A 52060-nucleotide genomic window follows, 5' to 3' on the forward strand; every position below is an offset into this window, starting at 1 on the left:
CTGTCCCCTAACTCCACAAGCTCTGACCTTAGCCATGAGTCTACAATGCGATACCTCATCGAAGGCCTTCAGGAAATCCAAATATATGACATCTAATCCAAATATACTACATCTAATCCATATAAATTACATCCAAGATGTGTAAAAAGAGTTAAGATAAAGATCAGCCATGATCTAAATGAATGGCAGAACAGAATTGAGGGCAGGAATGGTCTATTCCTGAGGGTGTGAGAGTGCAGTGGGATATGAGGGTGAGAGTGAGTTCAATGGGCTCTTACTCTCACTTGATACAGTTCTATGGGCGCCTACACTCACTGGGGTACAGTTCGATGGACCCTGACAGTCACTGGGGGACAGTTCCATGGACCCTGACAGTCACTGGGGGACAGTTCCATGGACCCTGACAGTCACTGGGGTACAGTTCCATGGACCCTGACAGTCACTGGGGTACAGTTCCATGGACCCTGACAGTCACTGGGGTACAGTTCCATGGACCCTGACAGTCACTGGGGTACAGTTCCATGGACCCTGACAGTCACTGGTGAACAGTTCTATGCACCCTGACTCTCACTGGGGAACAGTTCTATGCACCCTGACTCTCACAGTTCCATGGACATTGTCTGTCACTCGAATACTATTCCGTGGATCCTGACACTCGCTGGTATACAGTCCCGTGAACACTGACACTCACTGTGGTACGGTCCCGTGAACACTGACACTCACTGGGATACAGTTCCATGGACACTGACACTAATAATGAAATACCATGGATGAATAAAGAGATAAGGTCAGAATTGAAACTAAAGAAAAACGCATACACTCAGCACCTGGACAATAAAGAAGAGGATGACAAAAGGGAATACGAAGAGGTTGGGAAATAAGTAAAAAAAACAATTCAGAAGTCAAAGAGGAACTACAAAATTAAATTATTAAAAAATATTTTTTAAAAAGTAAAGTATTCTACAGACACATAAATAACAAAAGGAAAATCATGATAGGGGTAGGGACACTAAGGGATGCACACGGTAAACTAACAAGTAATGGCAGAAATGTTGAATCATTACTTTGCCTCAATATTTACCAGGGACACTAACAAGATGGATAAGACATTAGAAGCAGAAATCAAAAAAAAAATCAAGACATTTATGATAGAAAAGGGGAGATAATTGATAAATGAGTCAAAAGTAGAAAAGATAAAACCCCTGGTCCAGGTATATTGCGTCCACACATATTAAAATAAGTTATGGAAGAAATAACAGAGGCACTATTACATATATATATATATATAATCAATTCATTGGAGAAGGGAATGCTGCCAGAGGCCTGGCGGACAGCTGATGTTATTCCTATGTTTAAAATGGACGATACAACGACTATAAAGAACTATACCCCAGTTCGCTTAAATTCGGTGGTAGGAAAGATAATGGAATCTTTCCTCACAGATGTAATAGAAATACATCTCGCAACTGAAAATATAATAAAGAATAGTCAGCACAGATTTCAAAAGGGAAGGTCATGCTTGACAAGCCTTATTGAATTCTTTGAAGAAGTAACAGAAAGAGGAGATAAGGGATTTTCAAAAGGCCTTTGATAAGGTACTACATAGTAGACTCATGACTATGGTCAGAGCAGGTGGAGTCAGGGAACAAGTAGCAGAATGGATAGCAAACTGGCTACAAAACAGAAAACAGAGAGTAGTGGTTAAATGTGTTTACTCAGACTGACAGAAGGTGCGAAACGGTGTTCCACAGGGATCGATGCTGGGACCACTGTTGTTTACCTTTTACATAAATGATTTGGACTCTGGAATCCAAAGTACAATTTCAAAATTTGTGGATGACACTAAATTTGGGGGCATCGTTAATACTGAAGAAAACTGTGATAAAATTCAAGAAGACTTTAATAAACTTGCAGAATGGGTGTGTAAATGGTTAGTGAATTTCAATGTAGATAAGTGTGAGGTGGTGCATTTTGGTAGGAGGAATAAGGAGGCCACATAATCCTTGGGAAATAAGAGTCGAAATGGGTAGAGGAGCAAAGGGATCTTGGCATACAGATTCACAAATCATTCAAACTAATAACGCAGGTTAACAAGATCGTACAAATGTAAACAAAGCTGTGGGGTTCATTTCTTGAGGAATAGAATTGAAAAGCCGAGCAGTTATATTAAACTTGTACAGAACCTTGTATAGAGCACACTTAGAGTACCGTGCACAGTTCTGGTCTACATATTACCAGAAGGATATAGAGGCACTAGGGAAGGTGCAAAAAAGGTTTCCAAGAATAATGTGAGAACTAAGAAATTTTAACTATTGGGAAAGACTGAACAGGATAGTTGTATTTTGTCGAGAAAAGAGAAGGCAGAGGGGTGATCCAAGAGAGATCTTTAAAAGTATGAAGGGTTTTGATAGAGTAGAGTTTGAGAAGGTGTTACTACTTTTGAAGAGTCCAAAACTAGGCGACATAAATATAAGTAAGTCACTAAAAATCAATAAAGAATTCAGGAGAAACTTCTTTACCCGGACACGGGTTAGAATGTAGAACTTGCTATTATATGCAGTAGTTGAGGCGAGTAGCATAGATGCAATTAAGGGGAAGCTAGATAAATACATAAGGAAGAAAGGAGGAAAAGGATATGCTGATAGGGTTAGATGAAGTACCTGAACTATCTCCTCCTTGAAGGCCTCCCTTTGCTCTTTAACTGTTTTACCTGATAATCTTTGTTTCCATTCCACAAGGGCCAGATCCCTTTTCAACTCACTGAAATTAACCCTCTTCCAGTTAAGTATCTTCAACTTTCATTGCCCTTGTACTTTTCCATAATTACTCTAAACCTAATCATATTGTGATCACTGTTTCCAAAACACTCTCCCATTGAAACTTGCCCCACTTCATTCCCCAGAACGAGATCCAGCACTGCTTCCTTCCTCGTTGGGCTGGAAACATCCTGATCAAGAACCTCAGACATTTACAAAAGCTGAAACTATCCCAGCAGCTCAATCCAATACAGTACCTCCAACTAACCCATTAACTTAAGCTGAAACTGCACTTGCAGTAAATAGATTACCTCAAACTAAAGCTGCCGCCCTAAAGCACCTCAACATAATCTAATACCTCAAGCAAAAACAGCACCTCAAAAAGGCAGTACCTCAGACCAGCCCAGAACCTCAAAATAACCTAATACTTCAAAATAATACAGCCTCCAAACTAATCCAACACCTCAAGCTAACCTAGCACCTCAAGTTAGTCCAGCACCTTAACCTAACCAAGCTCTTCAAGTAGTACAGTACCTCTAACTGGCCCAGCACCTCAAGCTAATACAGCACCTCAAGCTAATACCATGTATCTCTGAAACTGACCACAGCACCCTGAAACTGACTCTGGTACTGCAAACTGGGTCCAGGGACCATAACTGAGACAGTGTTCAATGACTGACTATCCCATCTCCCCAAATGAGTCAGCATCCTAAAGCTGTCCACAATACGCCCCAAACCGATCACATCATCTGCAAAAAAAACACAATACCCAGAAACTGACCCAGCCCCCACACACTTACCTCACCATCCACACATTGATCAAACACCCAAAGCTAACGATGGCACCACACATTGGGCTTCTGCATCCTGTAAAATGATAACTGCACTGTCACAGCAAACCACAGCATCTGTAAATGGACCTTAAACAGTGCACATTACCCCAATACTGAGCAGAGAAACCCCAAACCACAACACCCACAAACTGACACAGAACAACAAACATAGACAACGATCTCTGATGACTCAACACGCCCAGACTGATGCCAACACTGAGGGATTGTAGAAACCCCTGACGCTCAGCCTTCGGTCTCAGCCTCGTCATGTGGGTTCATTCTGGGTTCGAGATATGTTTCGTGCATTGAATATTTTTAGGCTGATGAATCAGTGTAAGACTTTGGTCCAATCTTGGATTCTGGGCTTGTTTTGAGTTTCAACACAAATTTGGGTTCTTGGCTTTTTTTTATGTTTATAATTCATTTTACATGAGTTGGTCACTTTAGAATTGGGATTGGTTCAGGGTCCCAGTTCAGTTTTATATTCTGGGTCAGTTTGGTCAATTTGAGATTCTGTGTTGTTTTGAGTTTCTGGTTCAGTATCTGGTTGTAACATACTCCACACAAACTGACCACAAGAGCTCCAATTAACTCAGGACCCTCAAGACTAACATTCTCCACGCATCCAAAAACACCCAGCACTGCAAAATATTCCACAGGACCCCGGCAAAGACTGATATTCACAGACTGATCTCAATTATCCCTAACATTACATCATATCTTAAAAACAGCAGAACTACAGAACTAACAAGTGAACCAGTGGAGTCAGCTAGGGTTCTGGGCCAGGTCGGGTTTCCAGGTCTGCTTGGTGTTTCGGGTCTGTTTAGGATTTGCCGTATTTTAATATTCTGAGTCCGTTTAGGATAATGGATCAGTTTAGGGTTCAGATCAGCCTGTGATTCTGAGTTGGTTGCAGTTTTGCTTTGGTTCCGGGTTCCAGGTCGGTTGAGGATTCTGGAACAGTTTAACGTTCTTCCACTCTGAGAGGGGAAACCAGAGGGCCGGAGCTCTTGGATTGACTCTGGTACCTTTGGAGCTTTAACAATTTAGGCCACGGAAAGTGTCAGTATGAGGGTCTGGGTCAGTTTATGTTTCTGTACAGGTTTAGGGTTTTATGTTGATTTAGGGCTCTGGGTCACTGTGTTTTGGGATGTTTAGGGTATCCAGTCATTTCAATTTACATTTTCATTTGGGACTTAATGTGAGTTTGGAATTGTGGGTTACTTTGTAGTTATGTTGAGTGTAAGATTCTGGATCATTTTCAGGTTCTGACTCAGTATTCCGTTGATGGTCAGTTTAGGGTACCTGTCACTTTTGGGATTCTGGATCAGTTTAGGGTTCCAGGTCAGTTTAAGTTTCTGGGTCACGAGGGATTTGTGAGTTGATTTAGGGTTTTGTGCAGCTTAGTGTTTTTGGTCTCTAAAGTACTTTGGATCAGAGGGTCTCAAGAAGGGCAAAGGGCTCTTGTTCATAGAGAGTTCTGTGTATGTTCAGGATTCCAGGGCACTTTTAAGTTCCAGATCAAGTTGAGGTTGTTCAGAAGTTTGGGCGTTCATGTTCAGTTCGGTTTAGTTTGGGTTCAGGTAGGGTTGTGTCTCTAGGTCATTTTACAGTTCCTGGTTTATTTGAGGTTTGTATGTGAGTTTAGGGTCTTCCAGTGTTGGGCACCGTGTTGTTTAGGTTTGAGGGTCAGATTGAGAGTTGTTGCTTGTTTTGTTCAGAGTCATTGTTGGGTTCTGGTTAAGTTTAGGTTTGTGACTTGCTCTGGTTCTGCTTCAGTTTGGGGAAATGGTTCAGTGTCTGATTAAGGGTTAGTTTGGGGATTTAGGTCAAGTTATGTTTCAGTGTCAGTTTTGGATTGTAACATTGTGTGTTTGCCTTGTCGTGCAAGTGTATACAGGAGATTGGGGTTCTGGGTCACTTTGTAATTCTGGTCAGTTGAGGTTTCAGGTCCAGTTTGGAAATCTTCAATATCATTTCCACCTCAATATTTATCTAGTTAATCTTCACAGCTTTAATTGAGGATTTATTCCACATTTTTTAAGTGCAAAATATCAACTTTATTCTCAATAATAATACATACAGAGACACTGGAAAAACCTGTTTTTCATTTTGAATATCTCCCCACAGGGAGGTGCACCGTTCCCAGAGACACTGCAATACTGGGTCGGTGCGTGGAGTGGACGGAGCAAGCCCCTATTCCATCTCCCTGTTCCAAAAATCAAATTAATATACGGTCCCCAGATAAGGGACGTATCAGATATTAAACTGATAAGAACAGATTTTTTTTTCAAAAAATATACTTTATTCATAAAATTTGTAACACTACTTGCAATACAGTTGTCATCACATTTCAAACATACACAATACAGATTATACAATTTGCAAGATACATAAAGTACAGTTCAATTATGATTCCAACAATACAGTTACACATTGTTCATAATTACAGTTCATGACACTCTCGGGTGCCTTATTGCATTACAATCAATAAGCTTATTGATTACAGATTCATTGCAGTACATTACGATTCATTACATAAATTTGTATTTTACATTCTGCCCGAGGTGGGTTTTCCCTGATTGCAGCCCCTCGGTTTCCAATTGCGGGAGAGCTCGAAACAATAGCCTTTCCCCACAGAGCCTTTGCGGCGGCCGCACCCAGCTTCAGTGCATCCCTGAGCACGTAGTCCTGGACCTTGGAATGTGGCAGTTGAAAAACACTTGGTCGAGGACAGCTCCTTGCACTGGAAGACCAGCAAGTTTTGGGCAGACCAAAGGGCATCTTTCACCGAGTTGATGGTCTTCCGGCAGCAGTTGATATCTGTCTCGGAATGCTTCCCTGGGAATAGCCCATAAAGCACAGAATCATGTGTTACAGAACTGCTCCCTTGAGGGAGAAACTAGAACCAGGGGCCACAGTTTAAAAGTAAGGGGTCTCCCATTTAACATGGAGATGAGGAGAATTTTTTCTCTGAGGGTCGTGAGTCTGTGGAACTCCCTTCCCCGGAGAGCAGTGGAGGCAGGGTCATTGAATATTTTTAAGGCTAAGTTAGATAGATTCCTGATTAACAAGGGAGTCAAAGGTTATCATAGGTAAATGGGAAACTACGGTTGAGATCACAATCAGATCAACCATGACCTTATCAAATGGCAGAGCAGGGCTCGAGGGGCCGAATGGCCTACTCCTGCTCTTAATTTGTCTGTATGAACCTGGACAGATACCACTGCATCTCTCTCCAGATCGTCTTTGCAAAGGGACATTCCAGGAGGAGATGGGTGACGGTCTTGTCTCCACCGCAGCTTCCTTGGGGACAGCGCACGTTGGCACTGAGAGGTCGGGAGTGCATGAAGGATCTGATGGGAAGGGCCCTTTTCACCACCAGCCAAACTACGTCTTGGTGCTTGTTTGAAAGCTCTGGCGATGAGGTATTCTGCCAAATGACTTTGGCAGAACACCTCATCGCTGCACAATGGGGAAATCCTTCCAATCGAACACTAAGGATTGTTAATGTTGTATCCACATCACGTACTTCTGTGCCCCAATAGTTTGTTGTGACACACAATCCATTTCTCTTGTTGTATTTTATACTATTACTGTGCGAGTTTCTGTTCTTATGGAGGTGTCTGTGGGTTCCCGTGGGCTGGATGTTGGTCATTTCAGCCTCTAATGCCTGTGTTTGGACACAGCCCACACTGACAGGAGGCAAATCTGTTCTCCCTGCTACTTGTAAGGATCCCACATTAAACAGTCTGGGCAGCATCAATCCATTATTTACTGGGAATGGGCCCACTGCAAATATTGTGTTTAATTAATGATCTCACTCAGATAAGATCAGAGCAGGTGGAGTCAGGGGACAAAGAGCAGAATTAATAGCAAGCTGGGTACAAAACAGAAAACAGAGAGTAAGTGTTAAAGGTAGTTACTCAGACTGGCAAAAGGTCTGAGTGGTGAATCACAGGGATTGGTGCTGGGACCACTGTTCTTCACCATTTATATAAACGATTTGGACTTGGGAATTGGAAGTATAATTTCAAAATTTGCGGACAACTCCAAACTGGGGGGTATAGTTAATACTGAGGAGGAGTGCGACACAATACAGGAAGATATAAATAAATTTGCACAATGGGTGTGTAACTGGCAAATGAATCTCAATATAGATAAGTGTGAGGTTTTAAATTATGATGGGAAGAATAAGTGGGCCACTGCTTCAATAATGGGGTAAAGGAGCAGAGGCGTCTCGGGGTACAGATACACAAATCACTAAAAGTAACGACACAGGTTAATAAGGCCATTAAAAAAGCAAACCAACACTGGGGTTCATTTCCAGAGGGATAGAATTGAAAAGCAGAGAAGTTATGTTAAACTTGTATGGAACCTTGGTTGGACCACACTTGGAGTACTGTGAACAGTTCTGGTCTCCATATTATAAAAAGAATATAGAGGCACTCTATAGAGTAGGTGAAAAAAAGATTTACGAGGATGATACCAAAACCGAGAGATTATGCTTAACAGGAAAGATTGAACAGGCTGGGGCTCTTTTCTCCAGAAAAGAGAAGACTGAGAGGTGACCTGATGGAGATCTTTAAGGTTATGAGAGGGTTTGATAGAATTAATAATAATAGTAACAAAACTTCACTAATTTAATCTTCTAATATGCAGAGCATATCTTTGCTTAGTTCATGAATAATGAACCGAGGCCCTGCGAGTACAATTGCAACTGACTGTCCACAAAGTTTAATGGAAACTGAGCAACTTGTGTTGATGTATCACCAGCCTGAAAATATAGGGCTCGATTTTAAAAGTAAAGAACGGGTGGGTTGGGGGCGGGGGTGCATTGAAAATTGCCACCATTTCAGACCTGCCTCCAACCCGCCCATTTCCCGTTTTCACAGGGGCGGGCGACCAACCCGCTCCCAGGGGGCGGGGCGGGCCTCATAACCTTTCAAGGAGGCTTCAGGCATCCATTTTTTACTAATTCCCGATTTCCACCCTGGGTGGCCAGGATTCCTGGGCCTTCTGTTTTACTCCTCGTGAAAGGAGGTGAGAAGGCCTGAGAGTAACAGGCAGGTGCCTAGAAAGGCACAGCTTGTGGGCCCTGAGGAGCAGGAGTGCTTCCCCCAGGCCCAACAAGCCTACCTGCACCGACACCCCTCCCCCGATCCCGGACCCCCGACCCCGATCCTCCCCCTCCGACCCCCGACATTCCCCTCAATGATTGCTGACCCCTGCAATGACCCCCGATCCCATCCCACATGACTAGCGACCCCCGTGCCCACCTATGCCCATCTATGCCCCGTGCTCACCCGTGCCCCCCATCCATGCAAACAAAGACTTACCTGAAGACGTCCTCTCCCTGGCTGGTTTCCCGTCCCACTGAGACCAGCCTGTCAATCAACCGGTCAGTCAGACGGGAAACAAAAAAAATAAAAGATGTCCTTCCGTCAAAATCTTAAGGATGTCACGGAAACCCGTACTAATGGGTTTCCTGACCTCAAATTGACCCCCGCCCCTTTCCCGGCTCCGTTTTAAAATCACCCTCATAATCTCTGAACATCAACCATGGAGTGGAGTGAACAAATAGGTGGCAGCTGCAGTTGAAGGCAGAGAAATGGAATATATAGAGAGAGATGGGTAGTGAGAGGGAGGGATGTGGAGAGACAGAGAAATGGAATATACAGAGAGAGGGAGGGTGGATAAAGAAAGGGAGCAACTTAAACAGAGAGGGGTGGACGGCAGACAGAGAGATCCAGGAACGGGGCAAAATGAGGGGATTGTGTAGAAAACGGTTCTGCAAAATTGCAGAGAACAGAGCCAGGCACAGAGAGAAAGTGGATAGGGACAGAGTGGGAGGGAAGAGAGAGGGTAAAGAGCGATTGATGGGGATGATAGAGAGGGATGAAAAGGAAGTGAGAGAGTGAGGGGTAGGGAAACAGTGAGGTGGACTCAGAGGTGAGAACTCGGTTGGGAGAGAATGGGAGATGGGGAGCAAGGTAGGGAGGGGTGCGGATCGAGTGAAAGGGACAGGGAGGAAGAGAGATACACTAGTGTGCAAGGAGTTGGAGGCAAATAAGCAGGGCAGCAGGAATAGTGAGATAGGCAATGGGAGATAGAGAGGGATGAAGACAGATACAGACCGTGTCAGAGAGAGAGATAGAGACTCGAACGGGAAGGTGGGAGACAGAGAGACAGGCCCACGGACAGCTGTGTTCATGCTGCAGGTCAGCCATTCTTTAAGATGATCTCAGCTATTTAGATTCACAGATTATTCATTTAATGGAGATTTCTTACAGTAAAGAGAGAGCAGATCCCCAGTGACACCAGGACCAGAGTTTTATTAACACAGCACATGGAGATTTCTTACACAGTCCAACCCCTTACTGGCAAAGTCACACATTGTACAAAAGGGATCCAACAAACTCCTGAAATTTGTCACTTAGTTACAAAGAGGGTTATTCATATATCAGTGATAACGCCCTTTGTACAACTTGCTGTCTACAGGAACTGAGCTAACTTGAGCCATGTTTATTTTTAAAAAAAATCTATGTCCCTGACCCCGTCTCCCCGTGCGTCCCTGACCCCGTCTCCCCGTGTGCGTCCCTGACCCCGTCTCCCCGTGCGTCCCTGACCCTGTCTCCCCGTGCGTCCCTGACCCCGTCTCCCCGTGCGTCCCTGACCCCGTATTTGGCGTTTTCCCCTTTCACTGTCTCTTTCTCTTTCTGACTGAAACTTGTCTGATGAGTGGTAACACTGTCATACAAGGTACTTTCTGAATCCTCACTGCCTGTCTGTACAATTCACCTTCTCCCCCTAACCTCTGTGGTGTTGCCGTGGATTTCTTCCAAACACACATTGGCCTCACCCCTTCCTGCTTTGTCAACATCTCTTCCTTTGAGCATTATCTCTGGACTCCTCCTCTTCGATCACCTCCCTGCCGATCCCCATACCCCGCCCTCCCATTGCTCCACGTGTCAGATCTCATTGACTTCCATTGGTTTCCTGACCCTCAACACATTCCCTATAAGTCCCTCCAAGGTTTGCCTGTCCTACCTCTGCAAACGCCTCCATCTCCATGTCCCACACTCTTTGATCCTCCAACACTGGCCTTCTGTGCATTCACTCATTCCTCGGTTCCCCTTCTGCGGCAGTGCCTCCAGCTAACCCGGCTTTACTCTCTGTTAATCCCTTCTGAGTGACGGAAACTTCATCTACTCCTGTGAAATTCCTCCATCGACTATTCTAACTGAGTCATTGGCCTGATTTTTAAAAAAAAGACTTAACGTCTGTTTTGAAACATCAACAGACCTTCTGCGCCTGGATGCTTCCGTGTTTCATGTCTGCAAGGAGTGTGAGAGGTTGCAGCCCCTGTTCCACTATTTAAAGGGGCTGCTCCACAACTTCTGGCTGCGCTTCAGTCCCACGCTCCTCATCTTTGGCCACCGGGTGAGGAGGAGGGCGGGTCAGTCGGAGGATCTCCTCGTGGGCCTGTCCAAGGTGGCCATCCACAGGTCCAGGTTAGACGGGGCCCGTGGGGGCGGTCGCTCCAACTGTCGGCCTCTCTTCCCCGGATTTCTCCGCGCCTGGGTGGCCCTGGAGATGGAGCACGCGGTGTCTGCCGGTTCGCTTGGGGCTTTCCGCGACCGGGGGGCACCGCAGGGGCTGGAGTGCATCCTGGACCGATATAATAAAATTTAAATTTGACACTTATTTTGGGTTGTTTGGTTTTTCTGCACAGGAACACACCCTAAACCCCGCTTCTTGTGAAAGGGGGGCCTAAAAACACAAAAAAAATCAAGCGTCATTCTGACTGCACTTCCAGTAAACACTTCAGAACCGAGCTGAGTGGAGGTCTGAGCGAAGCAAAACGACAGCCCTTGCCTGCCTCCTGAATCCGGGAGAAGGCAGAAAAAAAAACCATCAGTGATTCCCAGACTATTGAGGACCAACGGCTGTTAAAATATCACAGACAGAGTTACAGGAATGTTTTAAGGGGGCCCAGAAATAGTTAAAAAAGAGAGAATTAACCCCACAGATGCTGTAGGCGGGGCTCGATTATTAGTCCGGTCCGGTGGAAACTAATATCCAGTCGCTAATTCACAGCCCTTCCTCCGGACAATTACATTTCGGGTCAGACTCCCTGAGGACGTTTTTAAAAAATGATCTGAATACAGGAACATGTTTTGATAATGTTACTGTCTGTTGCTTTTGCTCATTTTTTGTCGGCTGCTGTAAAATTAAATTTTGATCTAACTTTTGAGAAGAAATGTGTTTGAAGGAGATATCGATGGCCCTGATGCTGAGTCCCTTTGGTAAATTGAGGTGATAATTGTGATCTGGAATTGAGTTGTGATGTTGGGAAGTCAGTTCCAGCTTCACTTCAGCCGTTTTCCTCATTTGACCAATTTACCAATTAGAGTAAACGGATATTTAATCACATTGAGCAGCTCCTCTCTGAACTTACTCTGGGTCACTGTGTAAATGGCCGTGTTCGTGCAGGAACTCAGAAGCTGAAGCAGAATTCCCGCTTGTTCGAAGGTTGCAAAAGGGTTAAACAAAGATCGGTGGTTAAAGACACCTGAAATTCGATAATATAAAAAATATATGACCGTTGTCATCCAGAGCAGGATAAAACTGGCGGATATGGCAAAAAGTAAAACGATGGACCTTCTGCGGTTCTTCATCTCAGGGTCCTTGTCATTCTCACCATTGCTGAGGTCCCGGAGGCTCCTTCGGGCCCGACTGGCCACTGAAATGCGTCTGACGGTGAGAGCATTAAACAATAAAATCAAACAGAATGGAAGCAACGGGGTTAACAGCTGTTCAATCCAAGAAAATGCGATCCATGCGGGTCGAATATAAAACTGTGATGATACACGACAACCCCGTGGTATATTGTTAACAGTACGGTAATGATCATACACGAAGGGCCGGGGAATGTTCTTTAAACCGAACAGCGCGCTCAAAGTCACGATAATCACAAGTGAAGTTTTCTCGGTGCAATATTTTGTTTTCAGCTTCTGACAACTAATGGCTACAAAACGATCAAAGGTAAAAGCGACCGTTAACCAAACAGAACTGTCTGTGGCAGTCGGAGCCAGGAAGAGAATGAATCTGCAAACAGGAGTGTGGAGCAGGAAAGTGTCCCGCCAAAAAAGATGAGCAATCCGATATAAGATCACATTACAGACAATCACCAGGAGATCCGCCGTCGCCATGGCCACCAGGTAGCGAGTGATACATTTGGAGAGACCGCACTTTCCACGGGACAGGATCACAATCGCCAGCAAGTTCACTGAGAGAAAGAGAGAGACAGAAACAGTGAAATCACTAACCGGGCTGATCAATGAGCTCTCAGTTTAACCGATGTACATGGGCTGTGATTGTGTTTATTTATTGGTTTTTCCCCTTGGCTTCTGCCTCCTGTTCCGAAGGAGCAGCTCATTCTGGGAGGTTCCTTTCGGGTGACGGTGGCCCCGGGATCCCTCACCCGACAGCTGAGTCCTCACTTGTGATCCTTGAGATTAAGTTTATTTTGTCGATTCCGACACTGGGAGGTCCGCGGGGCAGGACGTCACCAACTATGAAAGTGAAAGGCGACAAGACGAGTTAAATCAGGAAATACAGACAAGGTGACTCTAGATTTGGTTTAAATCGTAATGCGGGGGAGAAACCTAATGATTTGACCCACACAATACCAGAGACTTTGATTTTAGAAAATACATTGAAAACACGAGCCTGGTATTGAGTTGCTGCCCGTCATCTTTCAGTAATTAATTAGATGAGGTTTCCAGTGCAGTATTGTGAATGGATCATGACACAATATGTCAAGGAATTTAATTCTGTAACGTGCTCCAGTTATAACCAGGTCCAGTCTTTATATCTCAGCACAAGGCGTGAGAAAAACAAAGGACAGTCGGATCCTCGGAATAAGAGATCGATCCCAGGAGCCGCGCGGAATAAGAACAAATCACCGCCAACTCTCACTCATGGTCTCCAGCTCATCCCCCTCCCGAACCAGTGTCAAGACTGGTTTCCCCACTCTCCACAATAACACACATGGACTGAAGTATACAGTCATCGTCATTCAACTAGTCCAAACAATACTTTAAACATCAAATACATCAAAAGTCCTGTGAAGCCATTTTGCTGAAATATAATTATGATCTGAGAGGAACATTTGACGGGAACACAAGATTGTACCTTCGAGTGAGGAGGACGGTTTCTGTCACATGTTTTATTTATCTGATGCGTATTCCGTTTGTTCCCTGTCCTTCTATCCTGAAGACACTGACTCATGCCGGGATACACAGCCGCAATCTGCTCTCCGGAACCCCAGGCGATCGTTCCTCGGGAAACACGACAATCTCACCCGGTCCTTCCTCACCCGATCTCCACAACAGGCGCACTTTCCACCAGGAGGCAGTGGATTACACTCAGGACTGTGCGCCCTGCCTGTTTGACCCCTGCCTGGCCGGGGAGCACCAAGGACACATTTAGACCCCAGACTCGACAGTTCAGCACAGAGCGAGGGTGAGTTACTCGGTGCATTGACCAATGGGACAAGGATGGAAGTTTTAACTGTATCACAAAACGGTGAAGAATAACATTCCACATTTACCAGGCTCAGAGCACAAACAGCAACATAGTTAAACATTCTGTTATTTACACCGTACGTGCTGATAATGACTTACCAGGTACTCCAATTGCTGCCAGAACAGGATAATAAATGAATTCTATCTCCGTAAATCGCGACAAACGCATTTCTCTGTGGAGACAATGTCTTTCGGTGCTATAAAGAGGTATGTGAACTGCGATAGTCAGGTAACGAAGTTAAAACAGCGAGATACTTATAATGTAAATAAACCCCGAATGGGACAATTAGATCGCATCCCGACTGACATCACATATTATTTACAGACTCCTGAACAAACAAGTTTTGGTCCCACCTGACCTTTGACTATCACAATCATTAAGGTGACAGCTGAGTAACCTTTTGGAACAATGAATTCAACAATGACAGAGTCACAATTTCTACATTTAATAAATTACATGAAGATTGAAACCAACAGCACACAGTGTAAGAAAAATCGAAACCCAGTTCACCAATGTGACATTTTTACTTGAATCTTCTGTACTCCCATTCCCAGGCCGGTCCTGCTATTCCCTGTCACCCTACTATGTAATTTAGCACAGTCCTTGTCACCTTGTTTCACTCATTCCCCCTCTTTCTGTCTCTCTCAATGTCCAGGCCTCTCTCCCTCACACACACTCCTTTTACTTGACTCCCAAATTTCTCTCTCTGTTAATCTACCTCTTTTATTCCCTCTTTCTCTGGAACTCCATTTTCTTCCTGATTTCCTCTCTTTCTGGCTAACGTTAGTACACTCAAAATAATTTTTGAGACTGAGATTGATAGATTTTTGTTTAATGAAGATATCAAGGGATATGGATCAAAGGCGGGTAATTGGAGTTGAGGTACAGATCAGCCATGATCTGACTGAATGGCGGCACAGGATTGAGGGACTGAATGACCCACTTCTGTTCTTATAAGATAATTTTTCACATCTTTATTATTGGCCACAGCTCACACTCTGGGTTCAAATGAGTTGTTACTCTTTTCTGCCAGCTGGTGGAATTTACGTTAAAGTCTGGCTGATCTCTGCACCTCAGTGAAAGACAGAGCCAAGCATAGTTCTGGGAGCCTTTGCTACTTGTCTGACCGCTGCAGGCAGACCACAGCTCTTAAAGGGACAGTGCACCAAAAATCCAGAACCACAAGCTGAAGGGAAGCAAGCAACAATGTCCCGACAGGTCACTCAGCAGCTGGGCAGCAGCTCATGGCGTTGTGTTTGACGACAGTCCTTTTATCATTTACTCTAAAACCCGAGTCACTCACAACATTCTAGAAACACTCAGCGAGTCGGGCCCCATCTGTGGAGAGAACAGACCAATTAACTGAGATCTCAATGAGATGAGGAACAAGACACGCCCCCCTGTGAGAAACAAAGAACTTGCATTCATATAGCACCTTTCACATCCTCCTTCAAACCTGCCTGTTTGACCAAGCTTTTGGTCACGTGTCCTGATATCTCCTTACATGGCTCGGTGTCAAATTTTGTTTGAAAATCGCTCCTTTGAAGCGCCTTGGGACGTTTCACGACCTTAAAGGCTCGATATAAATGCAAGTTGTTGTTGATGTTATTCACAGTGAGATTGTGCGTTTCATTTCTTCCTCATTATTGTGGTTCTGACATCGAGGTGAAGAGTGACAGAGAGCAGATTTTAAAACCGTTGGAATATCAGTGAAATTAAATTGTGGCAAGTGAGAAACTCCAAGTCAGTTTTGCTCTGTATTTCCTGCATCCAATATTGCAGATAAATGAAAGTGAAGCTTTTGAAGGCAGAGAGTTTAATCGCCCCGTCAGATAATTGAACCCCTGTCTTTCCACGTGACAGGCGAAGATACTCATCACTATACTCATGGAAAAGGCCATCCCTGATCACTTCCTTGTATCCCTCTGTACCCACATCCCCCTTCCCCCTCCAAAACCCACTTCCTTCTGTGTTCGCCCATCAAAAAAACCCTCCCCCCAAGTCACTTACAATCACAATTTCAAAGTCCCAACTGTCCAGCCTTTGGCCCTCCATTCACCACGACATTTCTGCAGCGACCGATCTGCTCAATCACACTCTCACCTCCACTTTTGATGCAGTTGTCCTCATTAAAACCATTACTCTCTCTCACACTGTTCGGCCACCCTGGTACAGCTCTCGTCTCCTCTCCCTGAAGTCCAAGGGACAGGGTACGGTCGCATAGTGATGATGTTACTGGACGAGTAATCCAGTAGGCCCGGACTAATAATCGGGAGTCATGAGTTCAAATCTCCACCACAGGAGCTGGGGAATTTAAAATCAGTTCATTAAATAAAATCGGGACTGAAAAGCTACTATCAGAAATGGTAACTGTGAATGTACTGGATTGTCATAAAAATCCCTCTGGTTCACTGATGCCCACCTGAGGGAAGGAAACATGCCGTTCTCAGACCAATTAACTGAGAGTCTCAATGAGACAAGGAACGAGACACGGGCTCTTCACAAATTGTCACGGGACCTTTTACACTTCGGAGCAGAAAGAAGGGACCGCCATTAAACACCTCATTCAAAGGACAGCACCTCTCACGATGCAGCTCCGTCTCAGCACGACACAGTCAGTCTGGATCATGTGTCCCAGTCCTGGAACGGGAGCTGGAACCCACACCCTTCGAAACACCTGCCTGACTCCCTGGAGTTACTCTCACCCCCGGCGAGTCATGAACCAGATTGTGCCACTCCCAGAGTAACTGATGACCACAGCCTCAGCCCTGGGTCCCGGTCTGCACCATAACCGCAGCCTGTTACCGCTCATAGAAAGTGGCGTGGGATTCCTGAGTTCATTCTGTGATGTGCATTGGGGGAGTGGGACAACATGGATTGATCTTGCATAGAGCTGGCATGGACTCGATGGGCCGAATGGCCTCCTTCCGTGCTGTAACCTTTCTATGATTCTATGATTCCATGTGGGTGGAGAGGGATACAAGGAAGTGATCAGAGATGGCCTTATCCATGATTGACACGATCGGGAGTAGAGAGGCCACGTGAGATGGCAAGGTCGAGGGGGTGGCCATGAATATGGGTCGGGGAGTTTCTATGCAGGGAGAGATTAAGGGAGGATAAAGTATCACATAATAGACTTGTTTTAAAAATTGAAGCCCATGGGATTAAACGGACAATGGCAGCGTGGATATAAAATTGGCTCAGGAGCAGAAAACAGAGAGTAGAGGTGAACGGTTGTTTTTCAGACTGGAGGCAAGTACACAGTGGTGTCCCCCAGGGCTCGGTATTGGGACCACTGCTCTTTTTGATATATATTAATGACCGGGACTTGGGAGTACAGGGTATAATTTCAAAGTTTTCAGATGACACGAAACTCAGAAATGTAATAAACAATGTGGAGGACAGTAACAGACTTCAGGAGGACAGAGACAGACTGGTGAAATGGGCAGAAACATGGCAGATGAAATTTACTGCAGAGAATTGTGAAGTGATACATTTTGGTAGGAAGATTGAGGAGAGACAATATAAACTAAATGGAACAATTTTAAATGGAGTGGATGAATAGAGAGACCTGGGGGTGTCGTTACACAAATCTTTGAAGGTGGCAGGACAAGTTGAGAAGGCTGTTAAGTAAGCAAATGGGGCCCTGAAAGACATCCAATCGTTTCAAAACAGCGACTTTTTTTTCTTTTTCTTTTTTTCTTCTTTTTTGTGTGTTTTTAGGCTCCCCTTTTATAAGAAGGGGGGTTTAGGGTTTGTTTATGTGCAAAAACACCCAAAGAAAACCAAAAACCAGTGTCAAATTAAGATTTTATTATTTTTGTCCAGAATGCACTCCAGCCCCTGCAGTGCCCACCGGTCGGGGAAACCGGGGAGTAAGTGAACTCCAGCTCCCCAACTCACCCGGCACCGTGCCCAGAGACCGGGAGAAGGGGCTCCCTCCACCCACACCGCCACCAACCGACCTGGCAGGTGAGACGTTTTTATTAAAACCGTCCACTAGGTCGAGCAGGTCCTGGGAGATGTCGAGCCGCGAGCGGGCGAATTCAGCCTCATCGGCCTCGCCCACCCCGGCAACCAGGACGCCCGACCCGGTGAACTGTATACTCTCCTCCGTGCCCGGATCCGCGACCCCCCTCATAGGCAGGGTCTCCCCATCCCCCCCCGGGAGGCACGGACTCGGTCTCCTCCCCCCGAGTGGTGGACGACTCCCGCCGATGGTGTGAAATGGAGGGTGGGGCCCCAGGATCCGCGTCAGGCGCCAACTCCCCTTCCACGGGGGGCCGTCCCTTTGCAGGGTTCCAGTCCGCTTCCAGGGAGTGGCGCCTTTTTTTCTTTCCGGAGGCTCGCGGAGGGAGGGTCTGCTGGGGCCCCCTCCTCCGCTCCCTCCTGACCAACGATCTGCCCGGCCTCCGTCGCGACCACGAGATGTAGATCGGCCGCGGTCACGATCGCAGCCTCGGGCTCACTCGATTGTTCAGCATCCCGGGGACCAGCCTCCAGATGTTTGATTTTCCTCCCTGCCTTTTTTCCGCGAGAGTGCCCTCCTTCCCCCCCGGCGGAGGCCTTGTGTTGTTTTTTTTATTCTTCGAGTGTGTTCATGTGCAGTAAACAATAAACCCAGAATATGTGTCATAATAATTTTTTTCCCTTGTGTTTTCGGCCCTCTTTCATAAGAAGGGGGGGTTTGGGTGGTTTTTTTTGTCGACTGGAAGTTCAGTCAGAATTAGGCTTTTTTTCCCCCTTTTTCCTTGTGTGTTTTTAGGCCCCCCTTTTATAAGTAGTGGGGGGGGGGTTCAGGGTGTGTTCATGTGCAGTAAACCAAAAAACCCAAAATAAGTGTCAAATAATAATTTTTTTATTTCGGTCCAGGATGCACTCCAGTTTCGTCTAGTTTTCTCGTTTAGCCTCATCTGGGACAATTGGAGTCAGTTGACTGCAGGTTGTGTATAAAAGGTGCTGGTTGGTGGGTAAAGTGATAGTTGAGTTGTTTGGTATCATGGGGGATTTTGTGGTGAGAGGTTTGTTCCCGGTGCTGGTGTTAGTTGGAGTGGTTTGTTACTCTGACATTTGGCAACAGTTTAGAGGGCAGAGATTTCCATGGAGAAGAGTAAAACCCACCCCTGTGCCCCAGAGAGTCCCTTCCCCTGTGCCTCCCTTTGGTTCCCATTTCAGTGTGTCTGAGGGGAGAAGTCTGTCCCCACTGCAGACTGTGATGGTGCAGTGTGGAGAGCAGAACCTGCTGGTGAGGGTAGACATGGATTTATTTAGAACCAGGCACCTGATTAAAGCTGCTGACCTGACCTTGGGGACAGCAGGTTGTCGGCCAACTGGGATCCACTCTCAGAACCACACTGTCCTCTTTGACTATGGGCTCCATGAATGTGGCAGCAGATTGCAGGTAATGTGATTCCTCAACTCTTGCTCCAATTTCACTGTGTAGATTACTGCCCACTCAGAACTCATTAACATCGGGTGAAACTCCAGCCACTGAGGAGATCCCTGAATGAAATCTGTGTATAAATTCTTGCCCACTGTTAAATATCACCCTGTGTGAAACTACTTCTTTATGTTGACATGTCAATCTTAGCTTTATATTTAAAAAGAACTTCAAATTGTCACTGAGGGACTGCATCTTTCTTAAATGGGTCATTACTACTCTAACTCTGAGATTCAACTCTATTGGCCTTGAACCTTCACCTACATTTCTCCAAACCACTCTGTTCTTTTGTGCCTCAATTGATTTATCTTTTCTGTGCCTTCCTGTGGATATTCAGGCCTGTTGCCTCAACTTGTGGTCAATGAATGTTCAGTGTGGAAGTTCCTGTTGAGACTTCTCTTGAAAGATGAAACAAGTGGAATAATAATTGGGATACAATGTATTAAAGGGGAACTCCACTTTTGGTTATTACACCTGCCAATCCCCTTGATTCCATGGATACAGGTGAGGTTTTAAAGTGATGTTGTGTTTTGTGCTCCATATCAGGGGTAACTTGAAGCCCCTTAAGGTGAAAGCTCTATTCTATATGGGAAAGAATGCTCATCAAATCTGGCAGTGCCAATCATTTCAGGGTTTCTGACTGCAGGCCTGAAGTCCCCTGTAATACAAGGTGGACTGAGCAGAGTAACAGAGGCTGCTCCAGGCAACTTCAACCAATGGTGGAGCTGCTTCAATCATGTGTGATTGAGGAGCAGCTAAAACCCCTCAAACTGCTGTTTAACAGGGCAGGAAAATGACCAGAAATAGCTCTTGTCCAATAAGACCAGCTCTTCATTCCTTAAGCTGATGTCTTTCAGATGGCTGGAGATTTCCTGGTCTATACCACCCACCTGAACCATACCCCAAATGCTCGTGGATCTGTCATTGTGAGAACTAATGGAGTAGTCATTCCCATTGAGTGCCACTATTTTAGGTAAGAATCTTTACTCTATTGCAAATGAGGTCTACAGGAGGTGCAGTTCTCTGAAGTTGTCCTGAAATTACACGCCTGTCCTTCCAGGAAGGGCAATGTGAGCAGTGACCCTATCAAGCCCACCTGGATCCCATTCAGCTCGACCAAGTCTGGAGAAGGGCTTCTGTCATTCTCACTGTGTCTTATGAATGGTATGTGATGTGTGGATGGGGAGTGCTTTTCTGTCGTCTCCCACTGGGAGTTACACCCACTGTCTCCAACCCTTGTCCTCTTGTACTTCAGATGACTGGCTTACAGAGCGCACCTCGACTGTCTACTACCTGGGTGACCTCATTCACATTGAGGCCTCTGTTTCGATGACCAACCACATGCCCTTGAAACTCTACATTGACAGCTGTGCAGCTACATTGAGCCCAGGCAAGGATTCCACCCCAAGATACAACATCATTGACTACCATGGGTAAGGAGCTCTCTGCCTATTCCAGCTGGTTATGTCCCAAAGGTTCACTTAATTCACTTTGTCTGTTTTTTTAATCTTTCTTCAGTTGCCTCCTGGACAGCAAAGCTGAGGACTCCTTTTCAACCTTTGTGTTGCCAAGAGGTGAACGTGAGCTGGACAAACTCCAGTTTGATCTGGATGCATTCCGCTTCTTTGGAGATGACCGTTCCCTGGTAAGAGGAAGCCAAACATTGGGTTCCCCATGTTGGGAGGAGGTCACGAAATAACAACTTGTATTGAATGTGTTCCTCAGATTTTCATCACCTGTCACCTGAAAGTTGCTGCAGTGGATCGGAGAGATTCCATGAACAAAGCTTGTCCTTTCCAGAATATGTAAGTTCCCTCTCTCACTCAGGGATGTGTTGTATTAAAGGGTGATGGACAACCTGGTTGATAAACTGATTCTCTGGTTTAGCTCGACCCCATTGGAAGAATTGACCAATGACGTGTGCGCCTGTTGTCATCTGGGCAACTGCAGTGCGAGGAGGGAATTCTGACTTGATTCCAGAGGAAGGAGGGATCTTGTGTATCTGGACCTGGTAGGACATTGATCCTCTCTGTGTTGGTGGTCACCCTTTACCCTCTCTAACTGGAATGTTTGATATTGCAGGGAGTGATGCTGAATTGAAGTGGGAGGGTGAAGCCTCACTTGGACCCCTGGTCATTCTGGATCCTGAAGTGTTAGAGCTGGCAACTGAGCCCCTTAATGATGTTGAGCAAAGGATGCAGGAGAGGTCTCCAGGTGGTGAGTTGGCGGACTGCTGGTTTCCATTTTCCCCTCAATATTTCCTTCACTCACTGACCATTGGTTTCTTCTTCCGTTTTAGGTGTGGAGTCTGAGGTGGTCCTGATCCTGATCCTGGCCCTGACTGTGACCGCTGTCTCTGATCTCTGCTTTTTTTTCTTAGGCCCCCCTTTTATAATTAGTGGGGGTTCAGGGTGTGTTTGTGCAGAAAACCGAAAACCAAAAACCAGTGTCAAATTAAGATTTTATTATTTTTGTCCAGGATGCTCTCCAGCCCCTGCAGTGCCCATCGGCGGAGATGGTGTCGCCATATTCCATCGAGCTACACCCACCCCAAGTCTCAGGCCGACTAATAACAAAGGCCTTGCAAAAGAAAACCTCCTCTCCCCAATTCCCACTGTGTTTGGAGAGGGGCTCCTTTGCAGGATTTTGTAAAAAAGAATATCCGTGATAGTGGGAGGGATGGTCGAATGGGAAGGAGGGAGTCTGCAGGGGTGGGCTGCTGCAGAAGTGGGTGGAAGAGGGGCGGGGTTGCACCTTAACAGGTGGATCTTCTGGTGGGCAGGGGGAGGAGATGTCTTCCCCTAGACAGCTGGAGCTGCCCAGTCCTCCACAGATTGAAAAGTAACTTCACCCAGGCAGCTCCAGCTGTCCTGGGCCAGACACTGGGGGGGAAACCCCCTGTTCTGTATGATCTTTCCTCCCCCTACCTTCAGTTGGTCACACTGCACCGCACCGACCTCCTCTTCCTCCCTCTGTTGGATGGTATCGGTCAGCAGCAGTACACCCCTCACAGTGAATGGTGGTCTTCTTCTTCCTCCTTCCTCCCTGTTGGTTGTTTGTTCCTCTCCTTCTCCTTCTCCTTCTCCTGGATTCAGAGGTATACAAGCGAGGGCTGGTACTTTTCACCCTGCTCTCCACCCAGAGCTTTAACTCTGACCTCTGCTCTACTCAGCAGTATTAACTGGCAAGTTCAGTCAGGCTGATTCCTGGATGGATTGATGGTCTGTCTGAAAGACATCCAATCGTATCCCAACAGTGACTCCTTATTTTTTCTTTTAGAAATTTATGAAATAGGACAATGGAAGTGATTGAACGAAAGGAGCATCCTAAAGACATTGAGTTGGATCAAAAACAGTTTTTTACTATTTTCACCACTCCGCTCAGCTCAGGAGTGTGGGATGGAAGAGCAGCCGGGGGTTTTATCAGCTACTCTTTTTCTGATGAGTCTGAAAGACATCCAATCGCATCAAAGCAGTGACCTTTTTGCTGTTTTTAGCAGCCAGGATTTTTTCGCGACTTTTTTCCATTCCCAACAGCGACATTTTTTAGGCCCCCCTTTTAAAAGGAGGGGGATTTCGGGTGTCTTTTATGTGCAAAAATCCCAAAGAAAAACCAAAACCAGTTTCAAATTATAATTTTATTTTCCTTGTCCAGGATACACTCCAGTCCCTGCGGTGCCCACCGGTCGCGGAAAGCCTCAAGCGTACCGGCAGACACCGCGTGCTCCATCTCCAGGGCCACCCGGGCGCGAAGCATTCCGTGGAAGAGAGGCAGACAGTCCGAGCGACCGCCCCCACGGGCCGCAAGCAACCTGGACCTGTGGATGGCCACCTTGGACAGGCCCACGAGGACGTCCGCCGGCCTGCCCGCCCCCCTCCTCACCAGGCGGCCAAAGATCAGGAGCGTGGGACTGAATTGCAGCCAGAACCTGAGGAGCAGCCCCTCCAAATAATCACAGGGGCTGCAGTCTCCCACACCCCGTGAACAAATGAAACACGGACTCCTCCAGGCCGCAGAAATTGCAGGCGGCCTGGGAGTCCGTAAAATGGCGTAACCGCCGGTTGCACGCGACTGCTCCGTGCAACACTCTCCACCCCAGATGCCCGATGTAACACGGGAGGATCCCCAAGTAGAGAGCCCCCCCACTGGGGACCCCCGCCTCTGCCGGATGGCAGGCCAGGGCGTGTCCGGGCGAGAGACGAGGGCGAGGAAGTGGAGTGTGTGCAGGAGCAGCCCGTACAGGAAATCCCTCCGTGCGGAGTGAAAAGGCACGGAGGGAATTTCCCAGACAGCTCAAGTTGTGAGGCGCAGCCTCCCGAGCCAGATTCAGCGGAGCGTCCAGCCGGTCGGCGTCCTCCGGGCTGACCTTTGGCAGGTCCTCCCACAAAACTCTGCGCGCTTCCTCACTGGACGGATCAGGAGAGAACAGAGCCTCGTAGTAGGATCGAGCCCGGGCCCTGACTCCCTCCGGGTCCGAGACGAGGGACCCGTCGTCGGCCAGCAGCGTAAGGAGATGCTTTTCCAGCGAAGTCCAGTTGCAGGTCCCTCAGAGCGTCCTTCTTCTCTTCGTACACCTGCCGCAGGACCGGAGCGGTCCCTCGCCTCGAGGGTACGGTTAAAATCCCCCCCGAGGATAATGCACTCGCCGGCGTCGACGGAGTTCAGGTAAGTGGACACTTCTTCAAAGAAGCTCACTTGCTCGGCTCCGGACCAGGGGGCGTACACGTTCACCAGGTGAAGCGGCACGTCCCCGTGGCGAAGGGCTACGTGGAGCAAGCGGCCCGGCACCGGCTCCTTGACCCCCAAGATCTCCGGCTGAAAAGTCGGGGCCAACAAGATGGCCGCCCCGCTCGAAACGCTGGCGAGGTGACTCAAGGAGACCCCCCCTCCCCATTCCAGGATCCACGTGGCCTCGTCTCCCGGAACGGTGTGGGTTTCCTGCAGAAAGCACACCGCATACTTCCCGTCCCGAAGGACCGAGAACTTGTCAAATCTACGGCGGGCGTCTCTGCCGCCGTTGATGTTGAGGCTGGCTATGGTTATCTCCATGGCAAGAGCACAGCGCAACCTACTTAAACCTAATGCGCGGAGGGAGCGGGGCCGCTAGTCGACCTCCTCTCCCCCCAAGAGCCCGGTGAGGAGGGATCTGAGCCGGCGCAACCCGACCCCGCCGCCGTCCTCCTCCGCGGCCACGGACGCGACGGCGGCCCGGACCGAGCGGATTAGATGCACCGGCTCCGACCAACGGTCGAGGGCCAGCCGGACGCCATCGCGACGATGGGTCCAACCGGACACAAAATCCCGGAGTTCCTCAACGGGGATGAGGGGAGACTCGGTGTCGGGCACGAGGGTGTCCGCCGCCGCCTCACTGGCGGCGAACTCTAAATCCTCCCCAGTGCCCACCACCGAGTCCCCGACCTCCTCCGGGCCATCGTCGCCCGCGGCCGACCCACTCCCCGCACAGGGTGCGGAGAACGGGACGGCCGCGCCGGCCGGCCCCGCCTCCGCCACGATCCCACCCCCAGGATCGTCGGCAGAGGATTCCTCCCCGGGCTCCACCGGGGGGTCCGGGTCAGAGGGCGGCTCCGGGCGAGGACCCTCCCCAGCCTCCGAGCGGTGGTAAACGGGCACCCGGATATAATGGGAAACCGGGGAACCCGGGGAGAACATATATTCCAGCTCTCCAACCTCCCCCGGCTCCGTGCCCAGAGACTGGGAGAAGGGGGTCTCCCCACCCACACCGCCACCGACCGACCCGGCCCGTGACATTTTCGTGTTAAAACCCGCCACCAGGTCGAGCAGGTCCTGGGAGAGGTTGAGCCGAGGGCAGACGAATTCGGCCTCGCCCGCTCCGGCACCCAGGACCCCCGACCCGGTGAACGGGAAGCTCGCGTCGGCGCACGAATCCGCGGCCCCCCCCTTTCGGCAGGGTCTCTCCATCCCCCCCCGGGAGGCACGGGCACGATCTCCTCCCCCCAAGAGGTGGATGACCCCCGCTGGCGGTGGGAAATGGAGGGTGGGGTCGCAGGATCCGCTGCCGGCGCCGACGCCGATTCCCTTTCCGCGGGGGGCCGTCCCTTGGCAGGGTTCCCCTCCGCTTCCAGGGAGCGGCGCCTTTTCTGCCTTCAGGAGGGTGGCGGAGGGAGGGCGAGCCCCATGTCTGCTGGGGCCCCCCCCTCCGCTCCCTCCTGAATACCCGCCAGCACGGGCCCTGCCGCGACCGCGAGTTGCCGTTTGGCCGCGGTCACGACCACGGCCTCGGGCTGGCTGGAAGGCTTTCCAACCCGGGGACCAGCCTCCTGATGTTTACTTTTCTTCCGCGCCTTCTTAGGGCGAGGGTTCCCTCCCTCTCCCCCGGCGGAGGCCTCGTCGGCACCCTCCGCCCGCGCAGTTGACTCTCCCGACGCGGGGGCGGGTTTGGGGGGAGGAGCGGTGGCGGCGCCAGCCTCGGCCGCCGGAGCTGCTTTGGCGGCCAGGGAGACGGGGCAGTTCTTCCTCAGGTGCCCCACCTCCTTGCAGGCATGGCACCGCCCACCCTCTGCCGTCCAGAAGACGTGGTAGGCGGTCCCCTCGTGAATGATACTAAAACCCCCCTCTGTCACCTCCTCCCGCACCAGCTTAACAAACGCCTGGCGCCGGAAGGAGTACACGTGACGGAGGCTGTTCTCCCTGAGGCCGAGCGTCAGTGGTGTCAACCCTGACCTCACCTCCCCCAGTTGACGTAGATGGGGGAGGAGGAGCTCGACCGGTAGAAAGGGCGGGACGTTCGATAACACCACCCGCTGCGCGGTGGCCTCCAGCGGGTCCACCGGCAGGAAGGTCCCGCCAACCGTGAGCCCCTTATTTAGGGCCAGGGACACCGTCCGCTCGGACCTCAGGAAGAACACTGCCCTCCCATACATTTTCGAGGCCGCGACGATGGCCGAGGGGCCGACAACCTCGGCCATGGCCTTCACGCAGGCCTCGATGGTCATATTGGGGTGAGCATAACATTTCACCCCATGGAGCCTCGTCAAGAGGCGAAATGGCGCCGGCCCAGCAGGAGCGTCCGAAATCGAAGGCGCGGCCGCCGTGGCGACCCCCGCATACGTCCTGCTGGGACCGGGGACCGGCGAAGATGGCGTCGCCATGGTCTCAGGCCGGTGGATGGCAAAAAATGGCCTTGTGTTCAATGTAAATAGAAACCGCCTCTCCCCTGTATCCCAGTACAAGTGTGGGAGAGGGGCTCCTTTGTCCGATATTTGGTTCTGTCTTTGTCTGAAGCTACTGCTCAAAAGAGCACGAGAGCAAGAGAGGGAGGGATGGCACAGGGAAAACGGAGGGAGTCCGCAGGGGTGGGCCGCTGGGGAAGTCGGCCAAAGAGGGGCGGGGTGGCACCTTCTTCTGGCTTCTTTCTTCCGGTGGGCGTGGAGGGGAGGAGATGTCTTCTCCTAGACAGCCGGAGCTGACTCGGCTCAGTCCTCCACAGATGACAAAAGTAAGGAACTTCACCCAGGCAGCTCCAGCTGTCCCGGGCCAGACACTTGGGGGCGGAATCCCCTGGTCGAAAAAGATCTTCTTACCTCCCCCGACCTTCAGTCGGCCACCCCGATCGCCGTCGACCTCCTCTTCCTGCTGTTTAAGGCTGACAGCAGCAGCAGCACACCCCTCGCAGCTGCCTGATGTTTTTCGCCTCCTTCTTTCTTTCTCCCTCCTTCCCTCTCGATGGCTCTCCTCTCCTCTGTGCTCTGCACCTGCTTGCAGCACTTCCGCAAGGCCACACTCGATTGGCCGGCAAGTGGCTCGCCAATACCGACCGGCCCCAGCACTCTCCTCACAGGCTGGGAAGTTGTTTTTTTTTTAAATTAGGCCCCCCTTTTATAAGAAGGTGGGGTGTGGGGTGTGCTTAACAACTAAAAACCAAACAAACCAAAACGAAGAGTTCAAATCAAAATTTTATTATCCTCGTCCAGGATGCACTCCAGCCCCTGCAGTGCCCCCCGGTCACGGAAAGCCTCAAGCGTACCGGCAGACACCGCGGAGCAACCCGCGAAAGAGGCAGACAGGCCGAGCGACCGCCCCCACGGACCGCGATCATCCTAGACCTGCGGATGGCCACCTTGGACAGGCCCAGGAGCAGGCCCACGAGGACGTCCACCGACCTGCCCGCCCCTCTCCTCACCGGGCGGCCAAAGATCAGGAGCGTGGGACTGAAGTGCAGCCAGAACTTGAGGAGCAGCCCCTCCAAATAATGGAACAGGGGCTGCAGTCTCTCACACCCAGTGTACAAATGAAAAACGGACTCCTCCAGGCCGCAGAAATCACAAGCGGCCTGGGGGTCCGTGAAATGGCGTAACCGCCGGTTGCACGCGACTGCTCCGTGCGCCACCCTCCACCCCAGATCCCCAAAGTAACACGGGAGGACCCCTGTATAGAGAGCCTCCCACTGGGGACCCCCGTCTCCGCCGGACGGCAGGATGGCACGCCAGGGCGTGTCCGGGCGAGAGACGAGGGCGAGGAAGTGGATGGTGTGCAGGAGCAGCCCGTACAGGAAATCCCTCCGCGCGGTGTGAAACGGCACGGAGGGAACTTCCGAGAGACAGCTCAAGTTGTGAGGCGCGGCCCTCTGAGGGAGGTTCCGGGGTTTGGCGCCGAGGAGGAATTCAGTCCGAACGGGGGTCAGGTCGGACGGGATGGCTCCGCACGCTTGAGCCGCCTCCACACCCCGAGTGGAGTCAGGGCCGAGCGCCGATTTCAACGCCTGGATGGCGGCGGCCGCGTCCCCGGCACGCCACGAGGACATGCGAGCGGCGAGCGCCCACGGCTCGAGCCAACCCGACCCACCGCCATCCAGGACGTCCCTGACTCTGGTCACCCGACCGGCCACAGCCCTCCGCTCCGTCAGCCACGAGTGGCCGAAGCCGACATCGCGGAGGAACGGATTCCCGAGCAGCGGCTCCTGCAGGACGGCCGCTACCCCCGACGGGTGAGAGCTCCGACCGGAGGCGACCATGTTCCAGACCCTGAGCAGATTCTGGTACAAGACAGGCAGCTCCTGCAAAGACATGCGGCCGTCCACCAGCGAGACGAACAGGAGCTGCGTGTCGTAGTTCAGGCCGTGCAGCTGGCGGAAAAAGTACGTCGCCAGCGCACGCCATCTAAGAGGACGCTCAACGTACAGGTATCGCCGCAGCGTCCGAAGGCGGAAAGTTGCCACCTGGGTGCGGACGCACACCAGCCCCTGACCGCCCTCCCTAAGCGGGAGACTCAGGACTGCGGCAGCGACCCAGTGTATCCCTTTGGCCCAGAAGAAGTCGACGAACTTCCTCTGAATCTTGGCGACAAAATCAGGGGGGGGGGTCAAAGTGACCAATCTGTACCACAACATGGCGGCCACCAGCTGGTTTATGACCAGCACACGACCCCTGTAGGATAACACTCGGAGCAGTCCTGTCCAGCGCGCCAGGCGAGCGGCGACTTTGGCCTCCAGCTCTTCCCAGTTCGCCGGCCAGGCTTCCTCGGCAGGGCCGAGGTAGACTCCCAGGTACCGGAGGTGCGTGGTACTCCAGGCGAAAGCCCTGAGCTCCTCCGGCATGGAGTCCACCCGCCACTGACCCACCAGGAGTCCGGAACATTTCTCCCAGTTGATTCTTGCGGAGGACACGGCAGAGTAGACCTCTTGGCACTCGCGCATCCTCCGCAAGTCAAGGGGATCGGTGACCACGAGGAGCACGTCGTCGGCGTAAGCCGAAAGGACGACCTCCACGCCCGGCTCGCGCAGAGCCAGTCCCGACAACCTCTTTCGCAAGAGGCGCAGGAAAGGCTCCACGCAGACGGTGTATAATTGGCCGGACATGGGGCACCCCTGACGCACTCCTCTCCCGAAGCGAAGGGGCGCCGTCAAGGATCCGTGAACCTTAATCAGACACTCCGCGGCGGCGTACAGAAGTCGGATCCGGGCGACGAAATGCGACCCGAACCCGAAAGCGCGCAGAGTCCCGAATAGATACTCGTGATCCACCCTGTCGAACGCCTTCTCCTGATCCAAGGTAAGGAAGGCGACCGACAGACCAGCCCTCTGGGAATGGTGGATCAGGTCCCGGACCAGGTGGATGTTATCGTGGATCTTCCGACCCGGGACCGTGTAGGACTGGTCGGGGTGGATCATGTGGGCCAGCACGGTGCCCAGGCGAGCAGACATCGCCTTGGCAAAGACCTTATAATCCGTGCTGAGGAGGGAGACCGGGCGCCAGTTTTTAAGGTTGCGGAGATCCCCCTTCTTAGGCAGCAGGACCACGACCGCCCTGCGCCACGAAAGGGGCATCTCCCCGGTCGCCAGACATTCCCCCAGGACCCGCGCGTAGTCGCCCCCCAGGACGTCCCAGAAGGCCCTGAGGAACTCCACGGTCAGCCCATCCAGCCCCGGGGACTTGCCCCTGGAGAGCTGGTGGAGGGCGCCGGTCAGCTCCGCCAAACTGAGCGGAGCGTCCAGACTGTCGGCGTCCTCCGGGCCGACCTTCGGCAGGTCCTCCCACAAAACTCTGCGCGCCTCCTCGCTGGACGGATCCGGAGAGAACAGAGCCTCGTAGAAAGATCGAGCCCGGGCCCTGACTCCCTCCGGGTCCGAGACGAGGGACCCGTCGTCGGCCAGCAGCGTAAGGAGCTGCTTACGAGCCCCCCGCCGCTTTTCCAGCGAGTAGAAGAAGGGAGAGCCGCGGTCCAGGTCCCGCAGGAGCTGGAGCCGCGACCTCACGTACGCTCCTCGGGACCCGACCAGTTGCAGGTCCCTCAGAGCGTCCTTCCTCTCCTCGTACACCTGCCGCAGGGCCGGATCCTCGGCGGCCTGACCGAGACGGGACTCCAGGCCAAGCACCTCCTGCTCCAACCGCCTGACCTCGGACTCCCGCCTCTTAGTCGACCCCCTCGCGTACTCTTGACAGAAGAGGCGGACGTGAGCCTTGCCCACGTCCCACCAGAGCCTCAAGGAGGAGAAGCCTCCCCGCTTCCCTCTCCAGTCGCTCCAGAACAGACGGAACGAGTCCCGGAACCGCGCGTCCTCCAGCAGCCGGTTGTTAAAGTGCCAGTACGCGGACCCCGACCGGGCGCGGAGCAGAGCGAGCTCCATCCACACCAGGTGGTGGTCCGAGCACGACACCGGCCGGATGGAGGCCGACGGGATGCAGGAGGCGTACGCCCGCGAAACGTACAGGCGGTCGATTCTGGAGCTTCCCCCCTCCGGCCCTCACAAAGGTGAACTGGCCGGAGTCGGGATGGAGATTCCGCCAGACGTCCACCAAGGCGAAGGACCCGACCAGGTCCCTCAACTTCTCCGCCGCCGTTCGGGCACGCGCGGGACCGGAGCGGTCCCTCGCCTCGAGGGTACGGTTAAAATCCCCCCCCCCGAGGATAATGCACTCGCCGGCGTCGACGGAGTTTAGGTAAGTGGACACTTCTTCAAAGAAGCTCACTTGCTCGGCTCCGGACCAGGGGGCGTACACGTTCACCAGGTGAAGCGGCACGTCCCCGTGGCGAAGGGCTACGTGGAGCAAGCGGCCCGGCACCGGCTCCTTGACCCCCAAGATCTCCGGCTGAAAAGTCGGGGCCAACAAGATGGCCACCCCGCTCGAAACGCTGGCGAGGTGACTCAAGTAGACCCCCCCTCCCCATTCCAGGATCCACGTGGCCTCGTCTCCCGGAACGGTGTGGGTTTCCTGCAGAAAGCACACCGCATACTTCCCGTCCCGAAGGACCGAGAACTTGTCAAATCTACGGCGGGCGTCTCTGCCGCCGTTGATGTTGAGGCTGGCTATGGTTATCTCCATGGCAAGAGCACAGCGCAACCTACTTAAACCTAATGCGCGGAGGGAGCGGGGCCGCTAGTCGACCGCCACTCCCTCAAGAGCCCGGTGAGGAGGGATCTGAGCCGGCGCAGCCTGACCCCGCCGCCGCCACCCTCCGCGGCCACGGACGCGACGGCGGCCAGCACCGAGCGGATTAACTGCGCCGGCTCCGACCAACGGTCGAGGGCCAGCCGGACGCCATCGCGACGACGGCTCCAACCGGACGCAAAATCCCGGAGTTCCTCAACGGGGATGAGGGGAGACTCGGTGTCGGGCACGAGGGCGTCCACCACCTCACTGGTGGCGAACTCCAAATCCTCCCCAGTGCCCACCACCGAGTCCCCGTCCTCCTCCGGGTCATCGTCGCCCGCGGCCGACCCACTCCCCGCACAGGGTGCGGAGAACGAGACGGCCGCGCCGGCCGGCCCCGCCTCCGCCACGATCCCACCCCCAGGATCGTCAGCAGAGGAGTCCTCCCCGGGCTCCACCGGGGGGTCCGGGTCAGAGGGTGGCTCCGGGCGAGGACCCTCCCCAGCCTCCGAGCGGTGAAAAACCGGCACCCGGATATAAGGGGAACCCGGGGAAACCGGGGAGAACGTGTACTTAAGTTCTCCCACCTCCCCCGGCTCCGAGCCCAGAGACTGAGAGGAGGGGGTCCCCCCACCCACGTCGCCACCGACCGACCCGGCCCGTGAGATATTTTGATTAAAACCCACCACCAGGTCGAGCAGGTCCTGGGAGAGGTCGAGCCGGGGGCAGACGAATTTGGCCGCAACGGCCTCGCCCACCCCGGCACCCAGGACGCCCGACCCGGTGAACAGGGTGGTATCTGGTAAAAGCGGATCCGCGACCCCCCCTATCGGCGGGGTCTCTCCATCCCCCCCGGGAGGCACGGGCACGATCCCCTCCCCCCGAGAGGTAGATGACCCCCGCCGCTGTTCGGATGTCACGGGCGGGGCCGCAGGATCCGCGACCGGCACCGACTCCCCTTCCACGGGGGGCCGTCCCTTAGCAGGGAGCCCGTTCGCTTCCGGGGAGTGGCGCCTCTTTTTCTTCCAGGAGGGTCGCGGAGGGAGGGGGGACTCCATGTCTGCTGGGACCCCCACCTCCGCTCCCTCCTGATCACCCGCCAGCCCGGGCTCTGTCGCGACCGCGAGATGTTGACTGGCCGCGGTCACGACCTCGGGCTGACTGAGATCTTCTCTGTCCCGGGGACCAGCCTCTAAATTCTTCCTCTTTCTCCGCACTTTCTTCTGGCGAGGGTTCCCCTCCTCCCCCCTGGCGGAGGCCTCGACGCCAACCTCCACCCGCGCAGTTGACTCTCCCGACGCGGGGGCGGGGTTGGGGGAGGAGCGGTGGCGGCGCCAGCCCCGGCCGCCGTAGCTGTTTTGGCGGCCTGAGAGGCGGGGCAGTTCCTCTTCAGGTGCCCCACCTCCTTACAGGCATGGCACCGCCCACCCTCTGCCGTCCAAAAGACGCGGTAAGGGGTCCCCTCATGGAGGGCGTTAAAGCCCCCCTCCGTAACCTCCTCCCGTGCCAGCTTGACGAATGCCTGGCGACGGAAGGAGTAAACATGCCGGAGGCTGTTCTCCCTGAGTCCGAGCGGCAGCGGCGTTACCCCCGACCTCACCTCCCCCAGTTGACGTAGGTGGGGGAGGAGGAGCTCGTCCGACAGGAAAGGCGGGACGTTGGATAAAATGACCCGCTGCGCGGTGGCCTCCAGCGGGTCCACCGGCAGGAAGGTCCCGCCAACCGTGAGCCCCTTACTAAGGGCCAGGGACACCGCCCGCTCGGACCTCAGGAAGAACACCGCCCTCCCGTACATTTTCGAGGCCGCGACGATGGCCGAGGGGCCGACAACCTCGGCCATGGCCTTTACGCAGGCCTCAATGGTCATGTTGGGGTGGGCGTAGCTCTTCACCCCATGCTTCCTCGTAATGAGGCGGAAAGGCGCCGGCCCAGCAGGAGCGGCACGAACTGTAGGAGCGGCCCCCGAGGTAACCGCCGCATACGTCCTGCTGGGTCCCGGCACCGGCGAAGATGATGAAGCCATGACCTAAAGAGCCACACCCACCCCAAGTCTCGGGCCTACTGATGAATTTAGGCCTTTTTAAAAGAAGCCCTGAGGAAACCTCTCTCCCCGAATCCCAGAGCTTGGTTGGGAGAGGGGCCCCTTTGCTGGTTTTATTTTCCCCCAGAATATCCGGGAGAGCAAGAGAAGGTGGGAGGGATTAATGGTGGAATGGGAAGGAGGGAGTCTGCAGGGGTGGGCTGCTGCAGAAGTGGGTGGAAGAGGGGCGGGGTTGCACCTTAAAAGGTGGATCTTCTTCTGCCTGTCTTCCGGTGGGCAGGGGGAGGAGATGTCTTCCCCGAGACAGCTGGAGCTGCCTAGGCTCAGTCCTCCAAAGATTGAAAAAAGTAACTTCACCCAGGCAGCTCCAGCTGTCCTGGGCCAGACACTTGGGGGAACCCCCTGTCCTCTAAGGTCTTCTTCCTCCCCCTACCTTCAGCCGACGCACCTCACTGCACCGACCTCCTCTTCCTCCCTCTGTTCGGTGTCGCAAACCAGCAGCAGCAGCAGCACAACCCCTCCCGGCTGCTGTTTGGTCGTATTCTTCTTCACCCTCCCTCCTTGTTGATGGTGGTTTCTCCTTCTCCTTCTCCTTGACTCAGAGGGACCCGGGCAAGGGCCTGCTCTCTCTGCTCTCTCTGCTCTCCACTCAGTGGCAGTTCAGCCACAAACACCTCCAATGCCGAGCTGGTGTGTCTCAAAGACAACCCAACAGAGATGTGATCAGATTTCGTTTGAGGAAAGTCAAAGAAACCAACAGCAATGGCATCACACAATAATCATCCAATCCCACCTGTATTCCAAAGCTCTGATTGGTTCTGGGAATCACACCCCACCTTCTGTCCTTTGTTTATTGGTGCCTGGATTCATGGACGATTCCTGAGTGGTTGTCAGGGATTGTCAATCATCATTGGTGATCTCATACCCTGTGTAAATGCAGGCTGTCCCAGTAGTATAAATACAAGAGCTTGTGGGGGAAGAGGTTAGGTTGTTTTTGCAGTTTGAAGTGTGATTGTGGTTAATAGTAAAAGTTAAAATGGCCTCCCAAGTGTGTCAGAACTATCACAAGGAGTGTGAGGATGGTGTCAACAAGCAGATCAATATGGAGCTCTATTCCTCCTATGTTTATCTTTCTATGGTGAGTTTTCTATCTGAGGTATTATTTCAAAATTATGGCTGTGGTGTCATTTTAATCTGAGCAGGTAGAATTCTCTGAAAATGAATTGGCTTTGGAGTGTACCTCTGTGACCCTCCCAATTTTTTTTCTGATTTTGGTTCTGAGCTGCCAGTTATCTTCAATCTCTGTCCTCTGGTTACTGACCCACCTACCAGTGGAAACAGTTCCTCTTAATTTCCTCTATCAAAACCCTTCATATATTTTGAACACCTCCATTAAATCTCCCTTTAACTTTTTCTGTTCTAAGGAGAACAATCCCAGTTTCTCTAGTCTCCCTCATCCCTGTAGGTTGAATGTGGAAATGAAAATTAAATCCAAAAGCATTATTGCTTTCCTGTTTTCTATTACTACAACCTCTTGTCTTGTTGAGCTACTTCACAGGGAGGGACTTTCAACATATTCAGTAAAGATCAATGAAGCAAAGTGAGATTGACTTTTAAGAAAAATGCTTTTTTTTTTAGACACTGAGCCCCTTAATTCCAAGCACTGTGGCAGAGAATGGGTAATTTGTCTACTGTGATGTTGCTGCCATTTTGAATTGGCCATTAATGAGATCTCTGTCTGACCTGACTCTTCCATTTTATCTCTCTAGTCTTATTACTTTGACCGGGATGATGTTGCCCTGCGTCACTTTGCTGAGTTCTTCAAGGAGCAGTCACATGAGGAACGGGAGCACGCTGAGAAACTGCTGAAATTCCAGAATCGGCGTGGGGGCCGAATCATCTTGGAGGACATTAAGGTTCGGTTCAGCAAACTGAAGAATTGCCTTGGTTTTGTGAAAAGTGGACTAGTTTGGTCTTGCTCAATAGATTTTCAATTGAGTTGTCTGGAGGAGGATTAATATTATAAAAATGGATCCTCAAAGTAGGAGATTTCAGGCTCTAATTTAAGTGAGAAATTAGAAGTAACCTTGTGACACCAGCAAAACTGTGTGGAGCAGGAGGCAGAGTTGGGATCAAATCGATCAACTTTGAGTAGATCATGACAATTAGTGCTAATGCTCTGTAATTGCAAATAGTGGCATAGTGAGCTCTGAAGAGCAAAAATTGAGGGAGCAAGTGGATGATTTTGATGGTCGATGCAGTTTAATGAAGTAGTCCACATCAGATGGCAGTATGAGCAAAGGGATTAGGGAGTCTCGAGGACAAATGTCAAGTTAGCTTGTAGGTGGAATAAAAGACTAATTGGGTTCATCCCGAGGCACAGAATTTAAAAGCAAGGAAGTGTTAGTGCTAGTTAGACCTCATTGGAATGATCTTTCTTGGGATACCTGAAAGCATATACTGCTGTGAATGAAGTGCAACAACTCATTCCCAGGGTATCTCGTAGGATGAACAGACTAGTAGAACCTGTGTGGTCCCCTGGTTTGGGGAATCTAGAAGTGACATTGACTTGTGATCCTACTAATGCCTGTTATGCTCAAGGACAAGTAATTTTCAATTTCATATACTAACCACTTATTTAGTTGTTGACTAGAATAATTTTTTCTCCATTCTTAATCTTCCCTTTCCAGAAGCCAGAGCAGGATGAGTGGAGCAATGGTCTGGAGGCGATGCAGAGAGCTCTGCAGATGGAGAAGAATGTGAACCAGAGTCTGCTGGATCTGCACAAACTGTCCACTGAGAGGACAGACCCTCATGTAAGTCCTTAATGTCCATAAAAGGATTTGCATTTATATAGTTTTTCAGGATGTCTCAAAGTGCTTTACAGCAAACAAGCTATTTTTGAAGTGTAGTCACTGGTGTAATGAGGGAACAGGGCAGACAATTTGCACATGGCAAGGTCCCACCCACAGTGATGTCCAGGTAATCTGTTAGTTGGTTAAGGGCTGCTAGCCAGGACACTGGAGAAAACTCCCCTGCTGTTATTCAAATAATGCCAGGGGTTCTTTTGCATTCAGCTGAGGGCAGATGCAGCCTCTAGTTAACATCTCATCTGAAAGATGGCCCTTCTGACCATGCAGCATTCCCTCACTTCTGCAGTGAAGTGTGAGCTTGGATTGTGCTCCACACTCTGGAGTGGACTTGAATCTCTGGCACGAGTGCTACCATTGCCAACAATTGGTATGTTTGTTTTTGGGTGATTTGAAGACTCTCCGCTTAATCTGTGATGATATTTAGAAATGTTTCTCTATCCAGTAGCTTTGTGTTGATCTTTCACAAGAGAATGCAACACTGGAATCTTCTTAAAATGGGTTAGTGCATTAAGGGTTTAGGGCACTCCAGTAAATTCTTTTAAAAATACTAATCAGTGGTTCCAACTCTAAATTAATAAATATATTTCCTCCAGGAGTAATGCAATCTGACACACAATCCACCAATCTGTGCAGGAGTTGTACCAGTTATCCAGTCCAGAAGAGGATCATGAATAATCCCCAGGGGAGGTTAAGCTCAGACCCTGGATATTGTCTCCTCTGAGCTAATGTACTTCATATTTTTCTTCCAGTTGTGTGACTTCCTGGAGACCCACTACTTGGATGAACAAGTGAAGATGATCAAGAAGCTTGGAGATCACATCACCAACCTGAAGAGACTGGGAGCCCCTGAGAATGGCATGGGAGTGTACCTGTTTGACAAGCACAGCCTGCATTGACTGGGATTCTATAACCATTAGTTCTATACTTGGTGAATGCTTTGCTTGTGGTTATTTTCCAGTTTTCTCACCTGTTGTACATGGCAATAAAAGCTATTCATCAAACTGGTTTGTCTTTGTTGTATAATTAAGTATCTGATCTGATTATCCAGATCACAAAGCTACCCACTGCACCACACCCAGCTGAGGAACTTATGATCCAAGTTAGAACTTTCTCCAGGTGTAAAAATATAAAAACCCCTCCTGGTCCAGCTTCCTGACTTGACTCTGTGCCAATCCAGGATGGTTATGATCACATCTCCAAATTGTTACTGGGATGCCTGAAATACATAATTTCTACAACTACAATCTCAGTAAACAATTCCTGCAGAAAAGGGGTTTTCATAACATCTGCAAGCAAGACAACATCAATATGTTGTGCTTTAAAACAACAAAAGGGGAGGTGTGGCTGGAGAAAGATGAATATGTCAGGACAAGGGAGGGGATCCCTGCAATTTTGCTGTAGTCTGATGCCATAAGTCACTCACTAGGTTGCTCGAGTTGTGGCCTGTACAAAGTATACTGTTGACAACCCTAGAGTCTTCCTTTGGGCAGACTGTCCTGTTTAACGTTCCCTCATCCAGGGCAATATTTGCCCATTCTTTGTGTTTGAGTAAACCAGCTGTTTGCAGAAAACACCAAACTGCAGTCTGTCCTGTGTGGTGTTTGTTGTTGGGTAACCTGTGCTGGTAGAGGAATCATTTGATTTCATTTCTATCACCCAACAACTTGAACTGCCTTCCTTTTGATCATTGCATTACTAACTGTTAAATGGAGCCACAAGTTAATTGTAATCCAATAGTTACTGTACATTATCTTCCATACTTCATGTATTCTTTCTAACTACCACAACTTGTACAAAAACACTGCCCTTAACCCACAAATAGTGTGATTTTTTTTTTCCTGAAGGTATCAGAAATGAAACCATAAAGTTTGTGAGCCCACTACATAAATATTCTCTTGGACTGAGGTTGCAGACAAAGGGATCTGTTATACATGGTTACACTACCTACAAATTAAACATTGGCTTGACTCGCAGGGGATGGAGGATGTCTGTATGAGCAAGACTGGATAACAGGGTAGGCCTATGGGATTAAGACGACTGCTTGTGTGAAAGATAAACACCAACATGAACTGGTTGGGCCAAACAGCCTGTTTCGGTGTAAGTTTTATGCAATTCACTCTTCTCTGTTCTTGAGGCTTTGTGATCCTTGTATTCAATGCCTGATAGTTGGACCAGAGATACAACAGGAGATGGACAAGATACTGCAGATATTGGAAAACTCAAACACACAGAAAATGCTGAACATACTCACCAGATCAGGCAACATTGGTCTCGAAAACAGGAGACAGTTGACATATCAGATATAAAACGTTTCCTCACAACAGACTCGAGATTTGCAGGAGATGAATAAACAGTGCAAACTAAACACTGGACTTTACAGGTTCTAAATTTCATGGGGATAAAACTCCACATCGCACTTTACAGTGATGGAGCAACAGAGTTCTGTTTGACGATCCCAACTGATCCAATTTCCATTTCCCCAACTCGTTGTCGGTTGGTTTGCGGACTCACTGCGGACTTTCTGGTGAAGGTCAATCTCCTTCAATCTATTGCGGTGATCAACATTGTGAATCTGGGTATAACGGACTCTTTCAGGACACACCAAGATGCCCATCAATTGTCCAAGAGACAGGATAACTCAGAACCAAATGTGCTCGACACCATCTACGGGATGGGATTTCCATTTGTAAACTCATCGATCTCTTTGATATATGTTGTGAAGCTCTGATTCTGGGAACAGAGATGTTATCAGATTCAGTTTGAGGACTCAATAACTGGGATGACATTGGAGGCCATTGTTGGATCCAAGGAGCCGATCAGTCCTTTGAGGAAAACAACAGCAATGACATCACAGAATAATCATCCAATCCTGCCTGTATTCCAAAGCTCTGATTGGCTCTGGGAATCAACTCGCCCCCTCTCTCCTTTGTTAATTGGTGCCTGGATTCATGGAAGATTCCTGATTGGCTATCAGGGATTGTCAATCATCATTGGTGATGTCATACCCTGTGTAAATGCAGGCTGTCCCAGTAGTATCAATACAAGAGCTTGTGAGGGAAGAGGTTAGGTTGTTTCATGCAGTGGTGTTTGAAGTGAGGTTTCTGTTAACAGTAAAAGTGAAGATGGTTTCCCAAGTGTGTCAGAACTACCACAAGGAGTGTGAGGATGGTGTCAACAAGCAGATCAATATGGAGCTCTATTCCTCCTATGTTTACCTCTCCATGGTGAGTCTTGTACTGTCTCTTCATTCTGAGAACGTGGAATTTTTTTTTTGTTCAGAATTGGATTCAAATTACATTTCTCTTGAGTTCCTTTTCCTCCCTGGGGTGGAATATCTTTGGGCAGTGAGTACTTTGTGTGTAATATGGGGTGATCTTGTGTTAATGGACTGCTCCTTACAGCACCTGCACTCTATTGAGGGGCTTAATATATGAACCTGGCTCAGCTGCTGCTTGAATTTGTAAGAGAAGAGCAGAAACCTGGTCAAGTGCTTGTCAACAATTGACTTAAAAGGTTCAGTTTCAATGGGGTGACTTGCCAGTGAAATGTTGACAGGTCCTCACTAGTTTTCGTGCATTTTTACTTGCAGGTGAAGTACTATGAGAGTCCTAGGCTTTTGTCACTGCCTTGATCCTTAACACAGATTGTGGAGTTTGAAACTTCTGGAATATAAGAATTTTCTTGTTCCTTGCCCAATTTTAGATTAGAATAGCAAGTGGAAGGAGGGGCTACTTACTGTAAGTACAGTTTAGTTTGCGTTACTAGTTAACATAGTATTTTTTAAAAGAAACTTTGTGCACTCATTAACTGGGGAGGGGAGAGAAAGATAATTGTATGTCGGTGAGATCTAGGTCTGACATGATTCTGTTTAAAATTCCAGTCCTATTACTTTGACCGGGATGATGTTGCCCTGCGTCACTTTGCTGAGTTCTTCAAGGAGCAGTCGCATGAGGAACGGGAGCACGCTGAGAAACTGCTGAAATTCCAGAATCAGCGTGGAGGCCGAATCATCTTGGAGGACATCAAGGTTTGTTCATAGAATCAGGCCATTTGGCTCATAGTGTCTGTGCTGGCTCTTTGAAAGAATATCCAATTAGTCCCTCGTGCCCTGCTCTTTCCCCATAGAGCTGTAAATTATTCCTTTTCATGATTCTATACATAAAAATCTGTTCTGACAGTTGCTATTGAATCAGCTTCCCTTTCAGGCATTTCATTCCAGATTGTAACAATTCACTGTTTATATATGAAATCTCTATCTTCCCTCTGGTTCTTTTGCCCATTATCTTCAATGTGTGTCCTCTGGTTAATGACCCACCTGCCAGTTGTTGAGTTCATGACTGGGCCAAATGTAATTTATTGAGGCTTATTTTCATATTGAATGATTGGTCCCCAGTGCAGCCTCTATCCAGCTTTCAGAATGTGGAAAATTTCTCCACAGCAGAGATGTTTTCTCATTAATGAGCCACATGTTCTACATTATAACTGAACAGAGTACTTGTTGCTAACATCAGGGCAAAAATCAATTTTCTTCCACTCTCCAGTCATCCTCTTGTTTCAGGCTAGTTTGAGATTAATACTGCATGGGATGCAGATGGGAGCTTGAGCATTTTGTGACTTGAAAGACTTCCCTTTTCAGAAGCCAGAGCAGGATGAGTGGAGCAATGGTCTGGAGGCGATGCAGAGAGCTCTGCAGATGGAGAAGGATGTGAACCAGAGTCTGCTGGATCTGCACAAACTGTCCACTGAGAGGACAGACCCTCATGTAAGTCCTTAATGCATCAGTGGCATTTAGCTTTTGGGTTTATTTTTAATTTGGGATTGTGTAATTTAGCATTGTCCTCTAAAATCACATCAGACTGAATGCAGCTCAATACTTTCCATTTCTAAATCTGAGGTTAGTTAAATCTACTGAAGGTGAGCATTAAAATCTGTCCTTGAAATCAATCTGTTTCAAGGGTTGAGATATCTTGGGCTTGAAGGGAACCTTCAAATGGATACTGACTTTAGGTGAGGGACTGGGGCAGGGCAGCATTTATTTTCAATACCAGTGGCTGGGAGGGCAAGGAGTTAGATCTAGTAGTCTCTTGGCCATATTTTGTAATGAGACCTTGAGTATTCCCCAGTAGGGAAGTGAGATTAAAGGAACCTAATGATTCAAGTAGCTAGCTTGATTTTTATTTTTCCCTTTCCAGTTGTGTGACTTCCTGGAGACCCACTACTTGGATGAACAAGTGAAGATGATCAAGAAGCTTGGAGATCACATCACCAACCTGAAGAGACTGGGAGCCCCTGAGAATGGCATGGGAGTGTACCTGTTTGACAAGCACACCCTGGGGGAGGAGTGACTGGACTGTTGTCCATGTTGCAGATATTCAACTTGTGTATTGAAGTTTTATGTTGCCATCTCTCTGAACTGGGAATGGAATTCAAAGTCTAAGATTAACTTCCAAACATTGTAGTTGAGTGTTCTTGCAGCTGAAATAAAACATTTTGATGTTGAACTGGTTCCTTTTCTTCAGTAATTGAGCACATTCTAACACCAATGCACGTGGCCTTGCGTCAAACAAAAAAACATTCTAAGAAATAGGTTGTCACCGTGATAAAATCTGATTTGTTTGGGCACATGGATGTTTTAACCCCTTCCCCTCCAGAAGGCTTAATTTGGTTTTGTAGCAGCCTAGGATGGCCATCAGGCCAAAATTAGATTTGTACCTAACAGCTTTCAATATTTGGTGTTCTGTAGTAGAGATTAAAGTGTAATCTGATTACAGTAAGACCTCTTCCTCCACATAGGCTTGAATCCCTTTTGGAGAGTGTGCATTTTTTTATTACTATTCGTTCATGGGATGTGGGCATCAATGGTGATTACAGTAGTTAACCTTCTGAATAAACAACCCCACACATTGCTGCTGACTTGTCCATTGTAGGACATGAGGGAAGTGTTCCCTGAAGCAGGTATTCAAATTTAAGTAGTTACAAAAATCCTGGAGCAAAGTAAGACCAAATCTCCAATTGTTCCTGCTAGGGTTACCTGGCTCTTTCCTCCTTCTCTTCAGCCCATCTTTTTCTTCCTGTGCAGAACTTTGGTCCAGCTCCTGCTATTTGTTTCAATCTCAATTTTTATTTTCCAGTCTCTGTTCACCTCATGCACCTTTTATATCCTGGACCCCATAGCCTCTAAAATACTTCCATTTGCTGTTGCAAATCTAAGAGCCCCTCTAAGTTTCCCTTGCTGGATTGTGTTTCATTAAACAGTTCTTGACCCATTCCCCTCTCCTTGCGAATACAATCTTTGTGTAATCTTATTTGGCCTGGAACCAAATAACACTAGATCCCAATTGCCAAAACTGCCACTTGTCAGTCCACTGAAGAGTTGGAGAATAGAGCCATCTAATTAAAGGCTAAACCACCAACTACTTGGTCTGTTTAAAGCTTTAACTGAGTTTGCACCAGTGATGTTCAGGTTATTCTCACACAGGGATCATATGATCAGATCAGTCCATCGACCCCACTTTTCATTGCTTCATCTTTCCTTCACTAGGTTCCACCTTTGATTTTTTTTTAGCCTGCTGTTTGTTGTTGATCCGACAGTATTCTGATGTGATCTGGAACACAAAATATCCACGGAGCCCCATCCTTCCCTGACCGGATTTAGGGAAATATCAGTAACTCCCCTTTCTAATGAGAAAATTCACCACTCGACTCTTTCCACTTGGTGTTTGACTGTCCAAAAAGTACAAGAGATTAATCATTGAAACAAGGGATTACCAAACCCAGGAAATACCAGATAGTCTGTTCACCACTGTCGCTCACTGTATATACAACCAACACTACACACAGTGTTTGCCTCTCACCGCAATCCCTCCCAACACCAAACCCCCCACCCCCCAAATCCCTTCAGTCAATGGTCCACAGTCTCTTCCCCGTGGAGTGCTCTGCATTTTATTGTTTGTAAAATGTCATGATGACAAAACAAGAACTCAACATGCCGTGGCCCCCTTCACTTTCCAGCCGATGTGTGTACAGATGCTCACTGACCCTAGAATTGATGGAGTATTGAAGGACTTGTGTTTAACACGTTCATCACACCCACTTTCCATTCGCCTGACTCGCTGTTGGTTGTTGTTCACAGGCTCTGATCTGTTTGGATGTTGCCTCAAACCCGCAGCTACTTGCCAAATAACCAACTCACGGATCCATCCAGAATTATTCAAAGACACTGACCCGCAAACAACAATTAAACCTGTGGTTCTGGATCTTTGAACCGTCACGATCAGTGACCATAACCGATGGGATGGGGGCAGATCCACCAATTGACAATTTGGTCCATTATGGTCAAGTGCCCGGGTGGCCCCGGAGAGGGAGCATGTGGTGTCCACCGTTACGCTTGATGCCTTCCGCGACCGCTGGGCACCGCAGGGTATAGACTGTCTTTCAGACATCAATAATAGAATCCTGATTTAATTGGGAAAGTATCCTGTTGTTTTTGGTGGCACTTGATGCTTATTTTGGTATCTTTTCAGTTTGATTGGACCATCCAATATTAGTGGTGCCCTGAGAGGGCCACTTGTGATGGTTTATGTTTGGTGACCCTGGGGCAACCCAGAGTCTCCCTTATTGGTCCATCAAAGAAAGGTCGATTATGGTCAAGAATATGGTCACTATCAGATTTTTTTTTCTTTGGAGTGTGGGATGGAAGAGCAGCCATGGTTTTTTTTCTTTTCCTTTTTTTGTGTTTTAGGCCCCCCTTTTATAAGAAGGGGAGGGGGGGTTTGGTTGTGTTTATGTGCAGTAAATCAATAAACCCAAAATAAGTGTCAAATTATAATTTTATTACATCGATCCAGGATGCACTCCAGTCCCTGCGGTGCCCACCGGTTACGGAAACAGATTTTACAGTTTGAGGAAAGTCAAAGCAATTGGATCTTTATTGAATTGTCAGCCAATGATGCTCCTCCTTCAAAGTTCTGACTGGCTCTGGGTGTCATCTCCCCTCCTCCCTTTTCTTGATTGGTGTTCTGAGAGAGGATGTAATTTCTGATTGGGTATTGCCAACTGTCACTCATCATCTAGGCTGCCACGCCCAGGATTAACCAGCAGTATAAATATGGAGCTTTGAGTGGCTGTTTTTCAGTTTCTTGCTTCAATAGAGTTGTTTAGTTTTGTTAAAGTTAATTTAAAGATGGCTTCCCAAGTGTGTCAGAACTATCACAAGGAGTGTGAGGATGGTGTCAACAAGCAGATCAATATGGAGCTCTATTCCTCCTATGTTTATCTTTCTATGGTGAGTTTTGTTTCTTTGATGCCTTCACATTGGAGATTCTAATGTGACATTACAAAATTCTGTTTTCTCCAACTCATCAATTGCCTTTTCTCTAATATGCACCCCTCCCCCCAATTGATGGATGGTGAGTGTCTTTTTAAAGCTGTAATATAATGTGATTTATTGTACAGTCATTGTCAAAATGTCTCCCTCTTCCTTGCAGTAGTTGCACCACATTCTATATCTTAAATCTCAATTGTTCACTTTCCTGGTGTCTGAGCTTTCTAATGAAGTTGTGTTTTGCAATACACGCTGCATTCAATGCCTGGGATTCATATTTCTTACCCTCTATTCTACATCTCTCCACAGTCTTTCCCCACATTCTCCTTGCAATGGGGGGGGGGTCATAATCTTAAATTAGAGCTAGTCCATTTAGGAGGTAAGTGAGGAAGCACTTTTCCCCTCAAAGGTACTGGAAATCGAGAACTCTCTCCCTTGAAAGTCTGTGGATGTTGGGGATTAATTGGTGCTTTCAAGACTGAAATCTTTTGTTGGGTCAGGGTATTGAAGGATGAGTTGATGTCCAGATCCATGTTCTAATTAAATCATTGAGTTGGCTCAAATGGCTGTATGTCCCACTTCTGCTTCCATGCTCTGAACCTTCACTTTTTAAGTACCAGCTTGTCCCTGTCTGTCTTCTCTCTCTGCCTTTGCTCTATTGGTGGTAGGGCCTTCAGTCATTTTGGTCCTACTCAGTGTAACTGTTAATCCCTTTGCCTTCCTACCTCTGTCTGTCTCTCAAAGCATTCAAATGCTAACAGTTTCTAGTCATGCAACTCTTACTGCTTGGTATCTGTTTCTCCTCTGAAATGCCTTGATGTTTAGTGTTGAAGGTGCTAAGTTAATGCTGTTTGTGGTAGTTGTAGAAAGGGGTTTGTTTCAAATTTCAGTCATGAAAAGGATGTAAGCTTTTATGTTCCTTCACTAATTTCTAGACATATAATTCAGTCTTGGGTGAAGATTAAAGTGAAATATTGTGTTGAGCATGTTCAAAGCTGAATTGGTAATTTTCCATTGGCCAGCTTCCCTATTGCTGGGAGTGAGATTATCTCTCTACCAGGTTAGTGAAGCAAGTCAGCCTGTGCTAGTTTTCAGAACCATCTGCCTACAAGCTCAGTGAGACTTGAACCCTTGACAGAAAGCAAAATATTGAGGTTGGCTTTATGTACAATACCCATGATGATAATTCTGATACCCAACTACTTTTGATCTCACCAGTCCTATTACTTTGACCGGGATGATGTTGCCCTGCGTCACTTTGCTGAGTTCTTCAAGGAGCAGTCGCATGAGGAATGGGAGCACGCTGAGAAACTGCTGAAATTCCAGAATCAGCGTGGGGGCCGAGTCATCTTGGAGGATATCAAGGTTAGATTTAATGGAGTGGCCTTCTGAATGGCTCCCCTTAAATGGACAATTTTAAATATTTCTAAAGCAATTTGTTCTAATGCACATAATTACATAGAATGTCCAGCACAGAAACAGGACATTTAGCCCAACTGGTCTATGCTGGTGTTTATGCTCCACGTGAGCTGCCTCCCACCTTCATCTTGCCCGATCATCACATCCATCTATTACTGTCTCCCTCAGTACTTCTCCTTAAAGACATTTATACTATTTGACTCGTGGTTGTGGTGGTGTAATTCTATATTCTTGGGACAATTGGTTCATGGCAACATAGACATCTGATTGCTTTTCACCCCTATTTTCCTTCAGTACTTTCTTGTGTATTTTGTTTAATCCATTAAGTGAACTGGCTGAGACCTGATTCCCTTTTCAGAAGCCAGAGCAGGATGAGTGGAGCAATGGTCTGGAGGCGATGCAGAGAGCTCTGCAGATGGAGAAGAATGTGAACCAGAGTCTGCTGGATCTGCACAAACTCTCCACTGAGAGGACAGACCCTCATGTAAGTTTTTAATGTGGGCCTTTGGGTAAGTTCGAGGTGGTGGAAATTTACTGTCCTTGAGCCTATTCAAAAGATCTTCATACCCAATAGCTTTGTTGGTGTCATGCTCAAATTTTATTGGGGAGGGGAGACAGGAAAGGGAGATTGCCCTACTGTCTGCATTAGAAGTAAATGTATCTGATCCCAGGATCGAAGCACTTAATAGAGCAAAGTTACTGTATAAAATGCATCAATCTAAAGTGCACCACTTGACTATCCTCCAGACCAAGAAGATTAAAATCCAAACCCTTGGAGAAGCTCAGATCTTCCTCCATCTCTTGCTGGACATGACTATTTTCCATCTTTTCTTCCAGTTGTGTGACTTCCTGGAGACCCACTACTTGGATGAACAAGTGAAGATGATCAAGAAGCTTGGAGATCACATCACCAACCTGAAGAGACTGGGAGCCCCTGAGAATGGCATGGGAGTGTACCTGTTTGACAAGCTCACCCTGGGGGAGAGTGATTGAACTGACTGCAGGGATAAAGCTTATTGTTCAGTACTCCTGTTTATAGTCTGAAGAACCCCTATCCTGTAGCAATGGTGACTTTGTACTAAGAGCTCTGAGACCTGGGCTCTTGATGTGAAATGTAATAGTAACTGGAAATAAACTGTTACAGAAGACTGGGTTTTGGCTCCTTGTAAATTGAGTGATTGCTTATTTTTCAGATTAACATAATTCAGCTGTTGTAACAAATTACATTGGGCTATGTATTGGCTTTAGGGTGAGATTCTGCCCTATGACATTTTTTCTTCTGGGGTCATATCAATGTAGTGACTTGGGTGTTGAGGGCCAATGTGTCTGCCTTGAGTGTAAATTGTATTTATGCAGTAAAATGATTACTGCTGATTTCAATGCAAAGAACAATACAGTAATGAGTTACTGTTCCTATTAGTACTGCATATTATCAACTGTTTAACTCATTAATGATGCAAAATCAGCTGCTGTAACATTTTGTTCCAATAAAACACAAGGAAAGTGAACTAGTAATTTCAGTCCAATAGGCAATTTTTTTAAGAATAGTATCTGCCTGGGGAAGAACAATCCAGATGCTTTTTTTTCAAAGATGCTACAGACCTCAGTAGGTAGTTGGGGTAGCTTATGAAATCACTCACTATTACTCCTAATAAACTGTTTGTTTGGAGTCAAATAGGTCTCATATGGGGGAGTGCAGGTTCCCTGTTTGTCTATTTCCCTTCATTTTCATCTTCTGCCCCCCCAACCCCCTGTTAATCTCCCCCATGAATAATAAATTGGGTATGGTACAGAAAAAATACCTCGAACTAAACTCCAGCAAACAAAATCTTCCTTCTGGGAGACGTAGTAAATGCACCAAACAACTAACTTGAACCATTAAGTTGAATAGATAAGGCTCCTAAACTCTTCCATACCACTACTGTTCGATCAATTCATAAACCCAATATAAGCAGCTCATCCATAAATCTATCAATTTGTATTTATCCCATTGTGCAGTTAATACTAGATTACAATTCTAAATTCTACTGGATCACCATTTCATTTAAACCAAGTTAAATAGATATTTTGCCTGAAACTCCACATCCCAATGCCATCAATTCATAAACACAATACAATCAGCTCCTCCATAAATGTGTCGATTTGCCTATAGTCCTATTGTGCGTTCCATACCAAATTGTAATCAACCTTTCCAAATCCTATGGGTTCTCCATTCATCTCCTTCACCCCTATGAATGGATTCAAATGTTGATGCTGTAGCTGTAATTATCCAGTGTTTCCAAGTGAAGTTTAGGAACTTGTGACTTGCACTGGGTGTGATAGAATTGCCGTCTTCAGTCAGTCCATGTTAATATCTTTATATTGATGGAGTAAATAAGGGGAAACTGATTCCAGTAGCAGACCGGTTAGTAACCAGCAAACACAGATTTAAGGTGATTGGTAAAAGAACCAGAAGTGACACGAAACTTTTTTCAGTGTTCTGATCTGGAATGCATTGCCTCATCGGGTGGTGGAAGCAGATTTAATAACTTTCAAAAGGAAATTGGATAAATACTTGAAGGGGGAAAGAGCAGGGGAGTGGGACTAATTGGATAGCTCTTTCAAAGAGGCAGCATAGGCACAATGGGCTGAATGGCTTCTTTCTGTGCTGTAATAGTAGGATATTATGATCTCTAAAGGCACTTTTGGGATATCAATGTCACCACATTTCATACGTTGTTGAGCCATAATTTTACGAGTCAGTGTGGATTATCTGGTAGCTTTGACTGCTGCATAGTTCGCACCTTTGAGGTGTAGTCACTGTTGTAAGGTAAGAAATGCGGCAGTCAATTTGCCTCCAGCAAGGACCCAAAAACAGCAATGAAATATTGACCTGATAATCTGTTTTAGTGATGTTAGTTGAGGGATAAATATTGGTCCAGATATTGGGGAGAACTCCGCTGCTCTTCCTCGAAATAGTGCTGTGGGATATTTTACGTCCACCTGAGAGAGCAGATGAGGCCTCGATTTAATATCACATCCAAAAGACGGCACCTCCGACAGTACAGCACTCCCTTAGTCAGCCTAGATTATGTGCTCAAGTCTCGAGATGATGACTTGAACCCACAACCTTCTGACTCTGAGGTGAGAGTGCTGCCACTGAGCCACAGCTGACACAAATGGAGATGTTTGTGTGGGTGACATTGCATTCAGTAATCTTCACTGCCTCTCATTCTCGCTGAATATCCTGAATTTTACCAAACAACATTTCATGAGAATCAAAACTAAAAATGATGCATCCCACAATGCTTTGCCCAGTTGATGCCCCCATGCTGCCAATCCTCAGACACACCCATTCTCTATATTAGAACTGGGGACGATTCACACCATCCATGGGATGGAATTTCCATTTCTCTGACCAATGGATGGTTTGCAAATTCACTCAAGACAACTTGATTGCTTTGAATATTGTCTCAACATCACAATCACTAACAAGTAATAAACTTGACCAGATTATGAAAAGCCACTTCAGTGAAAATATCAAATTATTATCAAATAATTCAAAGTTATGATACCAAGAGATTGAAACAAAGAGAAACTTTCAGATTTTTTGTTTTCTTTTTTTTTCACTTTCAGATTTATTTTTTTCCTTTTTTATTTTTTTTTTATTTTGTTAGGCCCCCCTTTTATAAGAAGGGGTGTGTGGGGTGTGCTTAAATACTAAAACCAAACAAACCAAAACCAAGTGTTCAAATTAAAATTTTATTCTCTTCGTCCAGGATACACTCCAGCCCCTGCGGTGCCCACCGGTCGTGGAAAGCCTCGAGCGGACCGGCAGACACCGCGTGCTCCATCTCCAGGGCCACCCGGGCGCTGAGCATTCCGCGGAAGAGAGGCAGACAGGCCGAGCGACCGCCCCCACGGACCACGATCATCCTAGACCTGTGGATGGCCACCTTGGACAGGCCCAGGAGCAGGCCCACGAGAACGTCCACCAACCTGCCCGCTCCCCTCCTCACCGGGCGGCCAAAGATCAGGAGCGTGGGACTGAAATGCAGCCAGAACATGAGGAGCAGCCCCTTCAAATAATCAAACAGGGGCTGCAGTCTCGCACACCCAGTGTACAGATGGAACACGGACTCCTCCAGGCCGCAGAAATCACAAGCGGCCTGGGTGTACGTGAAATGGCGTAACCGCTGGTTGCAGGCGACTGCTCCGTGCAACACTCTCCACCCCAGATCCCCGATGGAACACGGGAGGATCCCTGAGTAGAGAGTCCCCCACTGGGAATCCCCGTCTCCGCCGGACGGCAGGATGGTACGCCAGGGCGTGTCCGGCCGAGAGACGAGGGCGAGGAAGTGGATGGTGTGCAGGAGCAGCCCGTACAGGAAATCCCTCCGCGCGGTGTGAAACGGCACGTAGGGAATTTCCGAGAGACGACTCAAGTTGTGAGGCGCGGCCCCCCGAGGGAGGTTCCGGGGTTTGGCGCCGAGGAGGAACTCCGTCCGAACGGGGGTCAGGTCGGACGGGATGGCTCCGCACGCCTGAGCCGCCTCCACATCCCGAGTGGAGTCAGGGCCGAGCGCCGATTTCAACGCCCGGATGGCGATGGCCGCGTCCCCGGCACGCCACGAGGACATCCGTGCGGCGAGCGCCCACGGCTCCAACCAACCCGACCCACCGCCATCCAGGACGTCCCTGACTCTGGTCACCCGACCGGCCACGGCCCTCCGCACCGACAGCCGCGAGTGGCCGAAGCCGATATCGCGGAGGAACGGATTCCCGAGCAGCGGCTCCTGCAGGACGGCCGCGACCCCTGACGGGCGAGAGCTCCGACCGGAGGCGACCATGTTCCAGACCCTGAGCAGATCCTGGTAAAAGACAGGCAGCTCCTGCAAAGACGTGCGGCCGCCCACCAGCGAGACGAACAGGAGCTGCGTGTCGTAGTTCAGGCCGTGCAGCTGGCGGAAAAAATACGTCGCCAGCGCACGCCATCTAAGAGGACGCTCAACGTACAGGTATCGCCGCAGCGTCCGAAGGTGGAAAGTTGCCACCTGGGTGCGGACGCACACCAGCCCCTGACCGCCCTCCCTAAGCGGGAGACTCAGGACCGCGGCAGCGACCCAGTGTATCCCTCTGGCCCAGAAGAAGTCGACGAACTTCCTCTGAATCTTGGCGACAAACTCGGGGGGTGGGGTCAAAGTGACCAATCTGTACCACAACATGGCTGCCACCAGCTGGTTTATGACCAGCACTCGACCCCTGTAGGATAACACTCAGAGCAGTCCTGTCCAGCGCGCCAGGCGAGCGGCGACCTTGGCCTCCAGCTCTTCCCAGTTCGCCGGCCAGGCTTCCTCGGCAGGGCCGAGGTAGACTCCCAGGTACCGGAGGTGCGTGGTACTCCAGGCGAAAGGCCTGAGCTCCTCCGGCAGGGAGTCCACCCGCCACTGACTTACCAGAAAACTGGACGAAACTGGAGTGCATCCTGGATATCCACAGGTCCAGGATGCTCGCGGTCCGTGGGGGCGGGTGCTCGGCCTGTCTGCCTCTCTTTCGCGGGTTGCTCCGCGCCCGGGTGGCCCTGGAGATGGAGCACGCGGTGTCTGCCGGTACGCTTGAGGCTTTCCGCGACCGGTGGGCACTGCAGGGGCTGGAGTGCATCCTGGACGAGGAAAATAAAATTTTAATTTGATGCCTGGTTTTGTTTTATTTGATTTTTAGTACTTAAGCACACCCGACACCCCCCCCCCTTCTTATAAAAGGGGGGCCTAAAAAACACAAAAAAAAGAAAAAAAAAGTGTGCTGGTTGGTGGGTAAAGTGATAAAAGAAAAAGAAACAAAGGAAAAAAAAAGAGAAAAAAAAAAGGTGCTGGTTGGTGGGTAAAGTGATAAAAGAAAAAGAAAAAAAGGAAAAAAAAAGAGAAAAAAAGAAGGTGCTGGTTGGTGGGTAAAGT

General features: G+C 49.1%; 4 protein-coding genes and 1 pseudogene across 4 annotated transcripts; 4 read left to right on the forward strand and 1 right to left on the reverse strand.

Moving 5' to 3' along the window:
• Positions 1-5718: 5718 nt before the first annotated feature.
• On the reverse strand, positions 5719-5890 carry LOC137302593 (U2 spliceosomal RNA; annotated as a pseudogene).
• Positions 5891-19319: 13429 nt separating this feature from the next.
• Positions 19320-21655, forward strand: LOC137302280 (zona pellucida sperm-binding protein 3-like). Its single transcript, XM_067971925.1, has 6 exons — positions 19320-19577; positions 20480-20595; positions 20683-20786; positions 20878-21055; positions 21141-21427; positions 21510-21655. The coding sequence occupies exons 1-5, from the start codon at positions 19398-19400 to the stop codon at positions 21319-21321; spliced, it is 759 nt and encodes a 252-aa protein (XP_067828026.1). The 5' UTR covers positions 19320-19397; the 3' UTR covers positions 21322-21427; positions 21510-21655.
• Positions 21656-33788: 12133 nt separating this feature from the next.
• On the forward strand, positions 33789-37386 carry LOC137302125 (ferritin heavy chain, oocyte isoform-like). Its single transcript, XM_067971797.1, has 4 exons — positions 33789-34650; positions 35282-35428; positions 36203-36328; positions 37135-37386. Exons 1-4 carry the CDS (start codon positions 34549-34551, stop codon positions 37279-37281), a joined length of 522 nt encoding a protein of 173 aa, XP_067827898.1. The 5' UTR covers positions 33789-34548; the 3' UTR covers positions 37282-37386.
• Positions 37387-39389: 2003 nt separating this feature from the next.
• Positions 39390-42263, forward strand: LOC137302124 (ferritin heavy chain B-like). The gene is made up of 4 exons (XM_067971796.1): positions 39390-39609; positions 40266-40412; positions 41022-41147; positions 41578-42263. The coding sequence occupies exons 1-4, from the start codon at positions 39400-39402 to the stop codon at positions 41728-41730; spliced, it is 636 nt and encodes a 211-aa protein (XP_067827897.1). The 5' UTR covers positions 39390-39399; the 3' UTR covers positions 41731-42263.
• A 2304-nt stretch (positions 42264-44567) lies between these two features.
• On the forward strand, positions 44568-47838 carry LOC137302281 (ferritin heavy chain B-like). Its single transcript, XM_067971926.1, has 4 exons — positions 44568-44669; positions 45927-46073; positions 46486-46611; positions 46965-47838. Exons 1-4 carry the CDS (start codon positions 44568-44570, stop codon positions 47118-47120), a joined length of 531 nt encoding a protein of 176 aa, XP_067828027.1. The 3' UTR covers positions 47121-47838.
• Positions 47839-52060: the final 4222 nt, after the last annotated feature.

This window comes from Heptranchias perlo, chromosome 35 (assembly GCF_035084215.1).
Source record: "Heptranchias perlo isolate sHepPer1 chromosome 35, sHepPer1.hap1, whole genome shotgun sequence".
Lineage (NCBI taxonomy): Eukaryota > Metazoa > Chordata > Chondrichthyes > Hexanchiformes > Hexanchidae > Heptranchias > Heptranchias perlo.

What these genes read in the sequence shown, in the direction of transcription:
- LOC137302124 (XM_067971796.1), top strand. Translation starts at nt 39,400, where the DNA reads ATGCAGGCTGTCCCAGTAGTATCAATACAAGAGCTTGTGAGGGAAGAG. An exon ending in CCTATGTTTACCTCTCCATG is followed by an intron (nt 39,610 to 40,265) that starts GTGAGTCTTGTA and finishes TTAAAATTCCAG; the next exon opens with TCCTATTACTTTGACCGGGA. An exon ending in CTGAGAGGACAGACCCTCAT is followed by an intron (nt 41,148 to 41,577) that starts GTAAGTCCTTAA and finishes TTCCCTTTCCAG; the next exon opens with TTGTGTGACTTCCTGGAGAC.
- LOC137302281 (XM_067971926.1), top strand. Translation starts at nt 44,568, where the DNA reads ATGGCTTCCCAAGTGTGTCAGAACTATCACAAGGAGTGTGAGGATGGT. An exon ending in CCTATGTTTATCTTTCTATG is followed by an intron (nt 44,670 to 45,926) that starts GTGAGTTTTGTT and finishes TGATCTCACCAG; the next exon opens with TCCTATTACTTTGACCGGGA. An exon ending in CTGAGAGGACAGACCCTCAT is followed by an intron (nt 46,612 to 46,964) that starts GTAAGTTTTTAA and finishes CTTTTCTTCCAG; the next exon opens with TTGTGTGACTTCCTGGAGAC.
- LOC137302280 (XM_067971925.1), top strand. Translation starts at nt 19,398, where the DNA reads ATGGTGCAGTGTGGAGAGCAGAACCTGCTGGTGAGGGTAGACATGGAT. An exon ending in ATTGAGTGCCACTATTTTAG is followed by an intron (nt 20,596 to 20,682) that starts GTAAGAATCTTT and finishes CTGTCCTTCCAG; the next exon opens with GAAGGGCAATGTGAGCAGTG. An exon ending in CTCACTGTGTCTTATGAATG is followed by an intron (nt 20,787 to 20,877) that starts GTATGTGATGTG and finishes CTTGTACTTCAG; the next exon opens with ATGACTGGCTTACAGAGCGC.
- LOC137302125 (XM_067971797.1), top strand. Translation starts at nt 34,549, where the DNA reads ATGGCCTCCCAAGTGTGTCAGAACTATCACAAGGAGTGTGAGGATGGT. An exon ending in TCATCTTGGAGGACATTAAG is followed by an intron (nt 35,429 to 36,202) that starts GTTCGGTTCAGC and finishes TTCCCTTTCCAG; the next exon opens with AAGCCAGAGCAGGATGAGTG. An exon ending in CTGAGAGGACAGACCCTCAT is followed by an intron (nt 36,329 to 37,134) that starts GTAAGTCCTTAA and finishes TTTTTCTTCCAG; the next exon opens with TTGTGTGACTTCCTGGAGAC.